Source organism: Aotus nancymaae, unplaced genomic scaffold (assembly GCF_030222135.1).
Source record: "Aotus nancymaae isolate 86718 unplaced genomic scaffold, 86718_ANA_hifiasm-v0.15.2.pri h1tg000036l, whole genome shotgun sequence".
Taxonomy (NCBI): domain Eukaryota; kingdom Metazoa; phylum Chordata; class Mammalia; order Primates; family Aotidae; genus Aotus; species Aotus nancymaae.
The window spans coordinates 28157055-28222235 of NW_026988450.1; the positions used below are offsets into that span (position 1 = coordinate 28157055).

General features: G+C 34.1%; 1 protein-coding gene across 2 annotated transcripts; it reads left to right on the forward strand.

Annotated features, from left to right (window-relative positions):
• The first annotated feature begins 31223 nt into the window (after positions 1-31223).
• On the forward strand, positions 31224-60436 carry PKIA (cAMP-dependent protein kinase inhibitor alpha). 2 transcript variants are annotated; one of them, XM_012450925.2, is made up of 3 exons: positions 31224-31352; positions 56098-56275; positions 59906-60436. In XM_012450925.2, the coding sequence occupies exons 2-3, from the start codon at positions 56125-56127 to the stop codon at positions 59983-59985; spliced, it is 231 nt and encodes a 76-aa protein (XP_012306348.1). In that variant the 5' UTR covers positions 31224-31352; positions 56098-56124; the 3' UTR covers positions 59986-60436. The 2 variants fall into 2 exon arrangements, with proteins under 2 accessions (XP_012306348.1, XP_012306349.1); XM_012450926.3 differs by lacking the exon at positions 31224-31352 and adding an exon at positions 49843-49950.
• The last annotated feature ends 4745 nt before the right edge of the window (positions 60437-65181 follow it).

Below are 65181 nucleotides of genomic sequence, written 5' to 3' on the forward strand. Positions count from 1 at the left end.
GGGCCAAACAAATTGGGGTAGATTAAAGTCAATAGAGACAGGAGAGGCTGTGACAAACTGGGTATAGATTGTGCCCTTTCTAAAAGGATTAAAATTACATTAAATTAAAAGCTAAATAAATAAAGCAGGCAAGCCACAGTCGAAGTCACCAGTTACAACTCCTGCTCTCTTTTTCCTTGAACCATTCTGCTTTTTCTGGTAGAGGGAAAGAGGGGATAGGGCAGGGACTTCTTTTAGTTGTTAGTTTTTGTTAAATATTATTTTTGTGTTCATAAAAATCACACGTGTATACTCTACAAATGATTTCATCTACAAAAATCTGTATTACATATAATTATTACATTTGAGAAAAATTCAATCTGTCTGTTCTTCTTCCCAAAGGAGGCCTGTATCACTTTATTAAAATAAAAGTAATTTTGAATAGCACATTAACCAGACGTTTTGCTAAGCGATTTCTGCATAATTTCAAAACTAAATTGGAAAATTTTATTTATTTTAAATTGACAAATATTATGTATGTTTATATATTTATAAGGTACATTTACAAATTTTTAAAACAGTTTTACCTTCTTGAAACTATTCTAATTCAGTTCAGCCCAACCTCAACATCTCTGCATTTCCCCTATGAATACATCTACTATCATCGTCTATTCTCCAAATTCCTCCTACTAAATAATATTCTTAGCTGCAATTTATTAAGCATTTAAATTCATATTGTTTACTATTTATCAGTGGCATTTAACTCTCCAAATTTTAGCCACATTTTACAAATAAAAGTTGCAAAGTTGGCAAGTGGCAATCTAGGATTCAGACCCAAAGGTTTCAACCGAATGTGTCATGCTCTTAATCATAAAGCTAAACCCACCTCAAAAAAGTTAACTACTGTTTTAGAGAAATGAAAGGCAGATACTGGATCCTATATTTACAACAGCTTCAGGTGGAAATATCTGACAGAAATGTATTTCCATTGAACTCTTCTATTTCTCTCACAGTAGCATTGAATTAAGCAATAGCACATTCTTATTAAACATGATCTCTCATTAAACTTATTTCATAAATTTACATATATATAGTAATGTGAACTTTTGTTAAAGCATTGCAAAACATCAGTTGAATTGTACTTAAAATAAATACATCACTTTACTCAACATTGACTTAATGTGCACTACTGCTCATATTTTTCTGGATAGTACGCAATTATTAAAATGGTAATTAGAGTGTCAAAACCATGTTTTAACACTAGATTTTATTAACTCTGATGTCCATGCTCCTAACAGGCTTCTTTGTTCTTCACATTTTCTGATTTCTTCAGCTCAATTAAAATTTGGATTTTGTTTTTAGATCCCCTCTACTGTCTCCAACAGAAGTTTAGCTTTCTCTTTCAAGCGCATAAGAGCCAAGGGCTGAGTATGGTGGCTCATACTTGTAATCCCAACACTTTGGGAGACCAAGGTGGGTGAATCACTTGAGCCCAGGCAAGACCAGCCTGGACAGCATAGTAAGACCCTATCTCTACAAAAAATATATTTTAAAAAATTAGCTGGGCATGGTGGCATGAACCTGTAGTTCCATTTACGCAAGAGGACTGCTTGAGCCTGAAAGATGTACTGAGCCACGATGGAGCCACTGCACTTCAGCCTAGGCTACAGAGCGAGACCCTGTCTCAAAAAATAAAATAAAATAAGAAGAGCCATGTTGTTCCTTGTATTTATGCCACTTTTTTTCTTCTTCTACTACCATACTGCACTGCCCTAGTTTGAACTTAATGTTAGGAAGTACTATAGCCCTCTTTCTGTTCAGGTCACTTGTATTCACCCCAGAACCAGTGTCCATTTGTAATCAACAAACTTGACTTCGTTTCTATTATTTCTTTAACTTCAACACCTATATTCATCTATCTCATAACTTCATTTGTCATCTACATCTCAAAATTAAAGCTTCCAAATGCCGCTGCAACAATAAGAGGTCAAACGAACTTATGTGAGGTGACCAGAATAAGATATTGTAAACATCGGGAATATAAAAGTCCAACCACTATATGTTCTGCAAATTAATATATTGTTAATACTAAAATTTGTAGTCCCAGCATACAAGTTTGCTTTTTTCCAGAATCTGTTATATCTTTACCATATGCTAGGCACTGATTATTTGGTTTCATTTTTCTTCCTAAATAGTAACAACTTTTAAAAATTTGTTTTCCAAACACAGAGTGACAGCTTGACAAAAAATATTATGGTATGTACCAAATACCAAGATGCCCCTCCTACCTGTACTCTCTTTTGTATTCCCAGTCATATCACCATAGTTTAGATTCTATTATTTTTTATTTCAATTTTTATAAAATTATAATCCATCTTTTTAATAAAGCATTCTGAAGAAATAATTTCTTAGAAAAAAAGATATATTTATTAAAATGTTGTCCATCTGTGGATTTATTTGTAGTAGGGAAAAAGTGAATACAAATTAAATAGCCCATATTAGAGACCTGATTAAATATGGATTATATCCATAATATATCATATATTCTTTATTATTAAAGACTCTCCCAAACTGTAATATATGGAAAATACGTTCACTATTGGAAATAGTAAGGAAAAAAGCTAAACTACATGCTTTCTATAATTGTAACCATGTAAAAATATGCTTCCTTATTAAAATAAAAAGACTTGAATGGATTATGCAAAATATATACATGATTTCTTTTTTAATTCAACATTTAGTAATGCTATTGTTTTTCCGATTCCTGTCTTTGGAGAAAACGTTGGGAGTACCTTTTGGAATCTTAGAAGATGACACCTAGCAAGCAAAATCAGGTTACTTTGGGTTAGAGCTGAAGAATATCAGTTGTAGGCTGAGATAGAAATACCATTGTCATGGCAACCACCAAAAATTTCATAGAAAAGGCATAGCTTGGATTTTTTTAATGGAGATGACTAACAAGATCGCATTTGAAATAGTTCTGATACAGTGTGGGATAATGTACAGTAAGTCCAATTAACAATTTTGCTAGAAAATTGGGATAAAGTGGCATAACCTTAAGATCATAAGTTAGGATCCCTAGTGTAGGCTTAGCATATTTTGTATACTAATAAGCTTTTATTGACATAATACTAATATGATACCAGTCTGTCTTCCTTGCATGTAAAAATTATATCTTTAATAACATTATAATTCTATACTGATAATAATTCTCATTATCAATGAAAGAGCTTGAGGTTTCTTGTCAAGGGAATTTAAAATATTTTTCTAATTCTTTATGAAGACTCAATTATGTGTGTTCAGTGTTCCTCTGGGATACTATATATAGCCTACTGAAAACAGAGGCTTGTGGAAATACTGACAGCATCAATAGAAATCATCATGACTCCTTCCTTGGAAAGAGCATATTTCATCAGTCCCATTTGCCTCATTTGAATTGCCATCTTAAGTGACAGATATTTTCAATGTCCAAACTTCCTGCAAAAATTTATGTATTTTAATTCCATTCTGTTTGAAGTTAGATCAAGAAAGCCGATTAGATTATATCATGAGCTCAAGTTTGCTAGAGTTTACAAAATCTGACCTAGCCCACTAGCCACACAGTGGCTATCTTCATACAATAAAGGTTTCCTTAAGAGTGAATAAAATCTATGGCTTTGTCTCATACATCAACTAATACATTAAAACTGCTAATTCTGTAACTGTGCTGAGAACATGAGGAGTTTATTTGGAAACTACTTGCAAAATCTGCTTTCCCTTGCAACGTTGCTTCTTTGATGGCATATCCAGTGGAGACCTTTTAGTATCTCGCACAACTAGTCAGCCTAGATATAGGACCATATAGTTAAGAAGGAAGAGATTGTCAATAATTACAATTTATAATTACAAAATTGTAATTATTTTAAGGCTGAAATTCTAATTAGCATTTTTTTCTTTCAGGTAAACTTTTGTAGATCTGCATTTATCATAAATAGCCACATATCCAAAGTATCACATTTCTCATGCCACATACAAACTTTTGACTCTAGCTTTCAGTGTAACATTAAAAAAAAAATCAAATCGTATTACCTCAAAATAAGGGCTGTGTGCCAGGATTGGGAAGCATTATAAAGTGAGTTAAAATTAAATGAGGTGTGGAGTGGAGTTTGAAACCCGTGCCGTTCAAACTTCATAATTGAAATTGGCACCTGATTGTTGATGCAAGCAATTCCTATTCATTCAGCTCTCAAACCAATTAAATGGATACCATAAATATGTTGATTCTTGTAACCAATTTAGTCTATTTGTTTTCTGAAGCCACCAGTAAAACTAGTCTGTTTAACCAGCTACTAAAGATAGAGATCACATTATAAATCAAATGGAATTATTAACTTCTTTTTCCATTTTTTAAGAATTTGACCACAAAATTAAACCTTGTATTTGTACATATTAATCCAAGCATTATAATAATGTGAATGAGATCTGTCCACTCATTCATTCAACACCCACTTACTGAGATGCTATTTCATTTAAAAGACTATTCTAAGAAGTTAAAAACTGTTTGAGAATCTTACTGTCTAGTTAGTCATACGATTAATCATCATACACACTGAAGGTATGAATCAGAAAAGAAAAAAAAAGTTTACCAGTATTTTTTAAATTTTGCACCAAATAGTCATAGGGAACACAGAGGTAGGACTTTTTCCATTGAAAAAAATATATGACTTCTCTATAACTAATTTATATATCTTAACTATTTATATTACAAATGAGGAAAATATAAATCTACCAAAATCATTCTGTAAAGTCACTGCTACTTTGAGTCATATGAATACTTGTTGCTAACTTGAAGCTTTCTAAATTTCAAGACATAAGTTGAGTAGTTAATTACCTTGAGATTTAATTAGGAAAGTGATTGGGGGATGACTAGACAGTATGTTGTTTGCACTAATTTGATTTATGTAACCCTTTTCAGGTCAATCTTTCAAAAATCAGCCAGACAGTAGAAATTCTCCACTTTCAAAAATTAGAAGGTTTACTAATTTTTGAATCTGGGTGAAGTTTCCCAGATTAATCCAAATGCAACTAAAATGGAATGAAAGATGAAGCTCATCTTAGTTTTCTTAATCTACAGTGATCTACTTTGTCCAGTTTACTTAAATTCAGAATTTTCATGTACACAATTTGAACCAGGTGAGTACCTCTCTAGGTCCACTTTTCTCTAAAATTCTAGGACTAAATAAAATATTAATAAAATGTCAATAAATAGTATGAAATAAATTTAAAAAAATAACAGTAACAGCATATTAGAAAATATATCTTAAGAGGGATTAAACTACACAGATATAAGGTTTGATGCATTTTCTTAAAAGCTGAGAACTTACTACCAGAAACATGTAATATATCAATCGCCTCATTATGGAGTTGAGATTCTCTCTTCAGCAGAAAGCAATTAGGGAATATGTGTTGTTTTATTTTTTATACATTGCCTTTATTCTTATGCATTTCCAATCTTGATCTCCTAGTGTAATTTGCATTTAAATTGTGTTCTTAACCATATATTAATTAAACTCAACATAAAGATTCAATCTAACTTTCTTGAGTAATGTAGAGTTAATAAAAACTGAAGCTCACTGGAATCTAGAGTATTACAGGATCTTTGCATACCTAGCTCTTAAACTGATTGGTTTTGAATTCTGGAAAACTTAGCACCTTGGTTAAGTAGCTTGTGAAAAAATTTTGATAAATACATCTACCTCACATAGACCTAATAGCTATGTGTTTGGCAAGCATTTTATGGAAACAAAGAATTAAATAGAAAGGAAAGTTGGATTTCCTTAAGAACACTGAATCATATAGAGATTGGGTAATTACTGGAGACAAATAGGCCTGTCAATAAAAGTCAGATATATGCAGCTCCCTCCTTTTGCTGAAAATCTGTCTTTTATTCCATGTTGAATTAGATATTAAAAGACTATTGTATTTCCAATAATTATATTGTTATAATGCATGGGATATGTTTCTCACCAATGACTCTACATCCACAACATATGAAATAAAAGATATAATTATTAAATACCATACTATCATATCCAACTCATTGAGATAATAAAGTACATTCTAAGCCTTATTTAGTGGACAAATACATGCACTATCATGTGGTTACATGAGTCTCCATTATATTTGAAAGAGGTATATATGTTGACATTAAAACCACATTTCTATCTTGTCTTAAATTATAACTACATAAAATTAGCACACTAACTTTAACTATCACTTATTTATACCAATAAAAGTCTGCTTCCAAACAAGAAAGATGTATTGGGTATATGTATATGGGCATTTATGTGATTTAGATGACTGGCATATTTTTAAAAACTGTCCAAAGGAGTTTGAAGTAATAATTTTAATGTAGCAAGAAGAGATAAAGCCATTTCCTTAATGCTCAGATGCTATGTGTTGTATGACATGATGTATGTAAGTTACTAAAACTTTTTACTAGAAGAGAAAAAGCTAGAATAGCAGATACGCACACTAAAAGGCAAAATCTGGTTTTACAAATTTTATAATTAAAAAGGTGACATGTTGAAAGAAATATTTGTTTAACTTAGAACTAAATTCAAATTTAAGCTTAACTTTTACAGCAATCTTTAGAAAATTTTGCTATGTGGTATTTCTTGAAGATTATTTGTAATTTTGTATCATTGATTTAGAAATTCCCAGGAAATTTTAAAATTCAGATTTCTATATAAAATCATCAGTTATCTGAAATCCTTTCTCAATCAAGACTGCCCATGAAGCCAAGTAACTTATTTGATCCAATAAGCTTCACTGAAAAACAGCAGAGAGAGTCCTTATTAATTTATAAATGGACATGATTAATTGTTCTCAAGTTTTCTCACAATTCTGAACCCTTGAAATCATTGAAACAGCAAAAAACAAACAAAACAAAAAAAATAAGCATAAAGCTATTAGGAAAAGTGATTACTTTAGCCTACTCACAGTCTAACTGAAACAAAGGTCCATTTTGTGCATAAATGTAAAGAATTACATTTTTGAAAAAAAATTCTAGTTACAATTAGAAAATGATGAACTCTGAGCTTTCATTTATTGCTAGTGAAAGAGTTTAGAGCCATTGTAAATAGTTTCCTCTAGACAGTAATATGATGGGTTTATTTTCATCAGCAATGACAAGGACAAAATGTCACTGAGTAGAGGTGTCACTGAGTAGAACATTAGGCAAAGATCCATTTCTTCCCCTTGTACAAAATCTGGATGCATCCTTTTAAAGAACAGAATTAAACAGGCAAGGAAACATGTATTCAAGACTATTTCAATAGGGGGGAAAGACTGAACTCAACTGCTGAAATAAAAGGCAGGTAAGTTTTTAAATGTTGTGGTGAGCTATTAAATGTTGTGGTGAGCTAGTGAAAAATGCTGGAGGACATTAGGGAAAGTTTGTCAATGTGATTAGACATCTGTGTTTGCTAATGGGAGCTTAGCCAAGTTAAGGTCCTATCCTTTTGTGCAGATTGGGAAACAGAAATCTTTCTTGATTATTACATTTCAAAAAGATGGTCCTCAGGTCTATCAGAAAGACATTCCTGGGTGGTAGAATATTTACAGCTCAAAGAGTCAGAGAAATCATTTACAACTCGAAGTTTTCTAAAGTAAATGATCTTGAAAAAGGGTAGTTAGAGGTCTACGGTCCCAGAAGGAAGAATCCTGCCTGAAGTTCATCAAGCTGAGTAGGATCTTTGAGACTGTCTTGGTCAATCCAAACCTGGAACACAGATGCAGATCTGATTGCCAACTCCTGAGAAAAGTTTGAAAAGACAGAAACTCCCCTGATCACCCATCCTCCCTTATTTGACTTAGATAATTCATTTATTTCCATTATTTTTATTTTTTTTCATAGGTTTTTGGGAGGACAGGTGGTATTTCGTTACATGAATATATTCTTTAGTGGTGATTTGTGAGATTTTGGTGAACCCATCACCCAAGCAGTGTATACTGAACCCAATTTGTAGCCTTTTATCTTTCACTCCCTTCCCACCCTTTCTCTGTCTCCAGACCTCAAAGTTCATATTTTTCTTATGTCTTTGCATCCTCATAGCTTAGCTCCCACTTATGAGTGAGAACATATAATGTTTGGTTTATGTGTTACCATGGAGGCACAAGATTGCCAATGTCACAGATTTTATCTGGCTGAATTGCAATTTTTTGTCTGCTTATTACTCTTGACAAGAGACTATGAAATTTTTAAGGACAAGAATCTTGTGTGTTTGTAATCTCAGGATTCACAGCAATGCCCCTCACCTCATAGTAATTCAATTAATGCTTGTTAAAAAAAAAGACTGAATTTTAAAGATTTCAGAGAATAAGAAATAAGGATATGTGAATGAGTGTGGTTATCACAAAACAATTAAGAGTCTTTAGTTTGGTAAAATGAAGGCTGTAAAGGAATATGATCAGAGACATGTTCCTAGAGGTATGAACTGTTCTAGTAAATCCTAGACAACTAAAAGTGTGCCATACCCAGTAAAGTTAGGAAAGGGAGCTTATGTCTAATGTATGGTATATGGTAGACACCATGTAAGCATATCTAATTTAGTCTTTCATCTGGAAGAAAAGTATTACAGACTCCACTTCCTAAGTGGAAAACTGACAGGTAGAGTAGCCATATAGCTACGCTTACCCTCACCTCGATAGCCCCAAGTTATAAAGCCATTAGACCTGGTTGTCGTAAACTTAAATTGTAATCATTTAATTTTTAGAGAATAGAAAAAATAGAACTTTTAACTTTACATATTAGATGATACCCCCAAGAAAGGATCATCCACAAAATATAAACACAATCTATGCAGTATTAGACATATATTTAAATGCTAGAGACAAGGAAGGATGAAAATGGGTATGGTTTGGGGTACCTTCCAAAATGTTTGAAGGGAGTGTCAACACAAGGAGAATCTGTTTTTTTGGGAGAACCATCGGCAATACTATGGTTTGGATGGTCTGGTCCAACCACATGGTTTGAACCATCTGGTTTGGATGGTCACTGAGATGGAAGTTAGTGGGGCTCCTTTCTGGTATTTAGAACATTTTCTGTGATTCTTTGCTAATGATATATCTGTTTCCTTGGTTTCATTATCACGGGAAAGATGTTTAGGGGAATAATCTTTCTGTGTTTTCAGGTGTGCATTGAGAATGGTATTTCTTTAACTCCTATTATGTGCTGGAGAGGTATTGATAGTTCCTGTATACATCTCTGTATGTCAGGACAAGAAACATTATAGCCGATTGGAGCCAGTCCTATCTGGTTAAACAAACATTGTAAAGGAGGATAATCCCGAATTGAGGAGCGATGTCTGGGACAAGAGCAGGCAAAGTGGAGAGAATTTAATTAACAATTTGGTTCCATCTGAAAGCCCCACAAAATTCAGATACCCATGTTGGGCTGATATGATACTATTTTCAAAATAATATGGCTTGAAACTTTTTCTCAAGAATTTGTGGTGAGAAAAAACTAATAGTCATCTAGTGAATAAAAGAATTATATATTTTCCTCACAATTCTTTTAAATCCTGGACTTGTCATTTGACTGATTTTATCATTTTCTCAAAAAAAAAAAAAAAAAAAAAAAAACAGAAAAAGAAAAGAAAATTGCATACTGGAAAAAAGGACCACTTAATGCTTGTCTGATGCACGGTTGGCATTCTTCCAATTCTTCTGGAAAATGTCATTTTATCATTTATGGTCCTGCAAAACTGTGAGTCAAAATGAAAAACTGTATAGCCTCTTAGAAGTATCAGGATATTCGTAAAGGGGCCATATCCAAACAGATTTATTTAAAATAGTTATTAGCTTATCATTATGCCCCAACAGGACTGCAAAGTTGCTTAGCAACAGAATCAGGCACCCTTAACAGGAACATGCATGGGAACAATGGTGAAACATAATTGAGCCTTAAAAAGACAAATTCTTTGAACTAAATCTTCTTGAAAAGACAGTGTGTCATAGAGAATGAGTATTTTAACTTAAGACTTGTTCTCTGAGTGTTATTTTATAGCTAAATCATGATTGTCTTCCTATAGAATAGAACAATGATACTTTTAGTCTTTATATAATTTAAAGCACTTAGATTGTTTATCGAGGTTAGCTCAGCAATGCATAATATCTCTGTTTTGACCGATTAGCTTTAAGATACATAAAGACAGGAAGGCTCTTACAAAAATAAATGCTACAAAATATTTGATGAACTGCAAGGGTTTTATTTTTATGTTATGTATAATTTAAACTATCAGAAACTCAAAAACTGTACTTTTATATTTTAAATTCGAATAATATACATTTACATATACACACATACATGATGTATCTCTCTAATTCCCATTTGCAGTTAAAAAAAAAAAAAGAAAAGAAAAAAGTCTGCAAAGCACTGTCTCTTCTAGAGTACTTTTGACTAATTTGATGTAGGCTCACTTTATACTCCAATACCTGTAAACACACTGTCTTGCTTCTTTTAGTAATAATAGAAACAAATCCGGTGCATGCGGACTGTCTTGATGTAATGCATAAACATCTAAAAAGTTCAGTCAAGGAATACACTCAGGGTCCTGTCTGTGGAGGCAGAGAATCCCAGCTCTGATCCTAGTCCTATTTCTGGCTTTGACCACTCTAGACCTCACACTCCTCATCTCTAAAATGAGACTTCTAAGATCCCTTTCAGATCTAATGCTTCTAAATCTATGTTCATCAACTCTTAAGTAGTGTCATTCTTTCTTCTCATGGAAGAATTGGTTGTTTCATCGAATTGGTTATTTGACTGCTATTTCTATGTAAACACTAGAAGCAGTAGGCCTATTTGCCAACACTGTTAGAATATCAGGCAGAAAAATTTCCCTACTGGCTTCTTTTTGGCTTTTGTGTGTGATTATATGTTGCAGGGCTGATTTTTGTTCCGCAAAAGCTGAAAACATGCAGGTGTAAATGTAATATGCTGCAGCTTTTTATATCAAGCCACTCTTAAAACAACTGGATTTTTTTTTTTTTTTTTTTTTTTTTTTTTGCAGTCTTTAGAAGAAGATTAGATGACCAAATCTGTTTTCCTTTTCTTGAGAGTTTTATAACATCACAAAAGGTCATCCTTAAGCAGTCAGATAAGATTAACAACAAAATCTTGGAAAACAGCCAGTGCATCAACAAAACAAATCCAGTGGACTGTTTACAAATGTTAAGTTAAAATGCGCAGCAGAACATGGGATGGGGAGGAGAGGAGAAATACTTCATAGACATAGTAAATATTATCTTTAAAATTATAGAGACACATAAAGAAAGGAAGAGCAAGCTACAGAAATAATTTCCAGAGATGACCCATGACACTGGACTGTTGGTAACCAGTATCAGCAAAAAAACCTGGCACCCAGCAATATGTCAAGTGCATTTATAAGGATGTTGGAAGCAGCGAGTCGTAGATCACAAGTCACAGAAGTGGAATCATGGGCCATACCCATACTGAGTTCTTTATGCCATTTTTAATGAAAAGATAAATTGGTGGAAATATTTTATTTGCAAAGAAGTGAAAAAGTGATTTGTAACACCACCAGTTGATGCCAGGCCAGGTTTTTCACTATGCAACCTAGGATGTGGCCCTAAAGTCTTGACAGCTAAGTAGGGAAGACACTGTTCTATTCCTTCCAAATACCACTTCCCTTACTAAGGATTCTAAAGGAAGAGAAAGCTTTTAACAGAGAAACACCTAAGAGGAAAGCCAGCAATATTTAAATCCAGGAACTTAATATTGACCTAAGAAGCAAGTAGGCTTCGGAAAGAACAAGCTACAGAAATTGTTGAAGGCTTTGCACATTTAGTTGAAATTTTTAAAATTCTTAATAGAAATAGAGAATTCTCTGCAGTTTGTATTTTTCAGTGATTCAGATGTGACCTATTAGAAGTTTACCAGGATGAAAAGTAACCTACTGAAAAATGTGGATGACACTAATACAAAAACAATGATAAAAAGCAGAGACAGATATTTGTAACAACGGATTTCACCTTCTGCCTGTAATCCCAGCACTTTGGGAGGCCCAGGCAGGCAGATCATGAGGTCAGGAGATCAAGACCATCCTGGTCAACATGGTAAAACCCTGTCTTTACTAAAAATACAAAAATTAGCTGGATGTGATAGCACACACCTGTAATACCTACTCGGGAGGCTGAGGCAGGAGAATTGCTTGAACCCAGCAGGTGGAGATTGCGGTGAGCCAAGATCGCATCACTGCACTCCAGTTTGGTGACAAAGCGAGACTCCATCTCAAGAAAAAAAAATAAGAAAAAAAATAAAAGGCTTTCATGGTTGATACAAGATTTCCATTGTAGTTATACTTGACACGCATTTTAGATTATGACATACATAAACATGCATTTAGGAGACATACTCAATAAATTGCAGATCATATATTGCAGTAGTAAATGTTACATTCTTTTCAATTAATAATTTTATAATATTTTGTGGTTTAAGGAGACTAGTTTAAAAAAAAAGATTGTTTTAAATTTGAGAAATGGGCAAGATAAAATAAGAGGAATCAAATTTCTTCAATCTACCTTCTGATGCTCAAGGTGGAGAGGCTACCACATGGTTTATGACTGAGGCTATGGGAACCTGCGTTTTCTGCACTGTGTGAATCATATTATATATTCTGTAATATGAAGGAGTACAAAGCACTTACAGGTTGCATTTTTCAAACTTTTACAAAGGAATAGTCACCTTCACAGCCTTCTCTTTTAACTAATCAGACCTTAGACAAACTCATATTTGCATAAGTTTCATCAAGCTCTTTCTGAATTTCTTTCCCCTTTGAGTCTATTTATTACTCTATTCACTCTGTTACCTAATACGCTTTACAGTAACTGTATGCCCTGAAATTTTCTTCCCTCCTCCACATCATCAAAACTTGCTTTTGGATCATTCAGGCTGAGGTTAAAAAAAAAAAATGACTAAGATCTTAAAAGTACAGATATTTGGATTTCAATGGAAAAGAAAGGCTAAAGGATTGAGGTTCTCAGGCAAAGAGATGAACTTTTCAGCTTCTCCCAATTATAAGACTAGTCATATAAGCCATACAGTAGGAGAAAAGTAGTCTTTCAAAAGGCTCAAAATATAGGAAAACAAAAATAAAAATCACTTCTTCTTAGTTAATAAATACAATGTAGGTTTACTGAGGAGATCATTAAAATTGATCCCTGTTTTCTGATCTCAAACTGGCCAACAGTGAAAAGGAGCTGGATAAAGTGGCCTTGGTGTTGGTGAATGCAAGAAAAATTGTGTAGAATTATAAAAGGAAAGTGAATGTCAAAACGATGTATGTGTGTGTGTCTGTGTGGAAACCAGACATTTAAAACTCACAATTATTGACATTTAAAACTGCTAAAGTTATTAATGCATTGAAAAGAAACTATTAACTTCAAAATCATTCTATTGCTATATCAACTCATATTTGAGGAACAAATCAATAGCAATGACTTTCTTGAAGTATCTCCCAAGTCTATGATTTGGTTTTATGGCACTGGTGGGCAAAGGGGTTTGGTCTGAAAGGACACAAACAGGTAATACTATCAGTTAAGAATGTTGGCAGTAGTTGAGCAAAAAAATAAAATATGATAGAAAGCACAGTTTTGTCTCATACACAAAGTTAAAATGAAAAAGTGAAAAAAAGTTTAAATTTTATTTTATGTTTAGCAGTTAGGTAAATTAAAAGAAATTGATCTTACTACCTATTATATTTATTCAGTTACAAAAAGAATATTTTCTTTGAATGAATATGGATGCATTTTTCTTTTAACAGAATCAGGCAGCCAAAGAGGGCTCTCTGTTATTTATGAGTCAGTATTTACTTGCCCATATAAGCCTGTTTCACTAATGTTACAGTCAGATAATTCTTGTTACGATCAGGGAAAAAGCAAGCAAGAATGAATGTGATGCCAATTAATATAACTATGAACTAGTATTTAGTAGCTATTGATCATTTTATGTGAAAAGTAAAAAATCAATTATCTAATATTCCATTGTTTACTATTATTTTTAACACAAATGGAATTTGGGGGTTTTTATCAGATATTCTGTTCTTTGTTAAGAAGTGAGGAAAAAAAGCACTTCCTGATCCTAAGCAAGTTAGCTCTTCAATTTGCCTGATCATGATGAATATGAATACAGGCTTTCTCTCCAGTACAGTAGCTCTTCATCAAAAGCAGGCTGGCTCTAACATATTTCACAAACAGAGAAAACTGTGCCAAGACATAGTCAGCAATGCTTTTTAATTTTTTGAGGTTTAAAATATTACTGTACTTTGTATGAATTTTACATTTCTCATGGATAATTTTACCGTGAAATTTATGATGCTATAAAACTCTATTTATGAAGATAGTATAGTAGGCTTCAAATATCTCCACATCTTATATTGGTAACATTTAAATTTGAACACTACATCTTTATCCTTTCATAAACTAGGAGATAATTGTTCTGATGACTAGCAGAAGAAGCTGGCAGGAATGAGATTTGCCACTCTTTCTGTTATTTGTGAGTCTTGTTACTCTAGTTGGTCAATTAATGGCAACACATGACAAAAATCTTCCTGACTACTAATTAATTGACTCTAATTTCACTATTTTTGTTACTGTTGAAGCTTCCTCTAATTTTGTATGTGCATATGTTACCCTACTTGTCATTTTATTCCTCCCAGCCTTCCTTATCAGAAAGCCCATCTCACTAACTTTACAGTCAGATAATTCTTGTTATAATCAGGGAAAAAGCAAACAAGAATGAATGTGATGCCAATTAATATAATTACTAATTGGAAGCCACATTTTGAGGACATTAAAACAGAAGAAGAGTAGAAATGATAATAACTTGGTTTTAGGGAAGTTGTTATATATGAATAGAACCCAAAATGGTACCACTGGTAGTTTTCCAGGGACTTAATATTTCTGATACACACTCAATTTGTGCCCTTTGATAAGACGCACTAGTATTACAGGAGAATCAAATGGTTACATATTTGGAGAAATCAGGTTATCGGAATGAAGTAATAGTGACAACACTTAAACAATAATGCATTAAGCTTTCCTTGTTTATTATGCTAGAAGTCTTATGAGATTGAGTAAAAACATTTCAATTACTTCAGCATTGTGGGACATGAAGTATAAAGGAGAACTCAGGGCACAGAAAAAAAGAAAGAAAGAGAAAGGAAAGGGTTGAAAGATTAATTACTTGGCTATCAGCTGCTAGGAAAATTTATTTATGTCCTCATAATATTCATAAGGCTCTTGCCAAAATGTTGTTATTAAATACCCATTTTATAGAAAAGGGACTGAGGCTGTTCAACTGCAGGTTATTTCGTGGGTATTTATACTTGTGATGGGGACAGTTATGTCAGGAACTCCAATCCCAGTTAAAGTGAAACCTTGCAGAGATATCATTATAGTTTTGATCCAAATTTTGACAATAGTACAATGTTGCTTGTCTTTGTCCAGGATGGTAATCTGGTGGTCTGTGTTTCATTAACGACAGTTCTTACCCCTGTAATTTTTTTTCTGAATTGTTTCTACCAACTATTTGGTATTGTAAATTTATATGACACTTTATTTTACACTAATTATAAAATATAAATTAGACTAAGCTGTCCTTTTTTCCACCAACTGATTGATTCTGTACTAGCAAAAATCTGAAATTACATCTAAAATGCTGTTTATAGTTGTTTATTTTAGTAAGGGGATGCAGAGCAGTCAGACTGAGTTGTCAGATTCTCAAAACAAAATCAAATTATCTGATAATTTGCATTAAATCAGACAATGTATACCTCTTCTGGATCCACACATTGGTTTAATTATTTATAATCTTTGCAGTGTCCCTAAAATAACTATTATCTCCAATTAACACAAAGGAAGCTGAGGCATAGAGAGGTCCAAGTAAGTGGCAGGGATGGAATTCAAACCCAGGTCAGTTTCAGGCTTGAACTTCACTAATTCCATATTTTTCACTGCCTCTCTCACTGTAGATAATTGTATTAGTCTGTTTTCATGCTGCTGATAAAGACACACCTAAGACCGGGAAGAAAAAGAAGTTTAATTGGACTTACCATTCCACATGGCTGGAGAGGCCTCAGAATCTTGGTGGGAGGCAAAAGGCACTTCTTACACGGCAGTGGCAAGAGAAAATGAGGAAGAAGCAAAAGCAGAAACCCCTGATAAGCCCCTCAGATCTCATAAGACTTATTCACTATCGCGAGAATAGCATGGAAAGACCATTCCCCCCATGATTCAATTAGGTCCTCCTGGGTCCCTCCCATGACATGGGAATTCTGGGAGATACAATTTAAATTGAGATTCGGTGGGGACACAACGAAACCATATCAGTAATCAACAAATGTTCAATTATTTATTTTACCCCAGGTGGGTTAAAAGAACAGGTGTATGAAAGAAACGGAATCAATCACTAAGCAATACTTAAACCAGTGCAGATTAGTTTTAATGTAAATATTATAATAATGCTAGCCAGCAGTTACTGGATATTCATATTATGTTAGCAACTGTGCATTAAGTACTTTATGTTTTTTTTTAGTCTCATTCTGTTGCCCAGGCTAGAGTGCAATGGTACCATCTCGGCTCACTGCAACCTCCACCTCCTGGGTTCAAGCAATTCTCCTGCCTCAACCTCTGGAGTAGCTGGGATTACAGGCATGCACCACAATGCCTGGCTAATTTTTGTATTTTTAGTAAAGACAGTGTTTCACCATGTTGGCCAGGGTGGTCTCGAACTCCTGACCTCAAGTGATCCACCCACCTCAGCCTCCCAAAGTGCTGGGATTACAGGTGTGAGCCACTGCGCCTGGCCCTTTATGAGTATTTTTTATTTCACACATATATTTCTGACTCTAGGAAGTAGCTAAAGTGATCAAAACATCAACATGATCAGGTGTCAGCAGTTAAGTGGAAAGGTGCTTCTGGGGGATGATTTGACCAAGACATTAAGCAGAGAAGGGATAGGTACTGATGGGAAGACTAAGAAGCAATTTATAGCAGGGAGATAGCACTAGTGTAAGCAGGCATTGCTTGCTTAAGAACTGTGGACCCTGATCACCTAAAAAGTTTGGTTTTGATGAAAACTGAAGAGAGATACTTTTATGCAGTATGAAAAATAAATAAACTGATATCTGTCCATCCTTTCATGTTTGAACATAACTGGTTTCGAGATGTGTTGAAATTACTCATCTCAAGTTGTCTTTAACATCTGAACTAAACATCTGTCTTTAACATCTGAACTAAATGTCTGTGTGATGGAGATAGAGGCTATGGAGCTGCTTTCCCGAGGTCATAGATACAGCCCCCTCACTCTGGCCAGTGTTGTACATTCTGGCAAACAAGCATAGTTCCTTTTATCTATAGTTATTGTACATCTAATTCAGAAAACCTAATTTGATCTACTTATAACAAAGTATAAATGAAATCTGAATTCATCTGATTAGTTTGTCCTGTAAGATTGTGTTCATTTCTATCACATGTTATAAAGATTTTTGGTAGTATTACAGTGCCAAAGTGATAACCTAGATCACCTGACTCTGCATTCTCCATAGGACTAAATCATACAGGTCTCTCTGAAGTAATGTTATAATTAATCCCCAAAGGTAATTTATAATTATATATATGCTTCTTTCATGCATATTTGATATCATTTTGACTTTCACTATTCATTTACCATGTTTGCAAGCCTTTTGTTAAAAATAACTGGTACACAAATCATTTCCCAATTGCCACATCTGGAACCCTGATTATATTTGCATTTCAGAGTTGTTAGCCTTTAAAACTAGAGCAATAGAAAATAAATAAATAAATTAATAAAACTAGGAGTCTGGGAATTTGCAGACAAAATACTGCTTCCTTCTGGAACTTGCATAAAAAGACATGTGTAAATCTGCATTACTGTTTAAAGAAAACTGATTTATTTTCATTCTAAATTTATATGATGCTTTCTTTAAACTAATCATAAAATTTAAATTAGACTAATCTAAGCTGTCTTTTTCCCCACCAGAACAAATGACGTAACGTTTTTTACAAAAAGAATTTTTTTTTTATTCACACCTTGAATTATTGCTCTCCTCTTCTTTGAAAGTTAATTCTGATTAAGAGGTACTGATATCTCATTGAAATCTTTGACAAAGCCAGCTTAGCTATTCTCTTGAGTAATGATTTATCTTACATTAAAAGATCTTAAACATATGAACATTAATAACTAATGTGATGAATATTACCAATATTGAGACTCAATTCATCAAGGAGAATACTTTGGGGAAGCAAATGGACTGTGAAGGGACAGGGATAATTTTTAACTATGGTCTTGATATTTAGACCAGTGGCCAAGAAAAACCATGAAGAACATGAGAATGGGTTCAATTCATGTCAAGAAATCAGAGTATTTGCCAGTGGTTTAACATTTACTAGCCATGTCCTAACAGAATAGTCTGGAAAGATATGTAGCATTTTATCTGAGTCATTTAATTTAACCATATCCCTTTGTGATTGTGTTATCTCTATTGGTAGATAGAAAACAGGCTCAGGGAGATTAAGAATGTTACCTAATTCTAGTAAGCTGCAAAACCTAAACTGATTTAATTACAGAGCAAAGATCTTTCTACCTTATCAGTGTGGTTCTTTATCTCTTTGAGAATTGATGAGCTCTATGAGCCTTCTTCCAGAAAAAATGCATAAATAAACAATATGAGATGTGGTATATCAGTACAAATCTCACTAATTGATTGGTATGTTTGGACTTGCATCTGCTGGTAGATCTTTTGCAAAATGGCTTTCCCCTGAGATAGTGGGGAATTTAAGTATTTTTTCCAAAGACATTCCCAAATTATACATATAAGAAACTATTTTCCTTTCAGGCTAACAAGAATTAAAATGTATTTAACTACATATAGGTGCCAGTGTTGGTCTACATATACTAGGATACAAGCTAAGATGGGTTCACAAACTGTCCATTATACTGTGGTTTGTTTCTGACACTGTGAAGTAGATATAATGTAATCTATTACAGGAGAAGAGAGGAAAAAAATGCTGCTTCTTCCTCCTCAACATCATGTAATTAATCTTCCCCTCTGCCCTAGGCTAGGCCAAGTGTTTTTTGTTTTGTTTTGTTTTGTTTTATCCTAGTACAGGGAGCATATTTCAGTGACCCTTTGTCACAATCTTCTCCACCTCAAGCACATCTCACATAAATCCAGCCCTTCCCACAAAGTTTGTGCCAGGCAGTCTTAGTGTCAGCTATACCCATGGATGTATAATTTTGAATTTCTCAAGTAGGGCCATTGTAGTCAGTAGAGAACAGTGGTTGGCACTGATGTCAAACTTTCTGAGTCCAAATACTGCTGCCATCTCTGGCTAATTATGTCACCCTAGATAAATCACTTAAACTTTTGAAAAGTATCTGTTTTTTCCAGAAAAGAGGATAGTAAATGTACCTACCTCATAGGGTTAATGTGTAAATTCATGTAACATGGTATAATGCATATTAAGCATTGCACAGTACCTGCCTCTTGTCAGTAATAGCTGCTCTATTATTAATTATCTTCTTTGTACCCCCATTCCCAGCTCTCTTCTAGCATCTAGTAGTTCTTCAGCAAATATTTACTGGATTGAATTAGTTCTAAAACTTAGGCAATGCACCAACAGAGTAGTTGCCAGCCCTCAACCATCACTTCTCCCACTGAAAGGAAGAATAGACAGAAGTCAACTATGTACCCCTTTTCTACTCAAAACCTCTCATCTGGCCTCCAGTTAATAAAAAGTATTTCTGAACCCCAGGAAAGATTGGGAATTGTTGAAGTCATGCTAGTTTGAAAATAGTTGAGTTTTTCTAATGACATATGTCTCAGGATCCCAGGGTCACCAAGCTTATATTAATATAATCTAGTTGGGACTAATGGTGATAATTAGTGAACTCGTCATTTTTGAGCTTCTTGAGCTCTTAAAAAATTGGTTATCATTAAGCCCACACTTCATAGAGGCACAGCTATTTTATTTTTACAGGAGACTCAACAGTCAAAGTAATCTCTTTAAAAGCACAAAGCATATAACATCATTTTCCTGCTTGAAACTTCTAAAGGTCATGTAGTGCAAAGAGACTAAAACATAAAGCACTTAATAAGACTTATAAGCATCAAGTGCTCTGTCCCCTTTCAGCATCTCTTCTAGAACTTCTCGGGTTCCAGGGATGATTGCCTTTTTCAAGCCCTCAGATGCAGGAAGCTTGTAGCTATCACATGGCTTTGCATTTACTGATCCTTCAGCTTAGATCAGTATTTCTCCCATCATTTCAGATGCCACTTCTACTACCTTGGCCAGAGAGACCAGCTTCTTCTGTGTCTGTCTATTCCATTAACCAGTTTCACTTGTCAATTTGTTTACTTATGTACCCTAGCCCCCTCGCCTCCGACACACACACACCTTGGGCATTTGCTTAAGAGCAAGGACTTTGTGCTTGTTCACCACCAAGTCTTCCAAGGCTTTCAACAGAGACTGGTATGTGGTAGATGCTCAGGAAATGAGTGTTGAATTAATGAATGAATATGTGAAGAAATGGAAAAAAATGAGAGAAACTATAACAAGAATATTCCCCTTCTGAAAGAACAATGTAACAAGGAAAACAATATTCATTCAATTAAAATCAAATATACATAGTTACTAACATATCACTTAGTAGTTAACATGCAATACAAAATGTTTCATTACTTTCTGGTTTTATCCAAGTAATTAATTAAACTTCGCTCACTTTAAGGGCAATCTGTGAGACATTATTTAACTTCCCTACTTTAAAATTTCAGCATTAACTCAGCCAGAGGCATCATCAATTAGTGGTCATCTGACCTTGGATAAATTATAATTAACCTCTCGATGCCTCAGTTTTCTCATTTGTAATGTGAAAACCATACAAGATGTATAGATTTATAAGAATAATCACATGAATAAAGCTCTTAGAATAGTTTCTTGCATATAGTAGACATTATAGAAGTTTTGACTACTAGTATTATTACTATGAGAATTAAATTTCTTGCATATGGCAGACATTATAGAAGTTTTGACTACTAGTATTATTATTATGAAAATTAAATGTGGAGAATAATCTTTCATACAGTTTGATATTCTGTTGAATGTAAATGGAACTCATAACATATTTGGAAATCAGATTAAGAGGAGGCAGTAAAATATACCAAGATAGAAGATTACGAGGGTATAAAAGTATAAAAATATTTTTGTCTTTTGTTTTACTTTCTGTTTTAAGGACAGGTCTAGAAATAAGAGTCTAGAAGTAGGAAGACAAAAACTCTCCATTGGCTGTGGTGACATGGAGATCACTGATGTCCTTTGTAAGGAAAATTTCAGAGCAGTGGACAAAGGTATTGGGGTGAGGAAAGCCAGATGAAAGTAAACTATTGAGTAAATAGGACATTAGGAGTGGAAAAATATATAAAGTTAACAATTATGAGAAGGACAGATGTGAATGAGTAAAAGAAGATATTTGATTACCAAGAAAGGTTTCATGTTGCATGTATACTTTTTAATATTTTAAATAGGAGCTAGTGGTCTAGAATATGTTTGAATTTTTATGGGAATAATCTATAAAGAGTAGGTCAGCTGTGGAAGACACAGTGCTGTGAAGTTCTTGATCAGATAAGGGAAAATGGAATGACCACTACATACAGTGCAAATGGCCTTTCACATTAACTCTTACAAAACAGTAATACGAAGATCAGTGAAGATGCTAATGGATAAATGGATTTGACAGTGGGCCATTTACTGGCTTCTATTTTCTTAATGAGATATAAAGCAATCCATCAGCTGAGAGAGGGAAGTAAAGAAGAAAGAGGAATTTGACGAGAGTGGGGAAGGCTTATTTTAAAAAAAAAAAAGGAAGAAAAAGAAGAATAGCCCTTAAGTAGAATGAGAAAGAACTTACTGGTTAGTCAGAGCAATATTCTGTCTTGAAAGCCCATTTGAGGTTAATGTTCATTAATTTATTGGAATACAGATGTGCCCTGTCACGTGATTTTTCTCCAGTTACCTAGGAATAAGTTATGAAGAGGCAGAAAAGAGTGGGAGAAGATAATTAAGAGGAAATACAATTAGTATTTTAAAGATATAGGTGATGTTCAACTTCAATAGTCGACAAAACATTTGAAGAAATGGAACAAGAGGGTCCAGATTATTAGTTTATCAAAATCAGTAAGCACATATTAATAGTATCTTATTTTGGTAAAGTTCTTCATCTAATTTGGTTCCATAACTTGAAAAGTAATTTGGCAATGTCTAGTAAGATAAAAGTGGTCATAGCTTTTGATCCATCAATTTTAATTCTGGAAATTCACTCAAATAATTTATATTTAGAAAATCATTATATAAAGGTGTTTGTTGTCCTGTCATGTGTAGTAACAAAAAAATGGAAACACATTTAATTTCAACACTAACAAAATGATTTACTAAAACAAATTATACCCGATTAGTAGAAAATTACACAGTCATTAAAATTATAATTGAGACTATGCAGCAAAATGGAATAATGCTTAATGAAGAGAGCTGATTTCAAATTTGTCTGCCTTGTGACAACTATGTAAACATAAATATTTATTAAAAATTAAACAAAAATAAAAATTTAAAAGCTCTGCAACAGTAATGGGAATTTTTACTTTTGTTTCAAAATTTTTTAGTATGGTTCCTTTTTATAATTTTGCTCTTTAAGAGGAATGTTAAAGGAGTTTTTTTGGCCCCTTTTTAAAGACTTTCTGATTATTACATCTAACATTTACAAATAAATAATTATTTTATCAGAGAAGATTAGACTTCTGTAACAGTTCATACTTTCACATTATTTGGTAGAAAAAGAAGAAATATGCACTTATAAGTGTTTTTAGAAAATTTTTCAAGACTTTTTTTCTTTTTCCATTTCTTTCTTTTTTTTCTGTATTTTTCCTGGAATAGAGATTAAGCAAACTGCCTAAAATTCTAGTCATTATTTTTCATTATTTTCATTTTTATTCACTTATCTTGCCCTTCATAGCAACTGCAATGAATCTGCAGGTGCATCTGCCAATTTCCTGTCTCTTATCCACATAATGAAGCCATGCTGATAAGAACATATCCACTATTTTAAGAACTCTTCAGTTATTGAATTATAATTTGGTCTTCTATTATAAGGATTTTATGTAAGTGTAAAATTTGGACTCAACTTCTGGAAGCCTTTTGATTCCTTAGTCTAAACCTGAAAGATCCTCAGTATTCACCCATACGAGAACAATTATTTGCATAGTTAGAAGCTCCTAAATTATTGATTAATGGATACCTGGCAGTGCTCTTGCTATTTCTCAGAAGTCCTTTATTAAAGTTTCTCTCTCCCTCTTTCTCTTATACATACAGACACAATCCTAAAGTAGGTTTTTTTTTTTTTTTTTTTTTTTTTTTTTTTTTTTTTTTTTTTTAAGGATTGCCAGTATAATGTTTATAGTTTCTTTTACATAGCCAGGTACAAAGCAGGCACTCATTACATAGTTAGTGATGTTATCACTTTTTTGTTATTATTTAGGTCTTCATTTTCCTGACTGTGTGAGTTCCCATAAGGAAATACAATTTCCACTACATAGAGTAACACTTGTTATCTGCAGAGATTTTAATTGAGCTCATTACTCAAAAAAAAAAAAAAAAAAAAAAAAAAACCCAACAACAGATTAATTTTCTGCCTTTTGCATTTGCCTTACATCAGTGTTCAATAACGATTTAATTTGTTAATTATTAAATTATTTTTGAGAAAGTAGAACAAATTGATAGGGTAGAAGAGATGAGAAAACTGTCCATGAAAAAAAATGGTCAACTCACTCACGTGCTCAAAGCCCAACTTAGAAGTGCTCTGTTTTGAAAAACACAAAGGAAAAGTGTAAATATGTAGTGAGTAAGTTATATTAATTATTTTTAAGAGTTAAGCACAAAATTTCCTGTTGATTTGCATATTTGGTACCAACAAAAATCATATGGAATTAGTCATATTAAGATAGAATGTTGAGCTACAAATACATAGTCTAATTTATGAAACATATCTTAGTTGGCTAATAAAAAGTAAGATGGTGAGTGATTTCTGAGTAGCAGAAGGCAAAGAGAAAAATTTTCTACATTATATTGTACTTCTGTGTAAAATGTTTCATAAATATAACTACAAAGCCATATGTTATATAGCTTTTAGGTACCTGCTGTGTCAAAGATATCCCCCGTGGAGACCAGATTTTGCCAAGGAAGGGATTTATAAAAGTAATACGTATGCCAGTATCATTAGCAACCAGGCGTGCCAGCAAAGTGAGCCTCCATTTCAAACTGATGAGCATGCTATCCTATAGTATTGTTTCCTTGTGAGTTTTCTGGTTTGGATAAGGTGGTTAGAAAATGTATTTTAAAAAGGCTGCATAGACTGAAATAACAATACATTTTGAAAACATAAAATACTTTAGCTAAAGTTATTACAGCATCTTGCATTAATATTTCACTGTACATTAGACATTGCCTACAACCAATGTTTATGATAATTGCTGCCCTCTGAAGTGGAATAATGCCCATGGCAAACATTAATCTTAAAGAAAATTAAACACCGAAAAGAAATTTAGCATTTAAAGACAGTTTGCTTTGATTTATTCAGTGAGTTCTTCCAAAAACATATTACCGAGAATTATTACTTATTAAATTGGAATTACCAACCATTTTAGAGTTAGTGTTTTTCTTCAACAGCAATATCAGTGAGGTAAAGCAAACTCAAATATTTATTGGGGAATGCAGAAACATAATCATAAAACAAGAAAACACTTGACTTTTTAAATAGACTTTATATTTTAACATAGTTTTAATTATTCTGAAAATTCGAAAATGCAGTATATAGATTTCCCCTATGTGCTATACCCATTTTACTCTATTATTAACAACTTATGTCATATTTGTTTCAATTAATGAACAAATATTGATATATTGTCACTAAATGAAGTTCATACTTTTGTCATGGTTCCTAGACTTTTACCTTATTGTGTCATGTTTGTGTCCCAGGATTCCATCAGGATACTGTGTTACATTTAGTTGTCATGTTTCCTTAGGCTCCTCTTAGTTGTGACAATTTCTCATGCTTTCTTTATTTTTGAAGAACTTGACAATTTCAGATAATACTGGTCAGGTATTTTGTATGATGCCCCACTGCTAAAATGTGCCTGATGCTTTTCTCAAGATTGGGGGTGTGTGTTTTACGGAAGAAGACTACAGAGGTAAAGGGCCATTTTGTCAAAGGACTTATGACTACTGATGTCAATCTTGATCACCTGGCTGACGTAGTGCTTGTCAGGTTTCTTCACTGTAATGTTTCTCTTTTTTTCTCTTTCTGTATTATACTCTAGAAGGAAGTCACAACGCTCACCCAACAATAAGAAGTAGGGAGTTACACTCCCCCTCCTTAGGGTAGAATAGCTACATAAACTATTTGGAAGTTTTTTGCACTGGAGACTTGTCTATCCCCCAGCCATTTATTTATTTATTTATTTATTATTTTTTTATGGTGAAAAGATATACATATATTTAGAATTAGCCAGTTGGACTCAGTTTAGATGATCCCAATTTTGTTGGCAACATCCAAAGCATCGTAATCAGGAGCCAGTCGAACATATGCCTTCTTCTCTCCATCAGGCCGAATCAGGGTGCTGACCTTGTCATAGAGCTTCTTCACAGCCTGTTTGATCTGGTGCTTGTTGGCTTTAACATCCACAATGAACACAAGTGTGTTTTTGTCTTCTATCTTCTTCATGGCAGACTCAGTGGTCAGCAGAAACTTGATGACAGCATAGTGGTCAAGTTTGTTTCTCCTGGGGGTGCTCTTCCAAGGATATTTGGGCTGCCTCCGGAGTCACAGTGTCTTGGGCCACCAGAAGGTGGGTGACCTGTGGATCTTCTTTTTTTGTTGTTGCTGTGGACACCTTTCAACACTGCCTTCTTGGCCTTTAAAGCCATCGCTTTGGCTTTGGCTTTGGCTTTGGCTTTAGGAGGGGCAGGAGCTCCCTTCTTCGCTTCCGGCACCATTTTGTGAAAAGAGTTCCCCCAGCCATTTATTTATTTAATCACTTGTTTATACCAGTAAGAATCTGTGGAAATTTATTTTATACTTGGGGTTATATAGCACTTTATTTTGTTGCTCAAATTCTTCCATCTTAACCATTATGACAGGACAGACCCCCGCAGGTGATGATCAATGTCTCAAACTCTTTCAGTGGTTCCCCGGCTTCTGGTTCCCGGGCTTCTTTGACATGACTCAATCAATGTGGGTTTTTAAAAATCACTTCCTTATTTTCTGACACTACAGGATTGTCTAGTTCCATCTTTTATATTTCTTGCCCTGGTTCTAGAATTTGTCCTTTCTCCAGGAAGTTCTAGTTGCCTTTATTAGGGAGTGGTATTAGCACCGAGATCTGGGTGCTATGTGTGCTCATTGCTACTGAGTTGTCTTTGTTTCTAGGTTGTCTTAGCTGACTGAGTGAAGAGATATGTGTGTGTATACTAGCAATGTGTATACACATATCTATAACTTTTTCTGTATGTTGCTATGTATATGTACATTAAGCTAAGCCTGAGTTTATATTAGTGTCTCCAGCTCTTACCTATTACCTTATGAATGGCCTAGCCTTACTTATCTATAAATTTCACCTTCAGTAGAACACTTGACTTCTACAAGTGTGAAAATCAAATTGTAATAACTTTGCTAACCCTTGGGAAGCCATTTGTCTAGCTGAATAATTCCTAAAGGGCATGGTGTATACTGTCAAACTTCAATGTATAGCCAACAGCACTTTTTAACATCAATAGACCTCCATAATTCTGATTCTGATAAGATGGAGTAGCTGCATTTCTCCCAGGTCTCTTCACTTACCACTAAAACCCTGAATTGAATACAATACATAAGCATGAACAGTGAAAACTGGAAGGCAGACTTATCTTGGGACTTAAGAAATGACATGGCAATGAGTTCCCTATGTTTTCTTATTGCCTCCCGCATAGCTCAGACAGGGCACTACAGGAACCTCCAGTCCATAACCACCAATAGACACAGACAAAAAAAGCTCCAAGAAAACTCGGTACTTCTTAGCCAAAGTATAAGAAAAGAGATTTCTAACAAAAGAAAACCTTTCTGGCAGTATACACACCTCTCCAGCCAAACACTAATGAAACCACAGGTCAAGGTTACACTGATGACCCATGACTTTTGTTTCAGAGGGACCAGATAAGGAGTGGATCATGCATACCACCCAACTCCTGCCTTTCACAAGCAGGGAGCACTCTGGTTCCTACACCAGAGTTGTTGCAGTGTGGTTCAATGGAGAGCTGAGCCTCCACCCCACCTATCAGGAAGAAGACTTAAGGAGATCATGCCAGACAGGGTTAATTACAAATGGACTCCCTGTACACAGCCATGAGGTCCAGTGGGGAGCTTAGCCTCCACCTCTATTGACATCAGCAACAGGATATTGCAAGTTGGGGGCGAAGGCATTGCACTTTTCTTCAAAACCTGGAGGCAGGAACCAGCTCAAAACCAGTGAGGGATTGAGCATTTGCACACACCTAACACCAATAGGATAGAATAAGGTAGTGTGAAGAAGGAGAGTTGACACTTCATTTTCCTCTCACCAGTTCAGGGGGCCTGTTAGAGTACTGAGCCTCCATTCCCATTTGAAGGCAACAACATGATATGAATGGTCTACTCTCCTTGGGAAGGTGTCAGCAAGGCCAAAGAGGGAACTAAACTTCTACCTCATTTGTCTGCAGTAGGGCCTTGTGAGTCAGCATCCTTCTGTTGCCAGTGTGGTGCCAGCCAGGCCCAGTGGAACCTGTACATTCCCACCCTTGAAGCCCTCATGCTACACCCCAATATAGGGGAACTTCCTACTAAAAATAATAATAAGATAAAATAAGATCCAGAGTCATATAACACTTACAATATTCACAATACACTTGAAAACTACTCATCATAACAAGAACCAAGAAATCACAAAATGAATGGAAAAAAAAAATTACAGTCAGCACACACCAACACTGAGATAAATCAGTTGTTGAAATTATCTGACAAGGATTTTAAATATATCACATAAATGTTTCAAAAAGTAATTATGTATTTCTTGAAACAAATGAAAAAATAGAAAGTGTAAGCAACAAAATAGATGTTATAAAACAAAACCAAGCGAAAATGATAGAGCTGAAAAGTATAATAACCAAAGTAAAAACCTTTTTGGGCAGCATCCAGTGTAGAGTGGAGATTACAAAGCAGAGGCTCAGTGATCTCAAGAACAGATCAACAGAATTTACCAAATCTGAAAAACAGAGGGAAAAATAGGCATAGTGGAGAAGTGGGCAGGATCTCAGGAACCTTTGAAACAAAAAATAAAAAGCTGACATCCATGTCATCAAAATCCCAGAATGAAAACAGAAAGCCAGTGAGATGGAAAAAATATTTGAAGAAATGACAGCAACAGTTCCCCAAACTGGTAAAAGATATAGACATACAGATTCAATAACCTAAGCAAACCTCAATTAGGGTAAACACAAAGATATCCATGTCAAGGCACATCATAATTGAACTTCTGAAGAATAAAGAGAAAGGAAAAAAGTCTGAAAAGCAGACAGAGAGAAACAATGCATTACTTACAGAGAAACACCAATTCAAATGACGGCAGATTTCAGACCTGAAACTATGGATGTCAGAAGTATTGGCATAACATTGCTCAAGTACTGAAGGCAAGAACTGCCATACATGAATCTCATATCCAGTTTCTTCTTTGGCTTATGTTAATGGACTATTAATTAATCTTTCTGTGTCTAGGATTGCAACTACCCTTCTCCAACAATCAAGTCCCAGTATTTCCAAAGGGACCTTTCTAAAACAAACAACATCTGATCATGTTATGCAAATAAACCATTCTATCTTCTTCTCTTTCTAACTTGAACTTTTCTGTTAAAATCACTCAGTATCTTCCATCTTCCTTAGAATTAAATTCCACATTCTTATCATGCATACACAAACCATTCTTTATCTGGCTGCTACCGTGCTCTCTATTGTCTTCTTTTTTTACACCCCTCTAAATACTATACCAGTTGTATATGGCATTTCTTTCTTTTCTGCTCCTTAACCATTCTTTTTGTCTCTACTGTGAATTTGTCTTCTCTTTGACTCAAAAATTTACCTCCCCTTCACATTACGTATCAATCTCCAGTATTGGCTTCTGTAGGAAGACTTGCTAATATTCCTCACTTACTATTGGTCCACAGAATGAATTAAGACCCTGCTCTCTCTTCCATAGCACTATGTAATAATTTGTACTATCTGGATGCCCCAAAAAAGTAAATTCTTGATGGTAAGATGATTTTAATAATGGTTACACTGATGTCTAGCTTAATCCTTAGCATACATTAGGTGTTCAATGAGTATTAAATGAGTGAGTGAATAGTCAACTTGAAATCTTAATTTTTCTTTTTCTTTTTTCTTTTTTTTTACTAGGACCGTATCAAAGATACTAACAGTTTTCCAGGAGATTAACTTAGGATCTTCGATTTGATTTCATAGAGGAAATTGTTATCAGTGCATTAGTACTTAATTACCTTAAAAGAAAACTGTCAACCAAAGTTTATCGATTTGGATTTACAAGATAACCTTTGATACCCCCCTGCCACTGTATGCGATGTGGTCAGAGGCCCACCTACATCTCCCTAGTACTTGGCATTCCAGTGCATATTGATAGAATTGTGCCATCATCTGCAAATATCTCCACAGGGCAAGCCAGAAGTGTGCAGGAGATAATGTATCTGGTTGAAACTTTCAATCCATGATAGAGGGGATTTGGAATATAAGCACTTCAGCTTTCTCACCCACTGGTAGGGAATGTTCTGCAATGCTTCACAGGACTTCTCTGAGGGACTTGTAATGGTTTTCCTCAAGAGTAACCTGTTCAGTGCTATACCACTCTTGGTTTTCTTCCATGCCTCTATTCTCAGTACCCATTCTACTCCTGAGTTTCCTTGATCACCGCCCAGGAACAGTTTGAATTCAAATTCTTCTCTCAGGCTCTGCTTCTGAGGGAAATCAGTCAAAGACAATCCCAAACCACTTCTAGTTTCATAATAGGCCAGTGTTCCTTTCAGGGCCATCACTGTACAGATGTGGAGGGCTGGCTTATTGTGTGTCGCTCCTACTATATCCCTGTTTTCAAATAGATGGAAAAGAGTATGACATTAAAGATAGAAAAAATGTATATGAGAATGATCAAGAAGTGGACGGAAAGAGAGATCAGGTCATTTGTTTTCTGTGAATAATTAATGATCTGTCCACAAGTTGTGGACAGATGGTCTATAATAGGTGTGACTATAATATGAGAAAGCTACCCCTTAGTCACCCGGAAGTCTGCTGTGATTGTTTTGGAATCACAGTGTTGGAATTTTATTGCATAATTTGCTTCACTTTACTCTAATATCCATCTTTCTAAATCTGTCCATCTTTCTAAATCACTGAGTACTAGTCAACAGATTTATTTTCTCCCACCATCTCATCACAAGAAAAGCTATACACACACACTCTAATACTTTTGTGTGTGACAATGCTTGAAAAGACATTAAAAGTCTCTGTAAAATATCCTTCAATAAATTCCAATGTTTATTTTATTAATAATTAAGTTCATTCAAATTAATTTTCTGAAGATCTTAAGTGAAGACAGAAGAAAAATCTAGATGAAGACTGAAGAACGAAAGTGAACATGAAAGAAAAAGACAGAAAACTTGCCTTTTTTAGCCTCTCAATCACTGACTAGTAGTCAACAGATTTATTCTTTCCCCACCACCCCATCACAAAAAAAAGCTACACACACACACACACACACACACACACAAACACACACACACACACACAAACACACACACACACACACACACACTTAACGAAGGCTGACCAGGCCTTTTTTGAAGACTGCTTGACTTGAAATCCCAAAATGCAACCTGTACTCACATCATGTGTTTGTCTTTTGAGAATTCATACTTGTAAATCATGAAATTTCCTGCAGTTATGATGCTGTTCAAAAGTCAGATGCTTGAACATTTCCTTAAAAATTTTTAAAAGTGAAACTTATATGTACAGATAATTTCCCTTTCTCCTACTGTTTCCATTTCAGTTTCCTGACTTTCTGAGAAGCCCTGGTTTCCCCACAGAAGCGATTTCTGAGAGAAATCTGGAGATCATCTCCAAGAAAAACGAGATCGAGTAAAGTCAATGAATTAAAGACAAGAAGGTTTCCAATCAGGTAGGAACACTAAATCTTAAACATTTAATTATCTTAAAATAAGTGTGCTGAGAACTGGTTATGGCATGACTGTCTGTAAAAAACAGGTATCTAACCTACCCTACAAAAAACCTGTTTACAATCCCCTTGGAGGTAGTGATGTTTATCAGACAAAACCTTGGAGGGAAACTCACACAATAACAGCACCATGCTTTTTTCTATTTTTAGCTTGTTATTACTAAGTACACTTAGTGATCTCTATGCTTGTGGTTTAATCCCCGGAGGTTAGATCTGTGGAGCAGCAGATTAACTCTTTCAGTATTTTCTTTTAAGAAAAATTATTTTCATAGGTTGTCTCCGTGACCCTCTATGAAGGTCATGAAAATTATGGGTCATGATGGCATTTAGTCTTCTACAAGAGGAATAGTCCTAATGAATGATGTGAGGAAGTTGGTTTGGTTCCTATGGGACACTTCTACTTTTGGTCTTGGCACAATCCAAGTGATTGCATATAGAGAGCTGGAAGGGAGGTGCATGCAACATGTGAAAGAGGAGCTCTGTTCTTGTTTATCTATGCACGTCAGCATCCCACTGAGAATTTTCTTTTCATTTGCAATTTGAGAGCAAAACCTGGGGCAAAGGGACATCCCATTTTATGGCAAGAAAAGAAAAAGACAATAGTAACATCATAATCAGTGGCTAGTCTTCTCATTTGCAGTTATATTAATATGCCCTTATTAATATATACATTTAGCACAGTGCTTGATTCCTAGTCAATACTCAAAATGAAGGCACATGTTGAATAATGGATGAATGAAGAAAAAAAGTTTGTCCTTATATTGCGTTGTGTGTTGGCTTCTGTAGTCTTCGAACCCATTACCATAACTAACACATGAAATATGAGCCATAAAATTTTTTGAATGAATGAATAGGCCTCCATGATTCTAAGGACAATTACAAGGCTAACACAGAACACATATTTGCCAGGGTCTATGACAGAAATATCCATGACATAAAAGCTTGAATCTGAGACTGCTGATGTAGCTGACAATTTTTCTAGTTCTGAGACTGATTTTTTAAATAATTTACATATTATCCTTTACATTTAGGCACAGTATCTTCATTAGATTTACTGTTCAGTGATTTGGGCATGGGGAGAAAATCCGTCAGATGAATTTTTTAACTATATTACTTGTAAACTTTTCTATTTTTTTTCAAATTTATAACAAATACAGTAATTGTATATATATGGGGTATAGTGTGATGTTTCAATGCATATATACATTCTATAATGATCAAATCAGGGTAATTGGCATATCCATCATTTTAAGCATTTATTATTTCTTTGTAGGGATAACATTTAAAATCGTCTAGCTACCTTGAAATATACAATATATTGTTATTTGCTATAGTTACCATACTATAAAACATATTTGTTAGAGTATTTTTATAACAACATGGTTAAGGGCAATTTCAGAATCACTAGCTGCTAAATTGCTATTTATACTTTTCCATGGGTAGTACAGCTGCAGCAGCTATGTCTCTGCATTCTGTTGTTGCTATCTCCTTCATTTCCAAGAGAGAACAAAATTCATTTCATTGAAGAAGGAAATGTAAAATTTAGCATAATCCAGTTACCATAAAACCAAAACACTCACACATACTCTCCCAGATGTCAAACACACCACCAAAACTAAGAACTAGAATCAACATTGCTGAATCTTCCTTTGTGCGTTTCTCTGGTTCTTCTTTTCTGGCATTAAAAAGTATAACTCTGCTCTTGGTTTTATATTAGCATTCACTTAATTTTTCTGTATTTTTCATTATGTATGATTTTTTGCATTTTATACAATTGGCATCATACTTTATGTAACTATGTTTGCTTTTTTACACTCAACATTATTATGTTTCTAAGGTACATCTATTTTGTTTTAGTTAGTGTTTATTCATTGTTTCTACTGTATGATACTATGATGTATAAATATAAAAAATGTGTATATTGTCTTGTTGATGCTATCTGAATTGTTTTGGGTCTGTGGATCTGTTATTAACAATATTTTATTAGCATGTATTTTCATGTCTCCTGTTACACACATGTAAGATGTATCTTAACATGTGTAACTAAGATTAGAACTGCTGGATCATTGGAAATTTGAATATTCAGCTTTAAAAGATAATGCCAAAATGTTTTTCAAAGTTACTGAATCAAGTTGCAGTCCTATGACTCTACAGCCTCATCAATTAGATCAGCCAATTTAGTTAGTATAAAACCTCAATTGGTCTTTGTGCTAGTTTGCTAGGGCTGCCATAACAAAATACTACAGAGTCTATCGCTTCAATAACAGAATTTTGTTTTTACACAGTTCTGGAGGTTAGAAGTCCAGAAAGATGAAGCCAGGTTTAGTTTCTCCTGAGGCCTCTCTCCTTTACTTGGAGACTACTGCCTTCCTGCTATGTCATCGCATGGCTTTTTCCCTGTGTGCACACATCCCTGGACTCTCTTATTCTTCTTCTAAGGAATCCAGTTATATTGGATTAGGGCTTTATGCTCAAGACTTTATTTAACCTAAATGACTTCGTTAAATGGCTTATCCCCAAATGCAGTCACACTGAAGAATGAGACTTTAACATTATGAATTTCTGGGGAACACAATTCAGTCTATAATAGTTTTAGTTTGCATTTCTCTAATTATCAATTGATTGGAAATCTTTTCATCTGTTTAACAGTCACTATGTTTCCTATTCTGGAAAATTCTGAAGAATATCTTAGGTTCATTTTCTGTTTACTTTTCCCATACTTATTTCTCATTGTTATTTAAGTACAATCAAATTAAATAGTTTTTTGGAGCTTCAGCTTATATCTACTATCTTGATAATTTTACCTGTTAATAAGATTCAATTTTGTTAACAAAGAAGAATGCACAAAGTTTTTTAAATGTTGTAGGTCAGCTCTGTTCCATAGACATTTCTGTGATAATGGGTGTGGTCTTGGTGCTGCCTAACACTGTAGCCATTAGCCACATGTTTCTTTGAAAAAATAAATGTAAATTAAATAAAATAAAAATTTCAGCCCCTGGGTCAAACTAGCCTACATTTTAAGGATTCAAAAGCCACATGTGACTAATGAGTGAATGTGCAGCTTTAGATGGTTAGACAATGGACCCGTTAGTCACAAGATTTTGTCTTTGACAGTGGCATAGTGAAATATTTTATGTAACAGTTATTCTAGCATTAAAAAGAAAAGTTAATTACCATTAGACCCAGCAATCACATTACTGTTTATATACCTAGAGGAATATAAATCATTCTGTTATAAAGACACATGCATATAAATGTTCATTGCAGCACCATTCACAATAGCAAAGACATGGAATCAGCCTAAATGCCCATCAATGATAGACTGAATAAAGAAAATATGGTACATATACACTATGGAATACTATGCATTATGCAGCCATCAAAAAGAATGAGATCATGTCTTTTGTGGGAACATGGATGAAGCTGGAGGCAATCATCCTTAGCAAACTAATTCAAGAGGAAAAACCAAATACCATATGTTCTCACTTATAAGTAGGAGCTAAATGATGACAACTCATGAACACAAACAAGGGAGCAACAGACACTAGGGCCTTTCTGGGGGTGGAGGGTGGGATGAGGGAGAGGAGCAGAGAAAATAACTCTTGGGTACTAGGCTTAGTACCTAGGTAGCAAAATAGTCTGTGAAACAAACCCTTGTGACATGAGTTTACCTATATAACAACCTGCATATGTACCACTGAACCTAAAATAAAAGTTTAAAAAGTGAACCAAAATTAAAAAAGAACAAAAGAAAAGAAAGGTTAGTTAACCTGGTCATTTCTAACTTTTCAAAGTAACCTAGCATAGCTTTCATGGCATACCTAAATTTAATGAGTCATATTCATATATGACTACCATTATATACTAAACTACTTCTTCTTGACATAAATGTTCACTTTGTAGTAAAGTTCATTATCCCAAAATGGCACATACCAAAGTATCAGGAGGTATCCTTATTCCTGATATGCTGTAATAGAATGAAGACCTTATCTTATCTGGTCTTTAGTGTAATGGATGTTAATCTTTATCAGTCTTCATATTCAAAATTATCTGCTAGTCCTGTGATGTTTGTCTTTGTTTTATTAAACTAATATAAACATGTATAAATAAAGTCTTGATTGCTTTTTCCTAAAATCTCCTATCTTTACAAGTGAAAATGCATTTCTTACTTTTCCCCCTCTTATAAGATCTTCTTACAATTTAATCCTCATAAGCCTTATTTCTCCTAGCTCTAATTATTTAGAATTTTATTTTAAAATGTAAGATATCACTGATAAGCCTCTTTTTAGTCATCTTATAGATGATTGAAGATATTCAAGACGGTATGCTAAAGTAAGAAATAATACTCAGTAATCAGAAAACCCAAGTCTTAGTCTTTACCCATGAAAATGAATCATGTGAATTCAAGTAAGTCATTTTATATGTAAACTTTATTCTGATTCTAAAATTGTTATGATCATTTGTAAAATTCGTTTCACTTATGACAAGTCTCAAGACTATAAAGGTTTTTAAAATATTTAAAAATTATGAAGACTCAAATATTTTCCCCATTTCCCCTGAATTTGATATTAAACTATAATCACTCATCTTCACTTATGGCATCCTGTAGCTGCAGTTGATAGAAAGACAAAATATTATGTCTTATATTGTGTACTTGTATCATAAATGAACACTTTTGTTTAAAATCATGTTCTACCTAAACTCTTGATATCTTTTTCACATTTCCTGTCCCTATGCTGTTAACAGTCAATCACTTTTAATGGAAAACACAATTCTTTTTTCTGTTTGCTAAAAGGTCTCTTTAGAATATCAAGTTTTAAGTTATCAATACAACAAACTTTGGAAAATAAGCTCGCATAATTTCCAACATTGATGTTTTGCTTGATTGGCTTTTAGAACACCATACTCTTCTGGTTTTCTTCCTTTTTCACTTCACATTTCCTCCTGGTCTCCTTTGTGATGCCTCCATCTCTTAGTGTTTATTGTTAGAGTGCTCTAAAACTCATTCCTGGCCCTCTACAGTTTTCTGTCCATGCACATGAGATTTATTCTAGTCCCACTGCTTCAATAGGCATATGACTCTGACTCCCAAATTCATACCTCTAGCCTTCACCACTCACCCAAGGTTGAGACTCATAATTCTCATCTCCTACTAAGTATCTCCACTTTATACATCATAGATACTTCAGAACTAGCAAATACAATGAAATATTTTACTTTTTTCTATCACTTTCACTCCAGTGTTTTCCATCTCCACAACTCATTCATTTGCTCAAGCCAAAAGCTTTGGGTTCATTCTTAAACTTTCACTTTTCCAAAATTTCTACATCAAGTCCATAAAAAACTCTTTCCACCTCTACCTTTAAAATCTATCCTGAATCCCTCTCACCATCTTCACCCTAGTCATCATTGTTTGCTTCACCTACTGCAACAGGCAGTCTCTTACAGGATCTTCATCCTTCCCCTCTTGACACAGTCCTTCTGGTTTATAACCAGTAGAATAGTCAGAATAATCTTCCAAAGAAATTTAAACCAGGAACCATTACTGTCCAAAACCCTAGCTCTCATCACTTTTAAAATAAAAATTAAACTGCCTTCTTTGGCCTACATGGCCTTAGTCACAGTTCCTTCTGCCTTACTGTCCAAACTCATTTACCACTTTCCTCCTCACACACTTGCCTCTAGGATGCTTTTACACTAAAAGAGGTTTCCAGCATCAGGAACTTTGCACTTATTATTTTATGAACCTGGAAGACCTGCAAGATACCTCAAAATAAGACCTCAGAAGATTGCTGCATTTCATTTTATGGAGACATTTGGTGAGAGACATTTTGAAAAGGATAGATACATTTTGCTATGGAGGCTATTCACACATTTATCAATGAGCAAGTTTATTACATAAGAAATGTAAAAATGATAGAGCAAAGGTGTGTATTTTAAACAGAGAACTCTGAGGAATTGTAGACGTGTGAGTTACAAGGTGGCTTCAATATTTAATCCATGAGAATCACCTGAGGTGAGTTCCAGACAACCATTTCCACCCATAAAAATAGTGAACAGGAAATTGAGATGGCCTGGGGACCTGTCTTTTGACAAGGTCTTCAGGTTATTCTGCTACATATGGTTTACGGACAACTCTTTGAAAACTAACAAGCTGGTATATTTGTTTAGATACAAGAGACTAAACATGGGCTGGTGCAGAGCACCAACAGTATGCAATTGAAAATCAGCAGATGATATGAATCCTGAGTGGCAAAAGGGGAAGAGGATCCAATAAACACCACTACAGTACCAAGCACTGTTGGCATGGAGACTTGCAAATACATTCATATAAATGAACTGTTAATAATTGAATTGTGCTATATAATTTTTTAAATTGTAAGGTATTAAAATATTTAGATAAATATTACAAATTTTGTCACATATATTTTGTTGCTATAAAATGATGCATACATATGGTATAGATATAAGGATATAGAGAATATAGATATAGATATGTAAAGAATATGTAATCTAGGCTTCATTATTTAGCTGATACTTCATGTTGTCTTTATAACTTCCTGAAGAACCACTTCTAATATTGTTTAGGAAAAAATGTTGATCCTCTCTATTCTTTACCACTTTCCTTTCCTCATCCTCTTCCCTGTCCCTTCCTTTCTTAAACAATTTAGTCCAAAAGCCATTAGATGAAGCCTAGTAAGCCTTTGTCACCATGGGCAGGGTGGGTATACAGGAGATTGCAATGTTACAGTGATTGGGCATTGGCTATTAGAGCCCAAGAAGTGGAAGGAGGATGTCAGCACAGAGAAGCCTAGTGTGAAATGTTGAAAGTTATTGGAGGAAGAGGGTCAGCTACATGAAGGAGTGGCCACAGCAGCCACTCAGTACAGATAGTTATAGTCTGTGCTAGGTGAGGAGAATGTTGTATGGAGTAGAACAGTGGTAGCAACAATAATTTGTTGAAATACAGGGAGCTTGAGCTAATAAGTGAGAATATTAAAGATGAAGGTAATCAGTGTTTCTTATTGTCTGAGGAGGAAGTTAAAGTATGATATAGGCAAAAGCTAGAATGAACTGTGGTGCTGAGTGAAAATGGGGGGAATGAAAGTGCTGGTTTTCAATATATATATAGCAAATACAGAAATAAACATATATGTAAGGTTTATGTGTGTGTGTGAGACTATATAAATGTAGATGAATGTTTTCACATGTAGGTATGTGTGTATGTCTGTATACACATAAATTCCATAGCTCAGTTTATTGTAAAGGCCTGGGGCAGCTATTCCCCAATAGCAATGAGCAAACCTAGTGTCCAGGTCTTGGTTTCTGGATACAATTAACTTAGTGAAGGAACCAGAGCTTTCTGGAGAAATGGCTGATTCAGAGAAGAGAAAGCATAAGATGATCCTAGAACATATTGTTCCAAGAAGTGAGAAACATATCAAAGAATGACAGGGAGATGTCAAAGGACATATGGGCCAAATTGAAGAGATTTCCCCTTGGCAAATCTTGAACAATCTGAGCTTCAAAATAAATAATAATAAAAACTGGTTATAGTTAATTTAATAAAATTGTCAATGAGTTTATATCAATATAAATAAATTGAACAAATTATGTTTGGTGAGAAATAGGATATTCACTTAAGCACAAAGTATATTGCCACAAAGTGTATTAATGTTAAAAAAGAAATAAATAACTTTATAGTGGAAAAGACTGTGTGGCGCCTTTTAATCTAATGAGTAAAATTAGTATCCCAATAAGGGTACAAATGAAAAGTTTGCCCAAATTGTCCGTAGATAGAATGTGGTGAGAATAGAGCTTCAATGTGATTTTTCTGCCAAAGAACACATCTTCTGAATCTAATCATAAGATAAATACAAACAGCTAAACCCTACAAAATAACTAGTCTGTATTTTTAAAGGTTGCAAGGCTATGAAATTCAAGGGAAACCCAGGAAAAATTTCCAGATAAAAGAAAATTAAGACAGGCCAATTCAATGAAATGTGATTTTAGACTAATCCTTTTGTTATTAAGGGCATTATTATTAGGATTTCACAAAACTTGACCAAGTCGGAGGTTTAGACAGTACTATAGTAATGTATCAGTGTTAATTGTCAGATTTTCAGGTTTATATTTGGATATGTTTGTAGGAAGTACTAAGGTGTTTGGGGTTGACAGGTCATGGTGTTGAAAACTTACTCTTAAATGGCTTGAGAAATAAGCCATTTTTACTGTCTTTTTACTGTCATTTCAACTTTTTTGTAACTGTAAGATGGTATTTAAAAAATTATGAACAAAAGACAAGTCCTCCCTGAGTCAGATGATCCTTCTTCAGGCAGCTAGTATAGTTAAAAGCTGTTTACAATGGTAGTCGGCTTCTAGTCTAGTGGTGCTAATCTTTCTTGCTAATACCATGTATTTCCCTCAATACTTCATTTCCTTTTTGAGGCTTTGGGAATTTTTCCTAATGATGTTTGTATTAGTCCATTCTCATGCTGCTATAAGGACATATCCAAGACTGGGTAATTTATAAAGGAAAGAGGTTTAATTGACTTACAGTTCCATATTGCTGGGGAAGCCTCGGGAAACTGAAAAACATGATGGAAGGCACCTCTTCACAGGGTGGCAGGAGAGAGAATGAGTGCAAGCAGGGGAAATGCCAGACACTTTTAAAATCATCACAACTTGTGAGAATTCACTATCACGAGAACAGCATAGGGAAAACCACCCCTCTGATTCAGTTACCTCCCTCTGGGTCCCTCCCACTACACATAAGGATTATGGGATTACAATTCAACATGCGATTTGGGTGGGGACACAAAGCCAAACTCTATCAATGTTTTGTTTTCTTTTGATTTTTTACTCTACAAATGTAGAGTAATAATAAAAATAAAATTAGTAAAGCTCTCTGTATTAAAATAAAATTAACAAGATTCATAAGAATGGAAATAAGTTCTTCAAGAATTTTATATATTTCTACATGCATTCAAAATTGGAGTAAATGGGCATGAAATTTGTAAGAAAAACAAACCATAAGGAACATTCACACTCACAAACTCAAAACAGTTGAACATGTTTACCCTGTTAAGCGGGCTGTAATAAAACAGCAGGGTGACAACTATATGTCCAAAAAGACATGCAACCTTTTAAATTATCCACGTCAGGCCATGTAACAACTGGGCAATTCAGCAACCAAGTTCAAAAAATTCCTATTTTCCACAATTTCTTAAATCCACACTTAGAAAAATGAAAAACTTCTCTTTAACTCTCAGAAACCTGGGCACTTATTAGTTAAAGCAAATCTGTTGTCCTACTGGCCTATACCTGGTTATAAATAGCAGCAAGATATGAGAACACCCAGGGACACTGAATGGGCTTTCTAAATATAGTTTTTTTTCTTACTTCAAGGGCCTTTCAGAGGAATACCATACTTTGTGAAACTTGCCCTTTATGAAGGGCACACAGACACTAAGGTCAGCAACTTTTAAACCTTGAAAAGTTTTGAAATATTTCTTTATTTTGGAAGGCATGAAAACTGAAGAGCAGAGAAATTAATATTTTTCCCAACATCAAATGGCAAGCAAATACTATAAAAATTATGGCATTGAAACCCCTATCTTCTAATCAATTGAATGCAGCGTGTAACAGGTTGCAGTAACTGCATATTTTCATTACCCTCAACACCATGTTCCTTCTATGCCTCATCCCTCTTGCTTCTGTGAGAGGGGTGATAGTATTACCTGCAAGTATTGACTGTAAGAAATACTTTTCAATTTTACTTTTTTATAGCTCACTCTTGAAATTCTATTTCTGTGTTAAAAATTTGTGACAGCATTTTCCTTTCTTCTTTAAATGATTCTGCTTGCATTTGCAGTCTTTTATAGTTGAATTACTGTATGACAATAAGTATAAAAACACATTTTAGTAGAGGAGATTATACTTAGGAGACAACAAGGTGGGGACTGGAGTTGTCATACCTTAGAGGGAGATGGAAGAAAGAGACAATGTTGGCTAGACCTAATATATTGTAGCGTTCCTTAACCCATTTATGCCTAGTGTTTCATTATTGGAACGCTAAGCTTGTGGGAGTTCTTTATGTCCTACTGCTCAAGGTCATCACCAAAATCTGATTTTCCACAAAAGAAATTTGCAACCTCTGGCATCAATGGTTTAATTGAAGTCCCAGAGTGATTTCTGTTATTTGCATTGCCACAGATGAGGGAATAAAAAAAGCAACAAGATTTTTGTGTTTCTCCATTTCATATTAATTTCCTAAGGATTTCTATAAGACTTAAAAAATATGTAAAACAGTTTATCTTTCATTTTTACCCTACTCATTTGCATTTTAACATGTTGATAAATAGCATTTTAACTCAATAGTTATGATTAACCCTGTTCTATAATTTCTAAAAGTACTGGGAGTGTGTGTGTGTTTGTGTGTGTGTGTGTGTGTGTGTGTCTGTGCTCATGCTGCCTTTGCAACCAATAAAAAAAAAAAGCTCTCAGTTGAAAAATGATTATTATCGTGTAGACAATAATCAGACTTGATAGTGGGGCCAGCCATTGGTAAGTTTTAAAGTCACCCCAGGTGATTTATCTATGCAGCTGGGTTGAACACCTCCATTCAGATGAAGCATTTAGATGGAAGTATAGCCAAGCATGGCTATAATTTCACATCTGAAACCTGTTTTATCCTGAGTCATTTGGATAGTGGTTATTCTATGTGTTTATAGAATCTTTAGTTGTGTTATAAAATATTAAAAGTTGGTGTGAATTAATTAAGTGACATGCAATGATGAAAGCCTAGAAGATAAGCACCAGATCTTCTAATTATCACTCAAATGAGTTTGGTTGAAACAAAATATTATAGGAATTAGACACAAACATTACTAATGCATAATGCTGAAATAAAAATCTTGTAGTTATGTAAATACAAAAGAAATTCTAATTTGTACCATAAGGTAATAAATTCAAGCATTTTTATTTTTTAAGGATTGACTTTGTACCATGAATTGTGTATAAAAGCCTTTTCTAAAATTTAGAGTGCAAACTAGAAAAATAAAAATTTCAAGTGGTTTATATTATAGTCAAAGAAAAGATGTTGAGATCTTTTAATGTCTCAGTTCACTGAAATCTCTTCATCAGAGGGATTGGCTTTTATTTGTTAAAATTAATGTTTACCATTTTTAATACTTTATTGAATATTCCTGGTAATGGAATAGAGTAATAATAATAATTTCTAGTCCTGATAATAGAGTCAGTAGTGGAGGTGCTCAATATTGATAGCAATTTCGATAATATACAACTTGCCATGATTTTCTATATAACAACTTGTCTCTTGGCCAAAATAAATACACATATTGTTCATCTTGTTACCGAATAGATATTTTCTTATTTTGTTAATAGAGTGATTTGACCACATCTTTTTATTAATATTTTAAAATAGTTCAGTGGATAATCTCATTTTGAAATGTCTATTGATTGATATATCCATTATATATTTTACACATATAGGTATATTTCTCATTAGCCAAATTTATACTTTCTTATTTACACTTATATTTAAATCACATTTCTGTTCTTCAGCATTTTCTTTTCTCTGGAGCCTATTCTACTAACTTAAAGTAGCCTGAAAGATTTGAAAATTCTATTGAAAACAAGTGTATGGAAACTCTTTGAAATAATTTATAACAATGTCAGAGAAGAATATTACACATTGTACTGAAGAGCATTCCATTAATAAAAAGATTAACAAGAAATTCTAACAACATTCAGACATGTAATAGCAATGAAAAACATTAATTATAATACTGAAAGATGACACTTTCAGCAGTTAAAGGGGCTAAAAATGCTATATAGGAAATTAGCATCTGAAAAGAAGATATTATAAATTGGCAGCGATTATGCATAGATTTAAAATATGTTGAAACACGGTCATAGCAACTGTTTTATTTTTTGGCTGAAAAAAAGCATATTGAAGTGTTAAAGCAGTTTTCAAATGGAGTAGTATTTAGACACTCTACAGAAAATATTTGCTTGCAGAATAGCAGATATTAACGTGTGTATAAAATGTGTGTTTTTAACTAACGTATTTTCATTTATTCAGAAAAGTAAAGATTGCTGAGTTTAACTTAAATGTAGCATTGTGACATATTAAAGTGGCATTCTTAGACTTTCCATGTTGCTGTTCCTTTTGCCTTCACTAAACAGCACTGGCCTCTCATTTATCCAAGTTAGAAATCTAGATGTAATTCTAAAATTGTCAACCTGGAATCCCCTACCTTCATGCTTGCCACTCAAAAAATCACTAATTTCTGATTCTCCTATTTCACCAGGCAGTCTTCTCCAGTGTACCCCTGTTCTTTTATTCTCAAGGTGTAGCATCTCTGCCTCAACCTGCCAATCAAAGTCACTTCTAATTCATTATGAGCAGGGCCATTTTTAAGCTTTCTGCCATCCTGGACAATTGCACTTTTGGAAGCTCCATGTTACATTTTATCAAATATATTAAAACGTACCCAAATCATATATTTAATATAATTTATTATGTAACTAAGAAGATGCATTTCATGAGTTGTAATATTAGTGCTGATAATATTAATTAAACATGCTTTTAATCTAAATTTTGCATTTTAAAAAATATTCTGGAACCCTTTTTTTAGGTGTCAAATATTTGTGTAGGTCTTTCTCAAACTCATAGTCCCTAGAGAGTGTGATTTTCCTATCACAAGGCAAAACAGCCCTGACAACGAGGCAACTGAATATGAGGACCATCAACTGGATAATTAGACCAGATATGTGGGAGGTGGAATAGGAAGTGTTTGTAGAACAAATACAGAAATCAAGAAAAAGATGGTGGTATCAATTAATAGTCTGCATAGTAGATAATAATATTCAAAACCCAGATTCTGTTGAGACGTCAATAGAATATCACCCTATGGAGTAATATCTCAAAACATAATGTAAACTACTTAGATATTTAAAGAGAAATATTGATGGCAAACATTAACAGAAAATGAAGTAAGTTTGGAATACCCCTATACAAATATTGGAAAACAGTAACTGTAAATGGTTAAATCACCTGCTAGTTTCATGACTTAAGATTTCTAAATCTTTGTTATTTCACCTTTTAAAATGAAATAATGAGAATACCATTTTGAGAGAGTTGTTAAGAAATTTAAATTATATAATCTGTATACACAGAGTGTAATGTATATAATCTGGCACACGTGATATTTATTTTTGTTACTGCTATTCATAAGGCACTATTAGACTTTAGCTGTTTTGTTATTCTGATGGTCTTTTTTTTTTTTTTTTTTTTTTTTGAGACAGAGTCTTGCTCTGTGAACAGACACCAGGCTGGAGTGCAGTGGCACAATCTCGGCTCACTGCAACCTCCGCCTCCCAGGTTCAAGCCATTCTCCTGCCTCAGCCTCCTGAGTAGCTGGGACTACAGGCACCCGCCACTATGCCCAGCTAATTTTTGTATTTTTTTTTTCAGTAGAGACGGGGTTTCACCATGTTGGCCAGGATAATCTCAATCTCTTGACCTTGTGATCTGCCTGTCTCGGCCTCCCAAAGTGTTGGGATTACACGTGTAAGCCACTGTGCCCGGCCATGGTCATTATTATATCTTGGAACAGACCAGAAAATATTACTGAGCTTGATGGGATCCTTTTTGTGATTTTAAGATGAAAAAGTTAATATGAGTTATTTTGAGAAATTTGTCAGTGTTCTAATATCCTTTGAAAATATAAATATTTACAATAGAAGGAAAAGTCATAGATTAATGAGAGGTTATAGATTTTAAAAGTATCTTTCTTCCTTGGACTCTTACAGGGCCAGTAAAGGAAAAGATAAAAAATAATTTGGAAAGTATTATATAACAAGGAACACCACCAGCCCCAGGCCCTTAATGCTTTTGTGATTTTGATGTGACTAAGCCCTGGTTCCCTTTCTGACGTCAGCACTGCCACTGACTGGGTAAAACATTGGTCAGGTTGATTAACCTCTCGCTGCTTTAATTTCTTCATTTGTAATGTGCAGGTAATATTACTTGTCATTTGCCAACCAGCAGTACTTCTGCAGCTAATTGACTGTCTCAGCAGGGGTAGAGCAAAGATTAGCAGATAAATGATTTATAAACCCTTTGAAATATTAAATAAATGATATAAAAAGCCTTAACAAGAGGACAGAACAAATTATTCCATGCATTCATTTGCTACTTTAGTCACATATATTTTATTAAAAAAAAAAAACTTAAAAGAGGGAGCCATCAAAAAAGTGAAAATAGGTTAGATTACTAGTAAGTCTAGATGCTTTCTATTGCTGTTATTTTTAAAATTCTTCTGTTATAATTGTGAATATAAGAAAAGAAAGTGTGCTAGATATCATAATTGCAGTTTATCTTCTTAAGTTTATAAAAATATTTTGTTAAACAGGAAAATGAACTGGGTAAGAATAAGAAAACATGCTCTCTTAACCTAGTTTTACTATGAACAACTGTATGACCCCAATCAAGTTATTTAAACAAGAAGGATTTTGAGTAAGATAATCAAGAACAATCTACACAATACGTTTTATGGATTTAAGAATAAAATACAAAATTCTGTGTCATACGTTGTAATGGATTCAAAAATCAAAGACCAAAATCCCTAGGAAAATATAACATAAAGAGAAAGTCAACATGAAAATAATAAATTCTCACATAAGACAGAATTAAATCAACACAATCACAAAATTATTTATTCTACCTGGAGATGGAGAATGAGTGTGACTTCCAGGGTGGACTTGAAAGAAGAGAACAGGTGGAGAAGACCAACAGGAGAATACCAAGAGCATTGCATGTGCTGCTGTGATTGGACCTTATTATGAACAGGAGAGATATTGTGGGAAAAGAGGCTAGTAAAGTAGTTCAAACTCTTAAGGGCCATCAAAAATTTTGAACTATGTTTTGTGAGTTCCCAGGAACAACTGAAGATATTTGAGTACCATTTATGTTTTATAAAAAGTTAATTCTGCTGATGCTTTAGAGGGTAAATTAGAGAAGAAAGGGTTTAGATAAGTTGAGTTTAAGCCTATAATTGCAACATTCAAGAAAGAGATGATGAAGATTGTTGCCAGAAGAATGGAATGAAGAATATTTAAGAGACAACGAATGGATAGAATTAACTGCTGAGGTTTGATAAATGATTGGATGTGAAGAATTAGTGAGAGGGAGTAATTGAATACAATTCTGAGATTTCTATCATTTGTGCCTGGGAAAATAGTGGAAATGTAAACGAAATAATAGAATGAACAGTTTTGTGAGCAGAGATGAAGATGAAGAAAGCAAAAGATCCCATTTTGAACATACTTTGAGATTTTAAAGACATCCATAGTGGAGTAAAATTTAATAGTCAGTAGAAATTCTCTAGTAAAGCTTTAAAAAAAATCAGGCTCCAAAATTATAGATTTGAGTAGCATCAATTTATAGGTGGTAGTTAAGCTTATTAGGGTAAATGGGATTACCAGAAAGAGCATTAAAAAGAAAATGAAGATTTATTTTAAGAGGTAAGTATTGGGAAAAGCAAGAAGTACAGGAAGATTATGAAGCAACCAAGAGTACAGTAACTATGGCAGCCAAGGGAGAAGAATGTTTCAAAAAGAAAAAAAATACATATATATATATATAAAATATAAATATCTGTAGTGATATAAATCACTACAGATATATATTCTCCTAAGTTAATAGATATATATCTGTAAAATTACAAAGGAAATTAAAAATAAAGCAGTGTAGAGGAAGCAGGGAAAATTAGTATCTACCTCTTTTTCTATATGGGAGTAAATAAAATAAAAAGAGATTAATGTCTTAAAGAGCATTCGGGGTTGATTGTGCCATTGCAATCCAGCCTGGGCAAAAAAGGGAAATCTGTCTCAAAAAGAAAGGAAAAGAAAAAAGAAAAAAAAAGGCAGAATTAAAAGATAAAAGATTTTATAACAGGAAAGGTGTAAGCAATTTTGAAAGGCATTAGAGAAATAGCTGAAGTAAAATTGTGACTCCAGAAGCAAGAGGCAGAATTGAAGGAATGATAATGGGGAGAAGATAGAATCAAGAGCACCTGTCAGGTATTAACGGTGGGCGAAAGGACTCTTGAATAAAGAGATGGACGGCTTTAAATGTGAGAAGAGAAAAAGAATTGAAGATCAATGATGACCTTGATCTCCACAAAGTTATTAGGTAAGATTTGCTATGGAGAGTAAGAAAGCAAGATATAAATAAAATTTAAAGAGCATATAAATAAACTGTTTTTATTAGGGATAGTATAGGGGTAAACCAGAAATTAGTATAAGGATTTATGAGTAGCTTTGAGGTCACTCTTTGCCCAAATCATAAAAATATTTTCTAAAGAAAGATAGTGTTTCTGACATTTTAAACATTTACGGGTAAAGATTTCTCATTTTGAAGTTTTGATTTGTTTCAATTTGAATTTTCTGTCATTTAATTTCAGATCCTAGCTCACCATCAGTGAAGTCCAGCCTACTTGTAACTATTAACCTTTCTAAAAGTTTTCATTGCCTTGGTAAAGCTCCGGAAATGGATGATGGTAGTGACTACACAATATTTCAATTGTACTTAATGCCACTGAACTGTATACTTTAAAATGAGAAATCTGTATGTTATTTTTTATCACAATAAACAAAAAACCGTAAAACAAAAAAACTTTTAAAAGTTTTGATTTGTTAAACATTGTAGGGGGAAAATAGTATTTGAATCTGATCTGAAAAAAGTTTGAGAGGAGAAGTTAAGTAATGATGCCATTAGTAGGGGAGAAAAAAGAAGGCTGACATTTGCAGAAATTATGCAAAAGCAAGGTGGGGGTGGGCAGGGAACTGCTGGCACTTTTGTACTTAGCAAGTCAGTGGCACTAAACACTCCTAGGGATCTATGTATTCTGCACCCCTACACACACACAATTAGTATTATTTTAGTGCCAGAATGTACTTGATGAAGCAATAAAAAAATATATATTTTCTTCAATCTCAACCCTTGAGAACACATCTTTTTAATATTCATGTGATGGAATAGGACATCTCATAAATTCGGCACTTCTGTTGTGTATCAAACAGGTGATTATCACAAGTAAAACACCTTGTGCAACTGTAGGTTGAGAGCTGAGCCAGACACTTTTTTCATGGATCACCATTTTTACTTGAAAGAAAAAGTGACAGGTAAACTGTAGTTGTTCAAACTTGGACATTCTTGAAAATGAACAAAGTGAGCTTGTCACTTCTAGGAAAGCTAAATCTATCAGTATCTGTTGCCAATGAAAAAATCTGAGCTTTCAAATAAAAATTACAATTTTGGAAAACTTATGATCTGCCTCTGTTAACTTGCCAGTTTCCCAATTCTTAAAGACCTTTCAAATGAGATAGGTGGTATTGCTAACACATATGATATTGTGTAATTAAATGTTCTACCATTTGGAAAATTTACATAACCCAGTGTAGCATTATTTTCCAGATGACCAATGTCTGATAGTAAAAAAAAAGAGAGAAAGAAAGAAAAAAAATGCATGGACAAAAGATGATTTCAAAGTGCAAGAAAGGCAATGGGAAATTTCTAAAGGCAGAGTATGGAAACATATTGATATGACTTTAGATTCCACATTGAAAAAAAGCCACAATTATCTGAAAAGGCTATTAAAATTCTCCTCACTTTTCCAGCTAAAAAAAATTATATCTTTATGAGGCCAGATTCTCTTATATACTTCAACTAAAACAACATATTGAGATAGATTGAATGCAGAAGCAAATAGGAGAAACCAGATGTGTTTTATTAAGCAGACATTTGCAAAATTAAGCCAGTGAGTTTCAGATGTAAATAGATGCCATACTTGTCACTATTTTTTTTTTTTTGCTTTGGAAAATATATTTTATTTTCATTGAAGATATTTATATAAAGTCTGATGGGTTTGTTAACAGTATTTGAGCTGAATTAATAATTATTTAATTTTTTTAGGTTTTTAAATTTCCTATATTTAAAGATTGGTAGATTTAACCCTGGTGAATGAAAGCTAAGTGGGGTTCTTCATAATTTTTGAGCATGTAATAGATATCTGAGACCAAAACAATAAGATACACTAATGCAGACCAAGTACTAAACACGTAGTAAACCACTCAAGGGCTTTTAAACATACTTCCCATGATTTTACAAAATCAAAGTTGGGAAGTTATATAATTGCATTTGTAATAGTGGAAAAAAGGGAATTACTTTCTTTATCTTTCTTACTTTCTTTCTTACTTAAAATAAACCATACTATTCAGATTAAAGAGAAGTCTTCAGTGCATGCTGATGACATTCTCTCCATTCTTTCCTCCAAGTCTGTGAGTCTTATTTCATGTGTCCCATTTACAGGAGTAAAATTAGCATGTTATCCAGTCACCATTTGGCTCATGACTCAATGTCACTATAAAAATCATTTTAGCAACATCATAGGCCTAACTTCTTCTAGAATCCATCGATGTGGAACACTTCAGTTTGTTTAACACAGGAGACGTAAGTACATACTTTTCATAGCCTCTTGAAATCTATCTAAATCTGTAAATTCTACTATAGTAATATCTTTTGCTTTATTCTCTCAGATAATTTGTGTGTATAGTATTTTTAAAAGATAGCACAAGAAAGGAAAAAGCTCAACACAGATCACGAGGCTCAGTTTAGAAATCCATTATACAAAGAAAGAATTTGTAAAGCAGCAATATTGCTTCTGTTGCTAAAGAATAAGAGAGTGAGGCCGTTTTAAGAAGGGGGAAAAGAAAGAGCAAGCTTATTTCTAATTCATATATTTTGATTGAATTTTTAGATGTCAGGTTTTAGAGATTTATGCTTTAAAATTTAATATAACTTTAAATGGTTCAGTATTTAAATAATAAAATATCCGTTTTCCTCTTTCCCTATCCCATAAGGCTGAATATTAGTATAATTTGATCTTTTGTATAACTGGATACAAAAAAAAAATCACCATATTATTACCTTGTCTATATTCAATACCATCATTTTGTCATGTCTAGAAAATTCCAATTATAGCAACATAGAAAGGAAATTCAAGTGAAGAATTAAAGTCTACTTTTAATAAGTTTTTCAGATTTTTTCCTGATTATTTTTATAAAGTCAGAATATGTGCTAGTTGCTGCTCTATTAAACTTCCATCTGCTGCTGACATTTATTTGACTTTTTTTAAATTTTGTAATTTGGGGGGTTGAATATCTGTCAGACATAATTTTTATGACAATTCACCAAAATTTCAAAACAAAAGTTTATCTATACAGGTATACTTGAAGCAAAAGGTATTTATCTCTTGGAGTCACATCACTAAGTTAGAAGGCCTATGTCTACATGCTTGACTTAAAAAAAATAGCCACCTTGCAGGTAAAAATAACTATTTTTGAGTACCTAATGGGAATTCACTAAAAGCACTATAATCATAGAGAACATCTGGAGTCTACAGTATATATTTTGTTTAAAAATGTAATTGTATGCTTTCCTTCATTCACGTATTTGGTGTGTGCTCTTTGTTAGCTATTGTTCTTTTAATGGAAAATAGACCTATTGCCTAGAGAAAGAAAACATAATAAGCAATGAAATATTACTTTTATAGTAATAGCTATTTGTATTATAATAATTATAATGGCTACTGTAATTGGCTATCCAGTACTTAGTTTCCATGTTACTTTAAAGGTGCAGAATTGGACGCGCATTAAACTAAAAATATATTTCAACTTACGGGAATAAGCTCTTCTCATAATTGTCGATATTGTCTTTCATTCTATTGAAATGAAAGCTATAATGAAGATTTTAAAAGTAAGCACAATATATTTTTATGTCTTTCATTACCTCATTTCTTCCTTCATGTGCTCATTACTTGGGAGTGCACTAAATGAAAATTCAAAGTAAGTTGTTGGTTACCCAAATATAAGTAGAATTGCTACCAAGGTCTTTTAAAATTCCCAAATAGATAAATCATAGCACAAGACACATTTTTTTAATATGTATCTTTTCATGGAAAATTTTACCACTTTTCTTTGCCTCATTTTTGATATTTCATATCTTTTAAAAACTATTTTCAGCAAGGAGAATTAGATATAAACCCCTACAAAGACATGTATTATTATGGCAGTCTGCATTTAGAAATGATAATGGCAAAAAACAAAAACCTTTACCTCAAAGTAGAATGCCCTTTAACACAAAACACAAAGACATAGTTTAAGTCATAGTTATATGTATGATTTAGTGATTACTCAAAATCTCTGAGACTTATTTTCTTCATCTGAAAAATGAGGATTTATTTTCCTACTTTACAACATTGTTATCAGATGAGAAATAATAGCACTTGTGCTTTTTATTAAAGCCTATGTTTTTAAAAACCATAAAATGAGGCTAAGAGTGAAAATCATTGTCAACAGAGCTTGAATATATCTTGGGACTCTACCTCTCCTTAAATATTTATAAGATGTATTTGCTAGGTTGATGTGCATGTTCAGTTCTAAACCTTTGAAGTAATGCAGAAACCAAACACTGTGTTGGTTAATGGCAATGCAGATATAATGAAAATATCTTTACAATTAATAACACTGAATTACTCCAAGGTCAAAAACTTTATTCAAACTCTGACTTACTCATAGACAGACTGCCTGATAAAGTAAAAAGCATGGGCAGAAACTTTGCAGACTTGAGTTCCAAGTACTTAATCCGTTAACTCTGTGAATATGGGCAGATTAATTCACTAACTATGTGAATATGGTCAGAACACTTGAATTATCTGGTCCTCAGGTTCTTCATCTATAAAACCTTCTAGACTGAAGTAGATGAATTTTTAGTTTTTAGTAATGTAGTACAATCAGGAAGCAGGAAGTTTCCTGTGGCCACTGATGTAATGCAATTAATATATTTCTTCCTCACTGATCAGTTCTATACAATATATTCTTATTTAACATTGGCCATGTGCAAAGGACTCTGCTAGAAATTGTATGTGATTAAAATACTAACAAATGCAGTTCCTGCCTTGTCAGAGCCAATAGACCTTGTCAGAGTCAACAGACCTATTGAAAAGGAGAAGTAACTATAACGCTAGTTAGAATTTAAATGCCCTGTACAAATCAAGCCTGTAAATTGCTAGCTAAAGAGACAGGGAAATGAGGTAAAAGAGAAGATGATGTTTGGCTGAGTTTTGAGAGCTAAGTCAACTTTAACAAGCAAGTTTGTTGGGGAAATACTTTTACAGGTGGAATAACAGACTTGAACCAGTACACCAGCAGAGAAGCTCTGGAAAAATATTGCTTATTATTCTAAAACATACCAAATATGGTTGGAGTTAAAAAAAAAAAAAGTGAGTCCTTTCCAGATCATGAAAAGCTTTAAAAGAAATGCTAAAAAATTCAAAATGTGTTCCATAGGCTGTGCAGCAAGCTTGGAAGGCCTTTGAGATAACAGCATTTTAGATAGGTTGGGATGCAGAGAAACTTAGGGAATGGAAAAACTCAGTCTTTGGTTGATGTTCATGTTCCCATGTTTTTCCCATGTTTTACAGGGACTAAATATGAGTTGCATCAAATAAAAACCAATATGACCTGGCAAGTGATTAGACATGGATATCAAGGGAGGGAAATGAGGGAAAATATATTCTCCAACATGTATCATGTTAATGGGTAGTGGGTAATGGCATTAGTGGTGGAAGGAAATAAAATCAATAGTGTGTCTTAAAAAGAAAGGTCAATTTGTCCATAAAAGAAAGAATAGTGATTATACAGAAAAATGTTGTTTGAAAAAGGAAGAATTTTTGGAGAATTTGTAACAGATGTCCTGTCTTCTCAGAGGAAGATGCAGAGTCATCTCTTAAGGTAGGTGGTGTCTGGTGTGTAGACTGGAAAGGGTTTGGAATCATTCCCACAGAGAATAGCATAAGGAAGAGTCAACTGGAGGTGAACAGAAGAATTTCTGAGCAACTCCATCCAAGTGTATTCTAATAATAGAGTCCAAAATTTCTAGTTGAGCCAGTTGGCACAATTTTGTGACTTTTTCTGGTAACACTCAGCCACCCAGTACTGAGATCAGAGAAAACATACTATAGTGTTTTCCCAGCAGTGAAGTGTAGGTACGAAAGTAAAGATAACAATAGATCAAAGGGACTTCTTGATGCTAATAAAAAACTACAAAAAGTAGTGGGTAAATGATTCACGTAGGACTGGACCTAGAGGGAAACTAAAATAAAAGTGGTTCAAGAAATTAAAGACAGTATTAGTGTAAAGAATTGGTTCACTGAGTACAAGAGGAAAAGAGAAAGAAAAGGTGGCTGTGGCCAGAGGAATTACCAAATTCAGGATTTTAGAAATGAGGTGGTTTTTGGTTTTGTTTGTTTGTTTTACTTTCCAACTTTCATTTTAGGGTCAAGGGGTACATATGCAGGTTTGTTACATGGGTAAATTGCGTATTTGAGGGGTTTGGTGTACAGATTATTTTATTACCCAGGTAATAAGCATAGTGTCCTATAGATTGTTTTTTGATCCTCAGCCTCCTCCCACCTTCCATCCTCAAATAGGCCCTGTTGTCTATTGTTCGCTTCTTTGTGTCCATTTGTACTAAATTTTTAGCTACCACTTTAAGTGAGAACGTGCAGTGTTTGGTTTTCTGTTCCTCCATTAATTCACTCAGGATAATGGCCTCCAGCTCCATCCATGTTCCTGCAACAGACATGATCTCGTCCACTGTTGATGAACATTTAGGTGGATTCCATGTCTTTGTTATTGTGTAAAGTGCTGTGATGAACATATATGTGTATGTGTCTTTATGGTAGAATGATTTATATTCCTTTGGGTATATACCCACTAATGTGATTGCTGGGTCTAATGGTAGTTCTGAGTTTATTGAGAAATCTTTAAAATGCTTTCCACAGGGGCTGAACTAGTTAATATTCCCATCAGTAGTGTATAAGTGTTCCCTTTTCTCTGAAACTTCACCAGCATCTGTTATTTTTTGACTTATCAATAGTAGCCACTCTGACTGGTGTTAGGTCGTATCTCATTGTACGTTTGATTTGCACTTTTTGAATGATTAGTGATGTTGAGCAGTTTCTCATATGCTTGTTTGCCACATGTGTGTCTTCTTTTGAGAAGTGTCTGCTCATATCCATTGCCCATTTTTAAATGAGGCTGTTTGCTTTTTGTTTGTTGATCTAAGTTCCTTATCAGTTCTGGATATTAGACCTTTGTCAGATGCATAGTTTGAGACTATTTTCTGCCATTCTATGGTTTGTCTGTTTACTCTGTTGATAGTTTATTTTGCTGTGCAGAACCTCTTTAGTTTAATTATGTCCCATTTGTCAATTTTTGCTTTTGTGGCAATTTGTTTTGGAGTCTTTGTCATAAATTCTTTGCAAGGGCCTATGTCCAGAATTGTATTCCCTATGTTTTCTTCTAAAATTTTTACAGTTTTATGTTTTACATTTAAGTCTTTAATCAATTTAAATTGACTTAGTCCTTGAATTGATTTTTGTACATGGTGAAAGGAAAAGGTCCAGTTTCAATATGTATATGGCTAGCCAGTTATCCCAGCACCAATTATTTAAGGGGGATTTCTTTCCCCATTGCTTGTTTTTGTCAACTTTGTTGAAGATCAGATGTTGTAGTGTGGCTTTATTTCTGAGTTCTCTAACCTGTTTCATTGGTATTTGTATCTGTTTTTGTACCAGTATCATACAGTTTTGGTTACTGTAGCCTTGTAGTATAAAGTTGGCTAGTATGATGCTTCTGGCTTTGTTCTTTTTGCTTAGGATTGCTTTAGCCATTTGGGCTCTTTTTTGGTTCTGTATGAATTTTAGAATGCTTTTTTTTTTTCTAATTCTGTGAAAAATGTCATTGGTTTTGATAGGAATAGCATTGAATCTATAAATTGCTTTGGGCAGTATGGCAATTTTAATGATAGAAATGAGAGGGTTTTGAGTAATCACTGATTTTGTACCTTTTGACATTTTATTTCCAAGATTTAATCAAGAGTGTTTGTTATTTCTCTCAAGTAATGACTTACCAAGTGGTATATGGGGAGCTGTTTTTCTGGACTGGGAGAAGTATTTGATCACTGAAGATATTTGGAATTGCTGATGCATGACATCATAGTGGTAATAAAAAGAAAACTGAATTTTGTTCCATTGCATTAACAGACTATACAGACAATGCACTCACTTACTGCTCACCTCTAGGATGAACCACTTTTCACTCAATGCCCCCCACATAATCTCAAGTTCTCTCTGGAGTTGAAGAATGACGAAAATGGTATTAGAGAGAGATAATAATATAAACTAAGTGTCAACAAACTATGGCATGCAGGCCAAATCTGGCCCATTCCCTGATTTGTTTATTATATTTGTTTTACATATTGGCTATGGCTGCTTTTGCATGTAAGGACAAAGTTGAGTAGATGGAATAGAGATCATATGACTCTCAAAGCCTAAATATGCACTATCAGGCCCTGTTCCTAGACCTTTGTTCTAAATACTTAGGACCAGAAAAGGCATTACTTGTTTTGTGAACCTGTAAACAGGCCAAGTGTTTCACATTCATATACTAGGCCAGTAGTTTAACAGTTGTCTTTGTTAAATCTTTAGCATTGACTACCATTATATTTACCTATTAATTTTTCTTTTTATTGTAGTCCCTGCTATGTGGATATTTGGTAGCAATGACTGATGTGGAAACTACATATGCAGATTTTATTGCTTCAGGAAGAACAGGTAGAAGAAATGCAATACATGATATCCTGGTTTCCTCTGCAAGTGGCAACAGCAATGAATTAGCCTTGAAATTAGCAGGTCTTGATATCAACAAGACAGGTAAGTCATCTGGCACACATTTCTCTATGAGCATGGAATGATTTGCAGCATTTTACTAAGTGGGATTAAGACACTAAAAGCCATCTTTGAAATTAATCTAATATAAAGAGTTTTAAACGGTCTAAGGCAAGATAAAAGTCTGAGACTAACCTCTTAATCACTCCTGCTCTATTTTCAGTGATGTCTCTTTAGAAGGCTTCCCACTCAAATGCAGAGTCATTAATCTGATTGTATTAATGCAATCAATAAAACACATGGTGTTTTTTTTAAATCCTGATTTCTATAAAAGTTCTGAAATTGCTTACGTTCAGTATTTAGCAAAGTTGGAGCTCCTACCTTTGACATTACTGGCCACCTCTAACATTTACTAACATTTAGTAGATAGATATTTACAAGATTCACAGGTAATTCTGACAGACTTCAATTCTAAGAACAATTTTAGAAAAAAAGAGTCTCCAGGATGAGTTTTATTAAGAATGGAAGTAAAGTGATCTGTTATGTAAGTAAGTCTTAAGTAAAAGGGCCTTTTGGTTTCCCTTTCCAGACAGAATGGGTTTGTGAAAAATTTATCTTCTTACTGGGCCTTGAATTCTTACTCAAGGAGTCTATCTTTACTAATGAAAAACAAGTCTGATGGATTAAAATACTTGACATTTTTACTTCTGAGTATTAGAATAAGTCCCTTGATAGTTCCTCCACCCATAGCTTTTGCAGATATCAAAGCTGAATGTGTTTCCTTGAGAAGACTTGTATAAAAATAACCTTTAAAAGTAAAAAGAATTCATGATTAGGGAACTCTGGTATTATGTGCATGGAAAGCACTTGTCACAGATTCCAACTCCTAATTATTCAATAGGTCTTCACTGTTAGAATTTTTAAGGCAAACCTTTTAGATTATTAGAAAACTGAAGTATATATATACATATATATACTGTTTATATACATATATATAAACTGAAGTATATATATACTTTATATATATACACATATATGTATGTGTATATATATAAAGTAATGTTGCTGAGCCATCTCATTTTTATATATATATACATATATATGTATATATATATTAATGAGATGGCTCAGCAACATTAACATACATAAGGATAGTATTTTATTCATTCAATGGCTAAAGCTTAGTAGTTCCAGACTGTTCTTTTCAAATTCACATTAATAATAAAACTTTAACGTCACCACTTTGGAATACATAAACCTGTGTATATCTTAGGTTTCATTGTTGTGCTATTATTACCACCAGTAGTTACTTCCCAGAACAGCTCTGAGAAAGACTGTATAGGGAATTATTCCAATTTGGTAACATGAGATGGATAAATACATTTTTCCTGAAGTCTTTCATAAGATTTATATTTTCTTTTTTTTTTTTTTTGAGATGGAATCTCGCTCTGTCACCCAGGCTGGAGTACAGTGGTACAGTCTCAGCTCACTGCAATCTCCACCTCCTGGTTCAAACAATTTTCTGCCTCAGCCTGCTGAGTACCTGGGATTACAGGCACCCACCACCAGGCCTGGCTAATTTTTGTATTTTTAGTAGAGACAGGGTTTCACCATCTTGGCCAGGCTGGTCTTGAACTACTGACCTCATAATCCACCCACCTCAGCCTCCCAAAGTGTTGGGATTCCAGGTGTGAGCCACTGCGCCCGGCCTATATTTCATTTTTCATACAAATATGCTATTTTAAATAGCCTGCATTAATTTTAGCCACTCTTAATATTAAGACATTTTTATTCATAGTGTAATTAAATTTCTTCTTTTTTTATTTTTCCTGAAGTTGAGAATTGTTAGCCCCAAGATTGTTTAATTTTCCTGAAAACATATTAAATTATTATACATCATTTACAAAATAAATCGAAATTTTACATTAATAAATATAATTTTTTTCATTATATTATTAAGTAATTTAAAATAAATTATCTTTAAACTTCTGATTGTCTTCTTTTCTAAACATTTTTGCATGTTAACTGCAATTCACTAGACTCTTGCAACATTTTCTATTTCTCTTCAAATTATAAAGTCCAAAACCAGGCATAATATAAAAAGCAATAACTTTGTTTATTCTAAGTGTAAAAAAACTAAAAATAATAACTGTATAATATGAAGATCTAAAACATAAAAAAAAATAAATATGTAATGACAAATTCGACATCACTAACTGAGAATTGCAAGGAATTTCCTTTGTAATTTGTAAATGTTTCAGCTTTATTTTAGTTTATACTCAGCAGTATTGCTGTTTCACATTTACCTTTATTTGTTAACAGCATCTATATAGCAATACCCTCTATGTTTGCAGCATAATGCCAAGCTCTGAAAAGTGTCCCCAGACACCTACAAGGTCTCAAGCCCCATGAGAATCAAATTCCTCAATCTTGTATTTATACAATCTCTTTCATCCTTAAATATTCTATTGTCTTATGTAAGCCCTAATTTGACTTTATTTCTTTGGTTACCAAAAGCTCCTCCTATTTATCAAGTTCCTGTTGCATAATAATCTACACATCTCAGAACCAGGCCATCTGCACATCATGGGAGCCTCTCATAATAAAATAGTGCATGAAAATCAGATATAATGTCTGGTCATACCCATGGTACTGTTACTAGAAGAAAATATTTTTATGTAGAAGAATTGGTTTTAATTTCCCTAAAGATTTAATGTTGTGGGAGTATGGTGAGGTGCTTTGTGTGTACTTGCTAAGAGTAGAGGAGAAACTGCATTATAACATCATGGTCTAAAGAATGGACCAGCCCATTTACCTGCTTTCATTTGAATTATAATAACAAATACTCAACAAATATTGATTCATTTATATTATTGCAACACCAGAAAACATTTTGTCCACTAAGCCATATTGGCTGTCTGATAACCAAATATTGCATGCAGATATTTGAATCTTTGAGTCTAGAATTGGCAACAGCTTGCACTTATATAAAGTGACCTAATATGGAGTGAAAGCATTGTTCAGGTTTAATGTTCACTATATCACTTGATAAGATTGCTACTGAGGGTGCAGTTATGAGGGTGGTTTTATTGGAATTGTGCACATGTTCTCTAAGGGCAGACCAGAGGCCATTACTGGCCAGCTGACATAGTGTCCTTTCATTTTCCAATACTGCTTTTACTTTGAACTAACAGAACCTCTGAGAAATTAGCTAGGTTATCATCAAGTGCTATAAAAAGCAGAAAATGCAGTTTTAAAATATTTATTCAAATAAGACAATTAGGCATAAAAAGGTAAACATGCTACAACTTCTGATTTCTACTTAAATATATTTCTGATTTCTGCAACCTGTGAAAGTATATTTAAGTGACATGAACTGCCCATGAGATTTCTGAGGTATTTATCCAAGGCTTAGCTGATCACTAACTACTCTGAAAATTTGAATATTATTTGTTTTTGAGTCATGCTACTGCAAGTTCACAGAATTAATCAGTCCTTGAAAACTTAAGCTGTTTTCTTAGTGGTGAACTGACTACCAAGAAATATACTTGTCCCTATGAGGGTTTCAGGCCTCTTCAGTATTTCTGAAGTTGCCAATATGACATATTGAGAGTTGGTAAATATAAGCAATCATTTTTATTTTGCCTTTATTCTGTTTTTATTTTTCTTTTGCAGAAGGTGAAGAAGATGCACAACGAAGTTCTACAGAACAAAGTGGGGAAGCCCAGGGAGAAGCAGCAAAATCTGAAAGCTAACACCCCACTTTGACCCTCGACAACACCTGACAATGTCTCAAATCTCCAGGAGTGTCTGGAATGCATTTGTTTCCATGAGTGAAAAGAGGAAAAAGAAAATGGCTGTGCTGCATTGCAGGAACCTGCTCGTTATCATGTTAAAAATGAGGGCAGAGGCTGTGGCTGCAGGCAGACTTTTCCCTACCTCTGTCATCAGCAATGGTTGAAATCATGTGGCTTTTGTTTGGGCGTCATTTTTGTATGGATCCTTTCACTTGATCATATGACGAAATGCTTATAGAGAGTAGCACCGACCTAGATGATGATTCTTCCTGTAGCATCTGGCCCCTCACAATGTCAGAGGATTTAATTGTGTCTAATTGCGAAGGGTTGATTGAACACCAGAGTTTAAATATCTCTGGCTCAAGTGTTCACCCAGTAAAAGAAAGATCCAGAAAGCACTGTTTTTAGCATTATGTATCTGCGTGTTACTGCTGTGTTATTTACACTGTTTTGTATTGTACAATATAGATGCTCAGCACTGCCCCCTTCTCTGATTGCTTATGAAAAACAAAATAATGTACATTACTGTGAATTTTTATACCAATCATTTTTAAAAGGGCTGTCTTTTTTTTTTTAATTTTCCATACTGTGGTGGTGTACACAGGATAGAACACACTTTTTAAAAACAGTCTTTCCCCTTGCTCATTGTATGTTGATGAGTCGATTAAGTCTAACAAATTTATCAAGACTCCATTGCTTTATTATACAGACATTTGAAAATATCCATTAATGTGAATATTACCTGAATTCAGTCTGTTTGGTGTCTGCACAGACTGAAATTCAATCTGTCAATTTTGTTTTATTCTCAATTGGAGAACTTCTCACATCTAATATATATACATATATGTATATGAGAATTTTGGACAATTGGAAAAGTATAAAAGAGAGGCCAAGATCATACTGAGGACTGGAAATATTTTGTTCTATGGAATCAAATTTCTCACAATGCTGTATGATACTATTTAAATTTGGAGGACAACTTATCTTCACAAAGCTGAATAAGGTGGGAAAAGTAATCTTGCAATCATGTGGACACCAATCACAAAAGTAAAGCCCTGGTGTTGTGTTTTCATGTCTTTTTTCAGCCCTCTTAGATCCAAATGTTATTATGCACTTTTTAATGTTTGTAAACTTTTACTAATAATTAGTGTGAATTGCATTCTGATACAATAATGATTATCATTAGAAGCTAACAAAATTCTTGTTACTACTGTGTTTGATAGCCTCTGCTGTGCTTTAACATCGTGGTTCTTATATGGAAAGTTTTTGTGAGCTGTGTAATGCCTCTGGTCAGTATTATGAAATCATTTGTCAGTGGTAATAAATAAGGAACCAGTAATATGCCAATGGTTCATGAATTACTGGACAAATAGCAGACAATGGGAGTCCCTTTACAGTAACAAGCCCCCTTAGCTGTCCTCGAGGACTTAGATACTGTTCCATATGAAGTAGGTAGAACAGCATTTCAATAGGTAATCTGTGTGGTTGTGCCAGAAACTCAGCTCTTCTATGTAAAATTACATACAAGATAAAAGGTAAGTCTGCTCACATCTCCTTCTACAGGACATTTCAACTGACTGGAAGTAAGGGCATGGGTGGCATTTAGTCCTCAATCAGATATTACTAGAAAAGAAGTTAATAATATCAGCCTTTCCAAGAGCAGAAAGAGGAAAGATTAAATTTTAGAATGCTGTCCTTCTATCTAATCCATTAGGAGCCAAAATGCCCTGTAAAATTCACTTGATCTTAGCCAAAAGGCCAAGAAGCGATGTGCCCAGTAAAATTCAAACACATCACCCATTAATAGACTCACAAGTGAGAAAAGAGGTTTCTAGGGTTATTTTAGGCAATCTCTGGTAATCTGCTTAAACCATCCAACCTCTACAGTTAGTTTTCAGTATCCTCATTTAATATTTTAATAAGTTTCTTGTGAATCTAAATTTCTCTTCTTTCTTAAGGTTGTGAAATTCCAAACTGATTTTATGTGATTTTGTAAAGTTTAGAACCAGTGCTGAGTATATGTGGAAGGTTTATGTTCCTATGTGATATACTATTATTAATGCATGTGGTGTCATGCTTGTCTTTGAATATATAAATAGTGCTAAATTGCAAAGTCATATGGAGCCTTTGATTTAGTTTGACTTATTACTACTGCTTTGTCTGCTATATTGAAACCCAAAGGCATTCCCAAGCTGGGGAGGTAAAAATTAATTTTCCAAAATGTCCACATCTTATAAATTTTGCTTATTCACAGTATCTTCTAAATTTTATTTGAATTTCTTTTATTTGCAAGTCAAGAATACACATGGATCTGAATTTTTAAGGAGAGAAGGAAAGGGTAGGAAACCAGAGCATTGGATGCCTATTAACCAACTATTCATATGCTAATGGTTTTGCAGCACATATTCTCCCATTTGATCCTCAAACAATTCTATTAGAGTGGTATTTTTATCCAATTTCACAGATTAAAATATTAGCACTCAATAAAATATAACCTTTAGAGGCTTAAAAAGCTAATAAGTGAGGAACTTAGGATCTGAACCCATGTTTGTCACCAAGGAGCTTTCTAGTGCACATATCATAAAATTAGAGCCAACTGCAGAGCTGTAAGGGAACTTTTAGAGATGAACTTCTTTGGCCTCCATATTTTAGAGAAGGAAACTGAATCCCAGAAGGAGGAATGGCCTTTCTTAAGGCTCTAGATGGGTAATAACACAGATATGAGTAGGCCATACAAAGTATACCTTTAAAAAAAAAAAAGAAATTCAATTATATCTTATCTGGGGGGTATATTTCCCAGAAGGTATTTTTCTGGCATGTGGTCTGTAAACATAGCATGATTCTTGATTCTTTTTTTTTTTTTTTTTTGAGACAAAATCTCGCTCTGTCACCAGGCTGGAGTGCAGCCACGTGATCTTGGCTCACTACAACCTCTGCGTCCCAGGTTCAAGCAATTCTCCTACCTCAGCCTCCCAAGTAGCTGAGGCTACAGGCACATGCAACCATGTCCAGCTAATTTTTGTATTTTTAGTAGAGATGGGGATTTCACCATGTTGGCCAGGATGGTCTCGATCTCTTGACCTCGTGATCCGCCTGCCTCGGCCTCCCAAAGTGCTGGGATTACAGGTGTAAGCCATTACACCCAGCCATGATTCATAGTCTTTGTTTCATGCTACTCATTTTGTTTAATTACCAACAAACATGGGGACTTTGGTTTTTTGACTTATTTACAATAAGCATGAAATTGTTAAATTTACCTTTTATCGATTGTAAGCATCCTATGCCAACATATTGTTATCATAAATTCATAGGAATATTTTTCCAATAAATAACAGAGATTGAAATCCAATTTGTAGATAATACTCCCAGAACAGTAAATGGTAAATGCCCTATACTCAAGTCTTACTCAGATACGGTAGCAATGTACCATTTTAGAAGATGAATGATACTGTTTCTCTTCAGGGAAACAATAATGGATAAAGAAATGTAACTGCCGGGCAGCAAAGCTTCTAAGTGAAACCCATAGTAGTAGTAGAGAGAAAATGTGTAATCATCAAGTGAAAATAGGAAAGGATCTATGATTTATGATGTCTTAATAGACCCTAAATTGTTCTTTAATTATAAGGGTGGCAGTCTCTGAAGTCATTTGTGAGCTTGTATGACTTTTGTATTTATCAATGTTGCATGCTCACATAATTGATAATTAAAATAACACATTTTTCTGAAATGTACACAGTCTATTAAGAGTATTTATTGAATTAACACTATGTACTTGGTGTTAGTGCTGCAGGTGATAAAAGAGAAATTCAATGCCTCAGTCATCCTGCAGTGGACAAAGCTAGGACTCCAGGTTCACTCTTTCCTGGCCTTTACAATAATCATTTTCAACTCCATTCCACTCAAGTAGCCCCCTTCCTGGTCTTTGTCATCTATCAGAACCATCCCATCTCCTAGACCTTAACCCCCAATACCATGCCTATGGTTCTTACTTGCTCATCTGCAGGGAGATGATTTTCAGTCAGGACAAAGACAGGTGTTTATCAGAATTCTTGGAAAGTTTTTACAGCACCCACCCTCTACCCCTCCACACAAAGACACATTCACACACAAACACTCTTTCTCTTAAAATAAGTTTCTACATGACTTTGATCCTTTTCTTCCACCCACCTGCATCCCCACCACTTTCGATCTGATCTAGAAATTCAAGGCTTCCTGATGCTCCCACCCTGCCCACTCCACTGCAAGGCTTTGAAATGAGTCAGGAACAAAATGCAGTCCTCACAGACACCCATGGTTTTACTGTATTAAGGGTAATATTTTAGGGTAGAGAAGCAAAGAGAGCTTATCTTCTTTTATCTTAGTGTTTCTCTCTTTCCATCATTTTATCTTTATCACATACAGGCAGTAATGACCAGAGACCCAGGTGGAGCTTGGGAGAAAGCAGGCATCAAACTGCACTTAGCCTGAATCCAGGCAAATTCTACAGCTCAAAGAGCAAAAGGGGATGTAAATATGTAAGTTCATCTGACTCAGATTGCAAGGATAAAACACTACATAGGTTTTGGGACCAAAAAAATGCCAGCCAGTGAAACAAGTTACAGAGCCTCTAGTGTCTCTTCTCCTTGTATATTTCTTGTATCTGTCTAGTTCAGGTGTGGGGATTTGGGATCCTTTTCATCTTTAATACTAAAGTAAAAATTAACAAAATTATATGATTATAACCTATTAACTTCCTAATTTGCAACACATCTTTCTGACTGGATTAATATGGATGCTTCCTCAGCAACCTTCTTCCTAGTCCTAGTCCTAGTCTAGAATCCATTGTTCATCTTTCTCCTAGGCTCCTCAGGTGCCACATTTTCTTGCCTTTCTGCCATCTCTGCCCCATCAAAATCAACTAGACCATCTCGTTTCTCTGTTTGTCTTCTAGATGACTGCAAAAAGTTTAAAACATGCTTATTCATTATTTGCAACCTCAGTCTGAACAGAAGTGCTGCACAGCATTCTCTTTTTATGTCCCTGGGGACAGAGGAAGCTTCCCACAGTCTGGCTAAGATTTATTCCTTCATTTGATGTTTTTAAACAATTTTATTCTGACTTTAACAGGAGATCTATTAATTATCCTTTTTTCTTTACTGACTTTACCATTTTTCA

Coding starts and splice junctions, on each gene's coding strand:
- PKIA (XM_012450925.2), top strand. CDS start 56,125: ATGACTGATGTGGAAACTACATATGCAGATTTTATTGCTTCAGGAAGA. Junction 56,276..59,905: donor TCTTGATATCAACAAGACAG/GTAAGTCATCTG, acceptor TTTCTTTTGCAG/AAGGTGAAGAAGATGCACAA.